Source organism: Gigantopelta aegis, chromosome 12 (genome assembly GCF_016097555.1).
Source record: "Gigantopelta aegis isolate Gae_Host chromosome 12, Gae_host_genome, whole genome shotgun sequence".
NCBI classification, from domain to species: domain Eukaryota; kingdom Metazoa; phylum Mollusca; class Gastropoda; order Neomphalida; family Peltospiridae; genus Gigantopelta; species Gigantopelta aegis.
Genome location: NC_054710.1, coordinates 48,309,672 through 48,381,760, shown reverse-complemented (window position 1 = coordinate 48,381,760; position 72,089 = coordinate 48,309,672). Strand labels below are relative to the sequence as shown.

The window sequence follows — 72,089 nt, the reverse complement described above, 5'->3', positions numbered from 1 at the left end:
TTTTACTTATTAGTCTCATTGTCATCTAGTGTAGGTGTCGGGTACTCGGGTCCGGGTCGAGTTTGGACTCGTGGAGGCCCTAAATACAACGTGTTTTCGTAAACTGTAGGCCTACACGCAACTTTCATTCCAGTCCGCCATAATAGCTATTCAAATGACGTAAGAATAAATGGCGCGGTCAATGTCTTTTTGAATGGAAATGATGTCAAACTCGAATGACATCATTTTGGATGTCATTACATAAAAATAAACTTGTGCTTTTCGTTTGTTTCTTTTTTCTGAACGCTGGACAGCTTTCAGTGTAAAATTGCTATTGGAATGTTTTTTATTTAATGACTATGAATGCATACGTAAATTATGAAGTGTCAACCTAGTAGGCCTACGTTTGCTTAAATGTCAATAAACCTAGTGCCGTGACCTCAATTAATTTAGGGCCTACATCTAATTTGCAAAGTTATCAAATTCTTAAAGGGACATTCCTGAGTTTGCTGCAATTTTTAAGATATAATCGACTAACAGAGACGTTTCGACGACAGTAATTACATATCAAATATATTTTTCTGCATAAGATATTAGTGGCTGTATATTAAACATGTTTCTGATCGTTCTAATATTTGTACTAGGCTAAATTTTATTTTATTTCCAAAAAAAGATTTTGTTCGTACGTACGAAAGTATTTGAAGACAAAATCCAGTTTGGGATTCATACAAATATTAAGACGACCAGAAACACATTGAATATACAGACACTGATATTCTAAACAAGAAAATATATTTAATATGTAAGTTTAATCATAGAAATATTTTAGTAGTCGGAAACATCTTACAATATAGCAAACTCGGGAATGTCCCTTTAAAGTATGCGATATGAAAAATATCACATACTTTAATTGCACTGAAAATGTAAGATATTATATAATAAAAATGTTCACCGCATGTTCAGAACTCCCGTCTATTTAAAAAGGTGGTTTGTTTCCAACGCCCAGCCTCGTTTTAACCTGCTATTACGTATGATGTGTTCGCCATATTGGAAGTGAGTAATATTATTTTCAGTTATCAAAAAACTAAATATGAGTGTTTACCTTTAGGATATATCATTATGTATATGTAATTTTCAATTATTTCAGTTAACTTTCTTCAAGATTACTATACAAAACACAAACATTGTTAAAGCGTTGTAGGCCTAAGTGATCACGGCAGTAACTGCTGTGACCCAGTCTGACGTCACATGTGTTAGCTTACACATTTAATGTCCGAAACAAATTGTTAACAACTACGAAAAATTACTCTCCTATCTTTAATTGCCGTTAGATTTCCTCCAAAGTTTGTCCAGACACAAATCTTGAAAAAACCATTACAATGACACAGATTCCACATACTAGATGATAACCATGTCACCTATATCGACTTCGCTGAGAGCGCATAGGGAGAAAAGCATGTAATTTTGTATCAGCTGCCATTTTGACTTTTTATGGAATATTCTTCAAGAGGGGTGAAAGGATAGGACTTAATCTAACAACGTCATAACATGTTATGATATAAAAGCAAACGTGATGACGTAATATTATTATTATTATTATTATTATTATTTTAATGATACCACTAGAGATCATTGATTTCATAGTAATTGTGTCACATAAATCGGAGGCTTTCACCCCTCTTGAAGAGTATTCCATAAACAAGCAACATGGCAGACGGCAGAAAACTGCATGTATTTTTCCCTATGCAATCTCAGCAAAGACAATATCGGCGACATCGTTGCAGTCTCATGTGTGGAATCTGTATATTTGTAGTGGGTTTTTTTTTTGCGATTTGTGTCTGGACAAACTTTGGAGGAAATCTAACGGCAATTAAAGGTAGGAGAGTAATTTTTTGTACTTGTTAACAATTTGGTTCGGACAATAAGTAGATACATTTTATTTTTGTCAAAAAGATATACAGTTTGTAAGAATACATACATATTTATAAATAAAATAATATAATGTGCACATTGCAGGGAATGGTAAGTAGCAGCGGGTTACAATCGATAAAAGTCAATAATAAATGGATAAGACATTCATAGGAATAATATACAATATACCAGATAATAACAGGGCAAGGCCTATGTTATGTAGCCTCTCAGTGTTGTCTGTTCTATGCGTGGTAGCAGTGGTCAGATACTTACATAGTTTAATTAGCTGTTTCAAGTTGTCGCTGGACAACAGTTGCGTTAAATATTGATGGTTTATTATGATAATATAAGTTGTAGAAGCATTACGAGGGGTTTATGGCTTTTTATGTACCCTCTGTGTGTTCTTTTACCCCGAGCCGAAGGCGAGGGGGTAAAAGAGCACACAGAGGGTACATAAAAAGCCATATACCCCAAGAGATGCTTCTACAACGAATTTATCTTGCCGACATGTTAAACCATAGGCCTATAGCCAAATAATCAAAATAACGCCTGACAATAATTGTTAACAATTTATTAACGGAGCCGTACCATGCGGACGCGAACGAAACCACTTGCCAGTGATGAAAAATAGTTCCATCGATAAACGAGTTTTTAACCTCAAATGTTTGTAATACGAAATTGTCTGAAACAGATATTAATAAAAACAAAACATTTTTTTTTTTTTAATCAGAAATGTATGTAGTAAAAAAAAAATATATATTAAAAATAAAAAACAAAAAAACAACTGTTGCTAATCGCGCATTAATACAATAACACCAGGACCGTAATTAGGTGACCCAGTTCAACATTGCAGCTTTTAAAAGTATTGAAATAGTGTATTTTATAGTAAAAATAAAATTAATTATGTATACTCGATTGATTATCAATGTTATTTATAATCTAATCATTGCTTTAGCATTAACTTGGGTGGCTGGAAACTGTTGGAAATTACAGACGGGGTATAAGAGAATTTGGCTCCGCCCACAGGGGTATAAGGGATTTGTCCAACGGCAAACAACCAATGAGATTAAAGAATTTTACATGAAGGCGAGATAATAAGGTTTAATATATTTATCTCCTTATGGTACTGTAGAAAGGACACACTACAACTTAGAAAATAATTAACGAGTTACGAGGAATTATGAATTATCTGTCCCGAGTGAATGAATGTTGTAAACCCGAGTTGGTTATTCTCTTTATTACCCATTGTCGATTTTAACCGATTCTTAATGTAAAATTCTTCTGGGCCCGGTTGTTCGAAACCAGGGTTAACTTAATCACTGATTAACGCTAACTATGAGTTAAATTCCTTAACCCAGGGTTGGCTAATCACTGGTTAAAAATCCGTTGCTGAAACACACTTTTGACTCTGGGTTAGCAAACCCAGGGTTAGTTTTCACTAACCCAGGGTTAATTGCAATTGACCAATGAATGCAAAGTAAACAACTTCCCATAATTCTATTCTTTATTTACTTCTGTAAAATTTGTTCGTCTGCTAGGTCATTTTTTAAGAGTTAATTAATTACACAATGAATAGCAAACGCAATCCGAATTTTGATATTCGCGAAGTCTCTGTTATCGTGGACTATGTGGCACAACATATAGAAACATTAATGGCGAAATTGACTAACAGTGTTACAAACGAAAGAAAACAAAAGCTGTGGACTACGCCGACAGCTGAACTGAACTCTTTGGGTATCGCACTAAGAAACCCGACACAGGTGAAAGAGAAATGGAGAAATTTGTACGCGGCAGCAAAAAAAAACAGAATGCCGAGAGAATTAAGTGTACGCGTTTGACAGGTGGGGGACCCGCCCCCAAAGAACTGTCGCCAGTGACGGCGAAAATCGTCGACATTTTTGCGGATGACCCCAGCTTCATTGGGCTTCCAGACGGTCTGGAGACCATCATTGGTCCCATCGGTAAGTATAACTTTTAATTACTTACTATTTTTACTCATTTTATATATTCATACCGAGTTCCGATCACCTGTTAGGGTGACCTTCACCTGGGAGCCGAACATGGCTGCTTCCTTTTGTCATGTGTCGTCTGCAACAATCTTCCGATGTGCTATACACAATCATATGGCTACAAACTTATATTACTCACGAAATAAATTTAATAAAAAATGTGTAATGGTGATACAAATTTCTATTAAAAGTAATTATAACATTTCCATAATGAAATAAATAATATGTAACAGACATTATCCCGAATACGCCCCCCCCCCCCCCCCCCACCAACCCCAAATTATTAAAAGAAAATTTAAATATATATATCGAAGGTCACGGTAAAGGACTGACCCCAATAATGAGGCCTTCATTGGGAGTCGCTTAAAATAAACTTAAATAGTATAATTTCCTTTCAGATCAAGTATGACATATATTTAAAAATATAAATAAAATAAACGATGATGATCATAATAATAATAATAATAATAATAGAACATAAAAATAAAGAAAAAGACAAATAATAATAATTTCAAAAAAGAAAAAAAGAAAGAGAGTGCATTAAATTACTACTGAAGTACTAAATCCATGTGACAGTTATATGCATTTGCATTTCAGAAAAGTCATTGACTAATGAACAAAAGAGTGTTGATGAAGAAGTGGAAGAAGACATTAGTGGTAACAATATAAATTGTGTGTAATATTTGGCAAATGAAAATAGAAAAAGAAATTGGCTAAATAGATGATAGGCCTGCTTGTAGTGTTGACTTGATTAAAGAAAAAATCAAGAATTATTTCATTATATATATTATATAAATAGGGCCTATCTATGTATGTATGTATGTCTGTCTCTGTCTGTGTGTGTGTGTGTGTGTGTGTGTGTGTGTGTGTGTGTGTGTGTGTGTGTGCCAGGGGCATAGGCTGGGGCGGGGTTCAGGGGGTTCATCCGCTGAAGCAAATGGTCCGCTTTCAGAACTAAAACATACAGTTTTATACATATGGAGTTTCTGGTGGTGCAAAAACAAAATAGAAAAGGTCCACTGGGTTCATATTCGACCCCCCCCCCCCCCCCCCCCCAGGTCCAGCTCACACTATGCCCCTGCGTGCGCACTGGTGTAGCCAGGATTTTCTAGTGAAGGACGGGCACTATGTATGTATGTATGATTATATAAAATGTAGTACAGTAAGAAAAGTTTTGACTGGGGAGGGGCATGACTCCTGTGCCCCAACCCTCCTCTGTATGCCACTGTGTGTGTGTGTGTGTGTGTGTGTGTGTGTGTGTGTAAAATGAAATAGCTATCTTGTTCTCCGAATCTGTATGCTGTCATATAAAGGTAAAATGTTTGCCACCACTACACCTTGTGCCCCAAATTCCTCTCACTAATATATATATATATATATATACACACATACACATACATACATACATACATATACATTGTATATGCACACACACCATTCCTATGGGTCTGCATTTATTTCATTTGAGCAGATTACACATGAATTGTATTTCATACTAGTACATTTATATCATGTCCATTTTTCATACTTCAATTTACACGTCATAAAGTTACTTACATTTGCACAAGATTATTAAAATGTTACAGAATATGTATATACATGTCAACTCTGTGAAGTTAACAATAAGAGACACCATTTTCATTTATTTAAGACTTAAACCTCAGTGATGAAACACCATTCGCCCCAGGTAGCAGCTATGTGGACATGAGCACTAGTCCAAATGAGGTGTGTGTGTATGTCTGTAAATATGTGTGTACATGTATTTGTATTTGTATATATGTGTGTACGTCTGCTACTAATGGAATAAATGTCAAAATTACCAAAAGTTTTGCATCCAATAGCTGATGATTAATAAAGCATTGTGCTCTAGTGGTGTCGTTAAACAAATACAAACTTTAGCTACCAATGTACCGACCTACCTCCATGTGCCTACACAAATACACATACACATGTACAGATGTTTAACAACACATGTATCAATGAAAAGAATTACATAACACTTTTCTTAAAGGAAAGGAAACATTTATTTGAAAGAAATGACTACTTTTCACTGCGTTGAGTAAAATATAAAACATTACCAATTTTTTCCCCAATTGTACAATATTAAACATTGCATATTATATTGTATAACAGCCTCTAATAATTATTATTAAAACAGGTTCAGCCGGAGCCGAAACGTCACAAAATATGGAAAACCCCAGAAAAAGGAAATATTCTTTGGTATGACACATTCCATTATATATATATTGACTTGTTATTAAATATTAAATACCACTTTGTTCCTACACAAACAATATTGTGTTTCTTATTCTTCCTTGTTATAGAACCCATGCTGCATAGTCAGCATAAGTACATTTCTCTTGTTATCATACTTTAAGATTTGTACAACTTGTTTTTCAAATGTGATAATCTACATAAAATCAAATGTTAACAAATTTAATGTGTTATTATATTACTTTCTTATTAAGTAACAATTGCTAATGTATCTAAGCACATGCCTGTTATGAAAAAATAACTGGTTATAAATGAAGATGATTTGACTTTTACAGATGAAATCCGGTGGACAACATAATGATGTTGATCATTTGAAGAAAACAAGAACAGGAATGGTACATACAAATGTTACTTCCATTGCTAATTAGAATAGGAAACACTTGTTCATTTCAGTGAAATATGCCACCTCCCTTAAGTGGTATAGCAGTAATATTATTTTAAATGTAATATGTTCTTTGCAAAAGAAATATTAATGGTTGAATCATTTGAACATTTTATGGAAATTATATTACTGAACACAAATGTCTTAAAGCAATTTTAGGTGTTATATTTTCATATCGACTAATTAATCCGTTTTTAATTCATAAAACTCATATAGACATACAGTTGTTTCATGTTCAGTCATCAGTATATGTTAATACATTATTAACATTATATTGACTGACATATTTTTCAGCCTGGAGATGAGCTTAAAAATTTGCAGATGGCTGTTCTTAAAGAGGAATTGCCAAAAATAAAAGAAGAGAGAGAACTTATCCAGTTGCAGAAAACAAAGCTGCAGCTGCAAATTAATTTTATAAAAGGACATCAAAGTCCATAATACATGTTTGACTTGTGCATGGAACAGTAGTCATTGTACATCCGTCTTTAGACCGGCGTGTAATAATTGGATGATGTTCCATTGTGTTTTGTATGGCTCATTAGCCAGCCTGTCTTTGATTTTTTTTTTAAATAAGTTAGTAGCATTTAAAAATACTTAGTGACATCACCCATGTTGTTTTGTTATTGACAAAATTACACAAGCAGGAAACTGAAAGTAGTTAATATCCTCTGAATGGAGTAAACATCTTTGTTGCATATAACACATGGAAGTATGTAAGGGACATTAGTCTTAAACTGTGCAATATGGTATGTATTGTACAACTACATTTAAACAAACAAACTGTAAATGCGATAAAATTAATCATTAAGTGATATGAATTGCACAGTAATTTTATGAAACAGTTTAGAAAAATGTGTTTGCAATATGTGCACGGACAAGATGACCATTTTCTGGTCCAACATAATTGTCGATGATGGAATCATCTTCAGTGACATCATCATCCATAGGCTCGTTGTGGTCTAAAGCAATGTTGTGAAGAACCGCACATGCAACAATGATCCTACACACTCTTTGGGGGTTCATCCTAATTTCATTATGTAAACATCCAAATCTGCGCTTCCACCTACCAAAGGTTCTCTCAATTACATTTCTGGAACTTTTATGGCAGACATTGTATATTACTTGCTTTCGTGTAGTTGGGTGCAAGAATGGAGTCATGAGATATGGGCTGCAAGCATACCCACTGCCTCCTGAAACAGATTAATATACATTTAGTAGTGAGCTAAAAATATTCCTATTTATTATTCATTTAGCTAAATGTTTCTACAAATGTATAGAAGTAAGTTGTTTCAAAATGCTTTTTATATTGTAACCACTTCATGGAGCACCAGGGTACAGTATTTTAAAATCTAAGGTAACCTGTAATCGGTTGAACACAGGATTTTGCCTAGGCAACCGATTGTTTGGTTGCATGAATTATATTTGTGTACATTATTCAGTTACAGTATGTTAAATATGCATTGAATTTACAGTTTAATGACAGTATTTTCTTAAGTTTGAACATAATGAAATAGAAATATTTTATAGCAATTCATTAAAGAACAGTTTCTTTGATAGGCCTACTTCACGGTTCGCCTGAATTTAAATTTACATAACCAACACATCATGTGCATGTCAACATGAATGAAATATTCATCAGTTGGTTTTAAGTATAAATGACAGTTAACAAGAAATTTACCCCCAAAACAAACCCATTTCCATTATGGTATTAGTTTTAATAAGTCACCACTAATATTTGCTAGTATTTGAGGCATCTGTTTTGAAACACTAATTTATTCTATATGTAAAATTTGTATGTATCTTAAATTTGTTTCAAAGTTTAAAATATTTGCATATTATTATGAAAATAAAACTATTATTAGAATATTACATTGAATGTAATTAAACTTAAGTATAGTTGTTTGTTACATTACTTACCTAGTATAACTCCATCATCTAAACTGAAAGGTCTTGTCTCTAAGTATGTGCATACTGATGACGTTCTGAATACATGGCTGTGGTGGGTGGATCCTGGCCATTTGGCAACTATGTTGGTGATGATGATGATAACTAGTTTAACGTGCCCATATACCACTACGGTTTCGAACACGCCCATCCCGAGTCCGACCTCCGATAAGATCGGTGGCCTGACTCGGGATGGGGGGGGGGGGGGGGGGGGGGGGTGTTGAAAATGGGCAGAATTTTGAAAATAGCAATTAGTAAAAACGTTAATAGAATAAATAAAAAAAGAAAAAGGTTACAAGCCAAAAATAAAAAAGAATTGACTGCTCGGCCGAATATTTATATAATTTGGAGCATTTTAGAAGGACAGTCCAAAATTAAATAAGAGAAAGAAGAGAGGATCGGACTATTTAATAATATTACAAAAAAGAAGTAATTTCGACATAAAATTTTGAACGCAGATCTAAACGTTTAAAGTCCGATCGATATGTCCACGCGAGTGGCCTCGTTAAGGCCGTTTGGGTGCACAGCTTAAAGGGACGAGATGGGTTGCATCCCGTCAAGAAAACCCCTAGATTGACAGTCGATAGACGTTGAAGGTGTAGTGCTGTGCTGAAATACAGATCTTGAGAAGCCGGATCCGTCTGAACGAGTAGAGTATCGGACTAGGGTATAGTCCAGTCGTCATGGGTTGGTATAGTGGTGCGGACGGGCCCGACTCCGGAGGATACGAGATGGTATCATTATAAAGCAATGTAAAGTCTAGAAAAAGAGTAGTAGGGGTCGACCCCGCTTCCTTTTCTTCTTAGAGTGGGGCGGTCAATCTTCCAGTGCTGGTAGGACAGGCTCGGACATGTAGAGACTAAACGCGAACAACCGTGGCGTTCTGCAGAATGGTCGTCATACGAGTCACGAAAAAACAAGTCAACATAGTCAGACGGAGAAATGACGTGGAGGCGAGGAATCTCGCTGAAAAAGAATCCAACCTGGTGGTGCAGACTGTCGAAACGAGAAGCGTTCCAGCGTTCAATCAGTTCCAATGGCCGCATACATCCCAGTAGAAAACTTCATTTCGCTGACAAAAACAACGAAATGAAGGACCCCCAAGTCGAGCACACGAAAGCACGTGCAGTGTGCACAAGCGAAACAAACACGTCTTACTGCGTGGAGCTCCAGACTGGGAATGACTATGTTGGTGAATCTGCCTGTTAAATAAAATAAAAATATACATATACACACACTCACACACACACACACACATATATATATATATATATCTGCACTAGTGGTGTTGTTAAACAAAACCAACTTTAACTCCCCCTCTTGTTTTCTCTATCTACCCCCTTTATCTCCCCCCTTCCCCTCTCTAGTTACATAGTTAATAACTGATGTTTTGTTTGTTTTTTGGGGTTGTTTTTTTTTTGGGGGGGGGGGGGGGGGGGGGGGGGGTATTAGTTCACACCATAATGTCATACACCTGAAAAGGGGCCACCTAATAATTATTATTTGTATGTTTTTTAACTATGTATTTTGAAGTTGTGATCCATTTCCATGACCATTGTAAGAAGTAAGTGCTTTATTGAAAATTCCATAAATAATATTTGTGACAAAGTATGTTCCTTTTAATATTTATTCCTCATTTGAACGACAGTTTATTATTAATAGAAATATATTTGTAAATTACTAGCAGTGAGGGAGCTACAGCACCTCCATTCCCAACACCACCACATACAATTGTGTTTACACATTAGTGATGGATAATTTTAGACGTTCCTTTAATGGGCCTCTTCTTAAATGTGTGTCATCAAGGGGAATAAATTGATGACATAGTTAGAATTGTCTTTCTTTGGCAGTTGATACACCATTTGACGATGTGAATTGAATTGAAATTGAATTGCACTGCAAGTTTGAAATATAAATAGTAATAATAACAACAACAAAAACTGTATAATGACTTTTACCTTCGTGGTCGCATATGGCCTGCACATTCAGAGAATAGTACCCTTTCCTGTTGACGAAGGATGGTTCATTTTCACATGGTGCCTGCACACGAACGTGTGTCCCATCTACAGCACCAATGACACCTGGGAAACCTCCGATTTCAAAAAATCCCTTCTTCACCACGGCAAGGTGCTGGCCACTTACTGGCCATTTGGTGTAGTCATTTCGCAGTTCAGATAGCGCACATGAAACATTGCTAACAGTTCTAGAGACGGTGGATTTATCAACGCCGAATGTGTCTCCAACAACTTGAAGATAACTGCCACAGGCAAAATACCGTAATGTTATCAACACCTGTAACTGTGGTGATAATGCATGGCTACGATACGTTTTTCTTGTTAAAGCAGGTTGTATTATGTCTGTTATGTGTATTCAATCGTTTCTTTACCAAACCTAAAACGCGCCCTGCATTCAGTGTCAGTAAAATTATCTAAATCTACAGTGTGATGTCGATATGTTCGTGGTTTTCGGTTATTTTGACCTACCGGTAAATGCCCAAACAGAATCAAATTCGCCATTTTTAATCACTGATTAGACATTTACCCCTAGGTCAGAGCTGCTTTAACTTTAACCCTGAGTTAGGGTATATTTAACTCATGGTTAGCGCTAATCAACGTTCGAACAACGCATTTTTCAATCGGTGATTAAATTTAACTCTGGGTTAGGCACTTAACCCAGGGTTAGCGCTAACTCAGGCTTCGAACAACCGGGCCCTGGAGTCTAAAACAAAGCCATCAGCCATTACGTCATATAATCTTACGCGCATTACATGGCGTAATGTAAGTGACGTCATAGTATAACGGCGTTCTTTTTACAGTCAAATGTTTACAGTACAAAATAATATAACTATTTGCATTTAAAAATAAGTATTTTTATATATTACTAAAGCCGCTGCATATGAAAATACACCATTTCATGTTTACGAAACAAATGAGTCCATTTGTTTTTGTAAATCTTTGTAGATCGCATAACGTATGTGTAATCTGACTCAGGAATGGAAACATTATATGAATGAAAGTGAAGTTCCGGCCATGGCAAGCAACCAACTAAACGTCATGATTTTTAAGCGAGCCAATCAGTGGCTGTAGAAGCAATCTGCACACTGTACAGAGATCGAAAAAACATTACCCCGTATATTTGAGCCCATATGGGTAATAAATAGAGGCTATTTCATGGGTTTTTTCGAATACGATTTTTATGTCAATGAGTGATGTGTGAAAACCATATTTTTCACACATCACTCGTTGACATAAAAATCGTATTTGGAAAAAAAAAAATGAAATGGTCTATTTATTATAGACATATTTTCTAATTTTTGATAATATCTTTAGCTTTTTGGTAATATCTTTTGCTTATCGTATCGAAAACATATAACGTCATGATATATTTCTTCCTATGGAACTTTGCCAGAAAATATACTTGACCATAGACTTTTAAAAAGAAATTTGAATAAAATTTATCTTTATTAACATTTATTTAACAATATTGCGGTGCAAACATACCTGACAAAGCGATCATCCAAAAACTCCCACAAAAACAAAACATTATTATTTAGCTTCGTATTCAATTCGTTTTAGATATTGTATCGTAATTGCACTTCGTATCCCTTTACCGGCCTCGGTGGCGTCGTGGTAGGCCATCGGTCTACAGGCTGGTAGGTACTGGGTTCGGATCCCAGTCGAGGCATGGGATTTTTAATCCACATACCGACTCCAAACCTGAGTGAGTGCTCGGCAAGGCTCAAGGGGTAGGTGTAAACCACTTGCACCGACCAGTGATCCATAACTGGTTCAACAAAGGCCATGGTTTGTTCTATCCTGCCTGCCTGTGGGAAGCGCAAATAAAATATCCTTTGCTGTTAATCAGAAGAGTATCCCATGTTGTGGCGACAGCGGGTTTCCTCTCAAAATCTGTGTGGTCCTTAACCATATGTCTGACGCCATATAACCTTAAATAAAATGTGTTGAGTACGTCGTTAAATAAAACATTTCTTTCTTTCTTTCGTATCCCTTTTTTAAAGGTACAATTGTTTAAATTAAAAAAAAATTATGTTTCAAAAACGATCAGATGCATTGGTAATCGTCAAATTTAAGTACGAAGAAACGAGACAAAGGGAGACAATTTAATCACGCACTTTTACAAAAAAGTAAATTCGATTTCTATATTTTCACTGTAGCTAAAATACAGTGAAAATATGACTTCTCACCGGCTATGACTTTTCTGATTTCCGTAGATCTATATAGTTCATTGCTATGTATATAATAAAAAGTGATATTCGTCTTCTACCAAGGTCGACGACAGTCACCTTTCGCACCCTTCTGTTGGCTTCGTTCAGGCTATAGATTTATTTGAAATCCAAATTTCGTAAATGACCGGTACATTTTTATAATTACAAGTATTAGTTCAAACACATCCATGTGCATTAATACTGGGGGGGGGGGGGGGGGGGGGGGGGGGGGGGTAGGGGTCTTCTATTTTAACAAAATGTTATTTAAAAACAACAGTAGACATTTATTGATTACAGCAGACTTTCGATCACAGTAACCACTGCATCATGTACTAGTGTCATTGAGAAATGGTTTATTATCCTGTCATCAAGTACCTACGGTATGGATTCGTCGAATATCTTATCATCTGGAGAAACTACATTTAAAGATATATTGAATTTGAAAAAGGCTCATCTAATGCCATATTTACGCAGTAATCAGCGGAAATAAGTATGAATTAACTAAAAGGTGTATAAAACATATGTAATGCTAGCACTATTTACGACATGACTGTTAAAATATACTAATAACGAACAGATTCACTGAAAACTTGCATGTCATTTTACCTCATTATAGACACTTTAAATATCTTACACATCCAATTTAGTAGTGCATCCAGCTAAATAAGAAACTATTAAAATAGATTCTGGTTGTTTGAAATTTAAACATAATATTATGTTCTTGAAACTAAGGGAGACTCCCCAATGTTTTAGTCATTCAAACAGTTCTGACCATCTGAAGATTTTGTAGTAGCTTAACATGGACTTTTACCTCCATTAATGTTGTATGTATCAATTTATTTTTTCTAGCAACCTCCAAATTACATTTTTAAAATTTGGGAGAAAAGTAGGATATGTTTAACTGGTATTGAGGGGAATGAACAGAACACTTACTATGGCAACATTTTTAAGTTACTAATGGTGGCAAAACATTTGTCAGTGCACCACACACAAACACAGTCTCATCAGCTGTCTTACTAAGAGCAAGTGGCATAACTTCGTGAAGAATCTGGAAATTTTGTATCTGTTCCATTTTCATTTCTACATGTATCCTGGCAGATGCATTTCATCTTGTTATTTCGACTTCAGTTTTCAAAAATTGTTATTTACATTTGAATGGTGGACAATACATATCCACTCCTCTTCATCTCTTCAAATGTACAAAACCCTTATCTACCATTACTGCATCACCAGGGTCTAATTGTTCCAGTAAACCACTCGCTCTGGTTATTTCAACATCAGAAGCACTACCACCCCATAGTTTTGAAATTAAAACAATTGCACCAATCATGCTTATTCAAATGAGAACTTTAAAGGTATTATGCGATTTATAATTGGAATATGTCAATGGTTGGTTTTCCAGAGAAGAAGGAGTTTGAATTTGAATAAATATCTTGGTGCAATCTAAAATAATTATGGTATCACTAAAACATTTAAAGCACTCTGGAACATGTGATTTCAGAATTTCCAACTTTGGCAAAAATACTAAAGCTTGCAAATATGCATATATAAATGATATCCAGCTTTGAAAAATGTTTGAAACAGTACTGCTGAAAGATACTTTAAATCTGAACTCCAGGTCTTTGACAAGTAAACCTGTCTCATCATTACTAAAAGAAATTCCATCTATAAGCCCCAGTTTCCTTTAACGAACCCCCCCCCCCCCCCTTTAAAACAAACAAACATATTTCAGACTTGCTGTATGTGGTTGTGCACAACTGTTTTCCCCCACATTCCAGCAGACTTTCGAAAAGAGCAAGAAATACAATGTAATTTGGTAAGCCAGTGTATAACTGCATATCAACATTGGAGTCTGCTACTACCAACACTAACGTCACACATTACTGGAGTGTTCTGTATTCCAACTGTACATGACTGTACAGACTGAGAAGGCACCTGTGACTGGATGGCATCTTCATCCAGACTCGATTCATCACTGGCTGGTTTAGCATATATGAAAATACAAGAAACTTATTACTAATAAAATAGTACAGATAACATACCATATTTTTGAAAGAAGGAAAGAAATGTTTTATTTAACGACACACTCAACACATTTTATTTACGTTATATGGAGTCAGACATATGGTTAAGGACCACACAGATATTGAAGGAGGAAACCCGCTGTCACCACTTCATGGGCTACACTTTTCGATTAGCAGCAAGGGATCTTTTATATGCACCATCCCATAGACAGGATAGCACATACCACGGCCTTTGATGTACCAGTCGTGGTACACTGGCTGGAGCGAGAAATAGCCCAGGGCCCACTGACGGGGATCGATCCCAAACCGACCACGCATCAAGCGAGCGCTTTACGACTGGGCTACGTCTCGACCGCTATATATTTTTGAATATATTACTGCACTAGAAGTATACCATAGATGTTGATTTAAATACTACAACTGTATACATGTACACAAAAATTATGTGAAAATTTCTTCCTAGTGTTTATTCATTATTATAATGAGAACTGCCAATTAGCTAAGCCCAACCCCCCACCAAAAAAAAATTAAATTTCCCAACCAACCCTAATTCTGCCCGCTGCTGTCAACCTTTTTCTTTTAAAAAAATACATGTACATGTGATAATAAAATAATAAAAATAACTTTTTTTTCTGTAATGTTTTCAAATGATATGTCACTGTTTGGAATATAAACATTGTCTTACATTCAATAATATAAGCCAAAAAGGTTTATACCTACCTACCGACCCCTTTTTTTTAATCATTTTATTTTATTTTTTAACCAGAAAACCTCAAATATTAAAGGAGTGGACAATTAAGGCATTTGGCCTGGTATCCATATTCAACGATATATAATGCACATTATTGCTTAATATCAACAAGTATAATCGTATAATTAATTAATTAATATATTATATATAACGGGCGCAGCCATTTTGTACTATCACCGTGAATACGCCCTCTGGCGAACTGGTGGTTACGTAATGCCTAATGTGTCACGTCAGGAATTAGTCTTCGAATTGAAGAAACAAAACATACCTGATTTGTGCGGATGCATAGTAATGTTCTGTAATAATAGCCATCCCAGTAAGCCGGCAACAAATATATATTATTTTTCAATACAAAATAAACCACCATTGTCAAAGTGTTGAAATAACTGTATTATGTTTTGTACATAAATTAACCCATGTACTGAAATAATAATCGGAGTGTTTTCTTGGTTAATTGTTTTTTTCTTTCTGTGGCCTATATCTGTGGTTCCTGATTGGCAGGTGTATATTTAGACGGTCCCCAGACACTGTGTCTAGACACACTAAAAATACGTGCCTCTTTTATTAAGATCACAGGGTATTGTGTGATAACCGAACAGATACCCGTCCAGTTTTATTACTGTAAGTAATTCTGTAACACCCTTGATTAAGTAGACTTTCCCATCTAAAATCACAAAACTGACGTCGTCCCAAAGAAAAGAAAAGTATCACTTGGGTATCGTGAGTGGTCGTTTTTGCTCGAACGTATCCTACCAATAGGCTTAATATATGAGATGGGCAACTAATGTTTACAATATAATCTGACGAAAAGCTTACCCATGTATCATCTCTACTTGACTTTTGGTTGGCCCAAGTGTGGTACCATCAGAATCAGTAGTTGTGGGGTTCCACTCCAGTCTTCGAGATCGGACTGTTGGTCGTTTAGGTGGGTCAGCTCTCTGCACTAAATTTTCAGTGGGTATCTTTTTACAAAAAAAGTTGGGTCCATCACCGTTTTTGAAATGGTGAGAACACACTCATGTATCCGCTGTTGTTTTCCAGTATTTCCGGCTTATAGTTATAATCCAGGCCATTCTAGCATTTTTTTTCTTTCGGCAGTTTGTGCAAAGTAACTTTTTTAAAATTAAATTTGTCGATCTTACCGCGAAAATTATGGCAATTTGTCATGCAACAATATTATTTCCCCATGTTATGACATTTACGGATTGCACCGGAAATATAAAAATACCTACCCACAAGGGACATAACTCGCAAATAGCACAATTACGAAAGTCGGGAATTTAGTATTATTGTAAGGAGATGTAAAGTGACGTCATTGGAAAACTGACGTCATTCAAATTCAAAATTAGCTGTATTATTGCAATGCTTCAACACATTAAAATTAAAAAAAAAAAAAATTCTACTAACAATGACCCCTGTCAAATTTCTATTACCAGCAGACGACGTTTACATGTGGTTATTTTTTAATTTTTCCTAAAGTCCGAACCAAAATGTTAACAACTACGATAAACTGTTCTACTACCTTTACTTTTCGTTGGATTTTACCCACATTTTGTCCAGACAAAAATCTTGAGAAAACCATTACAATGACACAGATTCCACATACTAGATTATATCCATGTCACCTATATCGACTTCATTGAGATCGGATAGGGCAAACAGCATGTATTTTTGTACCGGCTGCCATTTTGACTTTTTATCGAATATTCTCCAGGAGGGGTGAAAGGATATGACTTAATCTAACAACGTTATAACACGTTCTGACATAAAAGCAAACGTGATGACGTCATATTAATTATTATTTTTGTTTTGTTTTGTTTGTTTCTTTAAATATACCACAAAAGATCATTGATTTTATATTAATTATGTCACATACTTTGGAGGCTTTTATCCCTCTTGAAGAGTAAAACAAAATGGTAGACGGCAGAAAACTGCATGTATTTTGCCCTATCCTATCTCAGCGACGTCGATACTGGCGACATCGTCACAGTCTCATATGTGGAATCTGTGTCACTGTAATGTTTTTTTCACAACTTGTGTGTGGACAAAATTTGTGGGAAATGTAACGGTAATTAAAGGTAGGAGAGTAATTTATCGTAGTTATTAACAATTTGGTTCGGACTTTAATTCTGGACAAAATATTAAGTTTAAATGAATGAATGAATGAATGAATTAATTGATTAATGTTTAACGACACCCCAGCACACACAAAAAATACATCGGCTATTGGGTGTCAAACTATGGTAATTGCAAAAACAATTTGATGATCAACATCAATATAAAAATTCAACAGTTAAATTAAAACACAGTGTAAAGAACTGCAAAAATATAAATATCACAGATATATAAAATTAAAATTTAGAGTGAAAGTCAGTATCGCGTAAAAATTGTGATACAAATTCTGGATGTAAACGAAATGATTCCATCGCATTTGTCCAAATATATCTTTTCGAGTTTCTTTGATTAAGTTTAACTTTTAAAAGATGAAATAAATAAAAAATACCATTTGTCAAATATATCATATTAAAACAATTACAATTGGATATGTTATATTTATTGCGTACGAAGCCAAAACAAGGGTGCGAAAAGTGACTCGTCGAACTTACAATCGATTTTGCACAGACTACAAATTCCGTTATTCCTGACTTCCAGTCGTTTTGTGGAAAATGTGCTAATAATGGCAGTGGTATATTGTGTATACATTTTACCACTCCTCTATACCTGTTCCCAAGGAAAGATAACTATAATCGTTACCGATAACTTCGCGAATCGGGAATATCTGGAACAGCACTTTAAAACGGAAACGTCATGCACCCAGTTTATTGTTAAATGTTAAAGTGCTGTTCCAGATATATGATGTATCGAGCTATATCAATCAACATATTATTTGATGATTTGAAAATTTATATATATATATATATATATATATATATATATATATATATATATATATATATATATATATATATATATATTGTGGTGCAAAAACAATAGAAAAAGGGTTCACTTGGTTCATATTCGAACCCACCCCCAGGTCCAGATTATGCTACGCCCCTGTTGAGTACGAAACCAAAACATGGGTGCGAAGAATGACTGTCGTCGATCTAAGATTTTAACCTTAGTTAAGATGGCGACTGTAGTAAATTTGGGTTTACAATCGCACTAAGGTTGCTTCGTCGAACGGTTGTTAATTTTAAGTTCGGTAGCGTAAGATCGACCTGAAGTCACTAAGTTCGACAGTAGCTACAGCTATCTACGTTCACGTTTTTGTCCAGGAGCCAGATGACGCCTACTTTTTTTTCTTCTTTTTTTTGTAGGCGCCAAATAACAAAATAGGAGCCATGTTTATATACCAATAGAGTGTAGGTGTGATTTTACTTGAGACAATTGTTTTATCATTACAGAAACACTAAACGATGAGGAACATGTGTTTGTTATGGCTACATCTTTTACTACTGAGTAGCTCAAACATTGGTGGTAAGTTACACGTTTTTCTGTATATTTATGTTGGTAATGAGGCCCGTGGGGGACACCAATATTATTGATAAGACCCATTGATTCCATCACTCGAGAACACAGTTTGGGGATATTAAAACAGCCTCTATCTGTGTGTCCATCTGTGTGTCCATCTGTCCATTCGGTAATGTTTTTTTTGAGATTCCAAAAAACAAAAGTGTAAAAATATTAATCTTGAAGAAGTGCGTTTTGCTATGAGGGCGTATTAATTTGTTTCTGTCCAAACCCATTCGAGATAACTTCCTGTAATTTTATACACATATCAATGTAGTGGTCTAGTGTGCTTTCTGCTATGAGGGAGTTTTATGTTCAATATTTTTTTCTGTTATGGAAACAATGACCAAATTCGAAAACCGTTCAAGATAACTTCATGAAACGTTCTACATAACATTAATCTACTGATCTAGTATTCATTTTACCTATCAGGACGTTTTCATTTTCAATACGGTTTTTTTCTTCTTCTGGTAAATGAAAACATAGCCACAATGACCAAATTCTACTTTTCGGGGGCACAACTCTAAACCTGTTCAAGATAACTTCATGAAACGTTGTACACATACCAGTCTAATGGTCTAGTAGTGCCTCGTCTTATAAGAGTGTTTTCATTTTCGATATTATTTTTGTTACTATGGAAACAAATAGCCAAATGCATTGTTTTATTCATGGTTTCTGGAACATACGTCCAAAACGTTTGCGATAACGACTTGAAAGATTGCACACATTAATTTCCTAGGCTTGTACTACCTTATGCTATGAGGCAGTGTTTTATGTTCGATATTTTTGTGTTACCATGTAAGCAAATAGCCTAATGACTAAATCCACCATTTCCGGAAGAAAAAAAAAAAACCTCCCAAAAGTACTTAAGATACATGTGTAGGTCTAACTGTATTAAATGTAGTCAGGACTAGCCTTGGATTCCTAATTTTGTTCGCCAAACTATTTGACAATCTTCAATTTATTTTGCCAATTTAAATAGTTATATGTATTCGTCACGCACATTTTGGCATTTCAGTGAAAATATGCATATGTTTAAATATCATGCTTTAAAATATCCTAAAATGTGCTGATTATTCAATTTACGTCTTGAATGACATTGTCTTTGGGGGTCTGTTTTTCACTCATCTAATAGTGAAGATTGTTCCTGATGTGTAAAGTATCAAATTTATTATTATAAAATATATTGTTTTCTAATTTAAAGGCATATATTCAGATTTAGATGGCTTTATTTCTCTAAATAAGCATCATAAACGCAAATCACTTTAATTTAGGATACCAAAGGTTTTATTAGCAACTTGTATTGCTACCTAACACGTGTAAGATATGTTTTTATATTGAGTCAGGTTTTCTGCTAGAGGGTAAAACGGGTATGGCGCCATACCAAAATTTGTTTTGCTAATTTTATTTGTTTATGTTAACCTTTTGACAAAATTAATTACTCATATCATTCCTGTATGATTTTCTTAACCCTAAGCCTAAACTTAACCTATTTTCTTTCTGGAGGAGGTCCCCCATACTCCTTATTGACTGTGAGTTATGTTTTCACAGTGGTTTTGTCAAATAATTATTAGTTAAACAAGGTAATTTGTATTCATGTACATGGTCAAGTAAATTTTCTTCAAAAGTCTGGATAAGAGAAATATATTAATAAAAAGCGAAAGGCGTTGTCAAAAATGAGAAAATATGCATTTAATAAATAGACCATTTCATGGCGTTTCTTTAAATACTCGTGATGTGTGAAAACCATATTTTCTCTCATTCCTCGCAATTCGTGAAAATATAGTTTTCACACATCACTCGTTGACATAAAAATCATATTCGAAAAAAAAAAAAAAAACCCAACACAAACCCGACATGGAGCGTATGTACAATGCTCTCCACAAGCTATCCATTGATATATCACATGCCTATGTTTTAAAGAAAAATATTCATCTCACATTGATCATGATGCTGTAAGTCGATTTTACATACCGACCATGATTAGATAATAATTACAATCATGGATGGTTCCTAAAGTTAACGCCCAAGTCCTACGAAATTACGTATGCCCCTACACTAACATGTCATTGGAGCCATAGTTGGTTCTTGCAATGTGTAACAATAAAAAGTGGTGAAATATTCATTACATTTATGCAATGCACGGCAGAAGTGTCTGAATTGCTCATGTCTAACAGAATATTTTACAGAATTTAAAATAATATAATATTTATACATATATTTTACAGATGCAGCAAATACATCCATTGATTGTATGACTGGTGGATATCCTGGACAAAAGACGACATTAATCTGCAACATAATTGGCAGTTTAACACGTGGAATCTATTTTAAGAAATCAAATGGCGGATCACCACAAGTCGTGATAATGTGTAACATAGCTAACACAGCATGTTTTCCATATAGTAATCGTGATAATGTGTAACATAGCTAACACAGCATGTTTACCATATAGTAATCGTGATAATGTGTAACATAGCTAACACAGCATGTTTTCCATATAGTAATCGTGATAATGTGTAACATAGCTAACACAGCATGTTTTCCATATAGTAATCGTGATAATGTGTAACATAGCTAACACAGCATGTTTACCATATAGTAATCGTGATAATGTGTAACATAGCTAACACAGCATGTTTTCCATATAGTAATCGTGATAATGTGTAACATAGCTAACACAGCATGTTTTCCATATAGTAATGTTCCAGGTTACAGTGCGGTTATTTTATCATCAACACAGACTACTCTTACCATAGAATCGTTCAACTCTGCAACAGATGCTGGAGAGTGGACTTGTTATGATGGACCTTCAAATGATGGCAGATCTACGTGCAACAAGACTGTATTATGTGAGTAACTTCTCCTGTATTCCATTTACTATATAGCCTCTTTCAAGATGAACTCAAACACCGCCAGGAGTCCCCACCTTCACTAGAGACTGGCACCTCACTAGAGATGTCGTTCCTATGGGCCTGATAACAACAACCACATGGCTGATTAAAATGAATGCAAATCACGACATTGGTGGGGTGTGGAACTCATGAGTTAGTGTTTTTAAAAAAACACACACTTAAATAATACTATTTTTAAAGAGATAATGAGCGCTATTTGTAAAACAATAAAAGTACCAGCTTGCAAATTCTTATTTGGAAAACAATGCGAAAAGAGAAAAACAACACTGCACAAGCATCCATGCACCCCCATATTTCTCTTTATAGTCATATGTTTTGGGAATTTGTGGTGGTGGTGATAGGGGCACGGGGATACAATTCCGAAAATATTGGGGTTGGGGTGGGGGATTTAACAAACAAGAACAAACAAAAAGTCACGTTATTTTGGTGGGACTACACAGCAGGACTTCATGTGGATCTTTCAACATTAATGTTGAGAGGGAGTGACAGTACTTAAAACAAATGGCCAAAAATCATATAGACATGTATTTATAATATGATTGGTCTGGCGTTACAATATGATATCTAATAAGCCTGTGAGTGTTTTAAAGTGATATTTTGTTGTCTAGAGCTGGCCAAAGAATAACAATCTCATCAATGTGGCCAATATTTCGCTACATTTGGCCCATGTGTGGCCCGAAATGGTTATTTGCCATAGGGATATCAATTATATTGTACTAGATATGAATAGTATTGAACAATGCATTAAAAATCCTTTTACAATGTGTTACTGGTTCCAAATAATAGAAATTTTAAGACAAAATTACCATTTTGGCCACTTTTGGACCGAATTTGCTAAAGTCAGCTAATTATACAGAAGGTCTAGTACAGTATCTAATAAGCTTGTGAAACTTTGGCATTAAAGTTGTTGTCTAAAATTAAAAAAATATATATATTCACTGATTTCCAAGATTTTAGGGCACGTAACTACTCGCCATACCCTATGCCAGAACCCATGAAAGGGTATAACACGGTAGTGCATACGAAACGTTGACAAACAGATTAATACAGAGGAACGTTATTAAACATTTAGAAAAATACCCCCTCTCTACCAAAACTCATTTTCTGACCTTAAACTACTCTGCAGAAAAGTCCATCATGCTGCTTTGAGATCCAGATACATACCCCTATGAAAAAGAGTATAGTTAAATTTGGTGCCCTCGAATGGTACCAATTGGTCAAATTTGGGGTCTAGGCTCATGGACTATATTAATTATATTTTAAAATTTAAAACCTATATATGAAATTAACTGTTTATGTCCATAAAAATCCTCATAACAAACACAGTAATTGTATTGACTGGCAGAATTTTACAAATTGAAAATTTGTACAGGATCATGACAACATGTTGAATGTGACGTCACATTTGGGGAAGCCACTATTTACATTTAGTGGCAGCACTTTACTATTTTGATATTCTTGAGTTGATTATATGTTGAATCAATACCTATAAAGTTACTTATCACAAATATATGCAAAAGTAGTACAATATGGCATATGCACCTTGTTCAAATCCCTAGTCATGGCGGACAGCCGCAGTCACCCCCGTCTTTTATACGTTTAGCTTTAGAATAATGAAAAAACAAATGTTGTGGTGCGGTCATGATAGTCATGCATGCATATAGTCCCCAATGCACTCAGGGTTTTACCTACAGTTGTGTTTAGGAGATTCATTTTTGTAATGAACTAGCAAAGTTTAAAAAAAAAAATATTAAAGGTTTCTTTCAAAACAAAGAGCTTCTTTAAAGAAAACTCATGGCCAAGATGTTGGTTCATCCCCACTCAATGAACTCCATCCTGTGATGCACCTGGTAATTGTTTTTCTTTTTCCTTCAAACATAAATAATTTTTTTTTGCTCAAACTGTGTTTTTCTTTTTAATATTATTTTATTTGTTAAATATTATGACTGTTTTTCGAAAACTAAAGTTGTATGTCCGACACCAATTGCTTTTTACATCCGACACCAAGCATGTTTGACTCTAAAACAATTTAGTGTGTGATAAAAACACAATCATTTTACATCTGATACAAAGATAAACATCTACCCGAAAGGAATAGGACACAGTATTTCCAATATCCCCTCACACATCACAGGGCTTTAGACGTAACCAAGTATGGGTGAAAAAGTGCAGTTTGTGTGAGCATACGTCCGACACCATGCCTATTGTTCACTCAACACATATAGTGACATAAGATGGAATAAAGTGTATAATTGACAATGATGCCACAGTTTGTTCTTACAATGTATACTAATAAAAAAATTGTGAAACTTTCTGTAAGTGTATTTAATGTTTGGATAAAGTGTCTGAAATGTACGTTGCCTTCATGCCTCTCTTCTTACGAATAAATTTGCCTTGTTGCCCTTCCAACTTGCCTTGGTTCCATAAATTCTGTTAGGAAACACTTGCCTGCCTACTGACATTTTAAAATTCGACCCTGAATTCATGTCGGTAGACACAAAAATCATGGAATAAAAAATGCTTGACCTAGTAAATTCAACTGGCAAAGTTTATATAGTCCGTGTCCTGTCAGCTATTATTTTAAGTTTGCTTACATGTAACACATTTTGTTTATTTGTTTATGTATTTATTTATTTATGTTAATGTCAGATGGCCCAGTTGCAGGCAGTATTAAATTCATTCGTACTGCAAAGCTCAAAGAAGGACAGCATCTGACTGTGGACTGCACTGTTGGCTGTAACCCACCATGTAACTACTCCTGGATACTGGGAAATGAAGAAATCACAACACGTCCGCTGTTAAACCTGACAGACATCAATAGGAATCAGGACGGGAATGTCTACAACCGTACCGTGACAAACTCTGCTATACAACAATCTATAAGTAAAAACTTTACACTGAGTGTCTCTTGTAAGTATTTGACTTGTTACAAACTGATTAATCTTAGACATGCAGGTCACATTACAGGTACACGTACAGTGACAACCTGCTCGGTTACACATTGTACTGGCAGTAAAAACTGTTTCCCCTAATAATGGAGAATAGCCACATGTCCCCATCTCAGCCATTGTTATCCCCTGTCAAACACCTGAGCTCTGTAACTAAAAATGTCCAATTAAGACTGCGCTATGTTAATGTTATGAACACTACTAGTTTAGTGTGGTAACTAATCATACAGGCAGTCACAACAAATATATACTAGCAGCAAGTGATCTTTTATATTCATCCTCACACGGTCAGGATAGCACATATTACGGTAATTGACACATTTATACTACCAGAGTCTTGGCTATTAATATTAATTCAGGTTATTACAGCTGGATGAAAACCGGTTCCCTTGTTTGTGATATAAAGTGTCATGAACAGTTGACGGACCAGGTCGTACCATATATATGCATGGGTTACTCGTATTAAAACAGGTTTAGATCAGGTCGTACCATATATATGCATGGGTTACTCGTATTAAAACAGGTTTAGATCAGGTCGTACCATATATATGCATGGGTCACTCGTATTAACACAGGTTTAGATCAGGTCGTACCATATATATGCATGGGTCACTCGTATTAAAACAGGTTTAGATCAGGTCGTACCATATATATGCATGGGTTACTCGTATTAAAACGGGTTTAGATCAGGTCGTACCATATATATGCATGGGTTACTCGTATTAAAACAGGTTTAGATCAGGTCGTACCATATATATGCATGGGTCACTCGTATTAAAACAGGTTTAGATCAGGTCGTACCATATATATGCATGGGTCACTCGTATTAACACAGGTTTAGATCAGGTCGTACCATATATATGCATGGGTCACTCGTATTAACCTTCTGACTACTGCAGGCGAGATATCTCGCCCGACGTCACGTCAGTCGATATACTGTACACTGTATACAGTGCATTCCCCAATTCATATTTCCCGCCGTTTTGCACACGACACTCACCGGAAACGGAAATATAATTAAAGAAAAAAGATTTTTTTTCAAAATGGTGGTTTTTGTTTTGATTTTTTCAATTGAAAATACCTTGAAATTTTGAGTTCAAAAAGTGGTTTTCGGCAAGTATTTTCGCTTGACAATAATGGCGGCACGTCGCGGTAATTTTCAGGGATCGATAGCTGATTGTAACAGCTAATTTGATAATAAATTTGATCGTTTTACCAACAACGAAAATTACCAAATATTGCAATATGAATCGTAGTTCGGGTTTTAAAAAAAATTCTGGTCAGAAAACCACTGTTATCGGGAATAATGGACATAAATACTGGACAGCTGGCCACAAATGCCCGTAAGTAAACGCAACTTTTTCGATTTTTTGCCTAATTTTAATCACCATTAGCCGATCTAAAATAATAAAAAATACAAAAAAAGACACGAAAATAATACTTACCAATTCATATATGAACTTTATTTCATGTATTTATCAAACATTTAAGTGAATATATGTGAGTAAAAATTATAAACTTGTACCCACTCAACGTGGTTTTTGTTAAAAATTAATCCAGTAGTCTAAAGGTTAACAGAGGTTTAGATCAGGTCGTACCATATATATGCATGGGTCACTCGTATTAAAACAGGTTTAGATCAGGTCGTACCATATATATGCATGGGTCACTCGTATTAACACAGGTTTAGATCAGGACGTACCATATATCTGCATGGGTCACTCGTATTAACACAGGTTTAGACCAGGTCGTACCATATATCTGCATGGGTCACTAGTATTAAAACAGGTTTAGACCAGGACGTACCATATATATGCATGGGTCACTAGTATTAAAAATGGGTCACTAGTATTAAAACAGGTTTAGATCAGGTCGTACCATATATATGCATGGGTCACTCGTATTAACACAGGTTTAGATCAGGACGTACCATATATATGCATGGGTCACTCGTATTAAAACAGGTTTAGATCAGGACGTGGCTATGTTTGGATTGCTCAGGATATTCGAAATGCAAAATTGTAAAGATTTAAATTTAGATTATGATTGTTTGACAACCTTCAATATAGGTGGTGCAATTCCATTATCAATATATCACATACTAGATATATTTATATTTAAGCGTTATACGTCATTGCTAACTATAAAACGTTTTATCACTTAAAATCCGAGTTTAGCTATTTATACAATATTTAGATACTGTAATGTTAGATATGTTGTTCTGTAGATAAATTTATGTATTATTAATTTCATAGTTTGCTTCGATGCAAGGATTATTCAGTATTAAAACAATACCATATCTCTAAACTGATGAATACTCGTCATTCTGTCGATACCTTTACTCATATTAAGACGTCAGAAAATCTGAATGTGCTATTTAACACGTCTAAAGGCAAACCTCAGAAATACATAAATCTTTAAATATAAATACATACTGCACAAATTGTGTGTGTGTGTGTGTGTGTGTGTGTGTGTGTGTTTGGTGAATGTATAGCAAACTTCTGATTGAATTATGGCAGTCAGAAATGAAAGAGCAATATGTTTCCATTGGCTATAGTATGCCGATATCAAGTCTTCCAAGTTGGTCACAATGAACTATTAATGTGTGCTAATAAATAGTAGAAACAGTGAACCAGTGAAATGCCAGATTATCTTAAAGCAGTGGTAGCAGTCACGACCTTGTCAAAACATCCCTTTGCTGTGTGTATATATCGGTGATTAGGTGGAAGCGTTATGACAGTGAATCTTATCCTGTGTTAATAGACAGTTTTGTATATTTCTAGATGGTCCAGAGCGCATGTCTGCCTTAAGTGCAGGTGCTATATCGGGAATTGTGATCGCTGTTGTACTGGCTCTTGCTGTTCCTACTGTCTGGATAGTCTACAAGAGGTAATAAAATCATATTTCAACCAGCGCACAAGTACCAAAGGACATGGTATGTTGTATCCTGTCTGTGGGATGGTGCATATAAAAGATCCTTTACTACTAATGGAAACGTGGCGGGTTTTCTCCCTGAGACTATATGTCAAAATTACCAAATGTTTGACATTCAATAGGAGATGATTAATAAATGAATGTGATCTAGTGGTGTCATTAAACTAACACACTTTTAACTTCGTAAAGGGATGAAGAATAATATATGTAATAATATATATACACAGTCAAACCTGTTTGAAGCGGTCACACATGGTAGTAGATAAAAATGGCCGCTGAATACAGGTTGCCACATATAGTCTTTAAAACATTTCTTGTTGTTTCTTGTTTTACCGTCTGTACTACTAATTAACGGATGTGTGCTTCACAGTTGACTATAAATCAACTTTTGACATGCCACCTCCTTCAGTAAAAAAGCAACTGGAATGTATTAAAGGAAACATGCCACGTGACCTATATTTGGCACCAACCATGTATAATAAATTATAAACTGAATAATCTAAAAAAAATTACTTTAAAATGAAAATTAATTACTTAAAATTACTCCGTAAAACCCCCAGATACGAGCTCTTAGCGGAAATTGCCAATCTTTAATGAGCAGGGCGATCACATGGTCCGTGACGTCAGTCACGCATCGCTTGATCTGAAGCCTTACACTTAAGCATTAGTCAGTACCACTCGCAAAGAATCTAAGACTTGCAGAGCTTACCAAAAAAAATAGTATTCGTTCGCAAAACATTTTGCCGTATCAATTTGAGCTGTTGGTCAATGAAGAAAAGACACATATTTACTTACGACAGTGATACTGAAAAAGATACGGATAGCGAGCCGGAGGGTGGAGAAACCGATGGTGCCAGACCAGACTGGTCGACCTATTTACAGCCCGGTGGCCAAAAGTAACCCGGATACAAAAACAGAACCCGGATGTTAATGACGATGTTCATATTTAGCACAAAGATACACCTCGATATGATGTATTTATATATATATAAATAAAAAAAGTAGGAAAAATATATTATTTTTTTTTAAATCGCAGAACCCGGATGTTAATGCCGAGGTATATATTGTTCATATTTGGCACAAAGATACACCACAGCATGATGTATTTGTATATGTTATATATGTTTGTCACGAGGAAACATCTCAGTACGATGTATTTAAATATGTAACAAAAAAGGAGTTTACAGAACAAAAATAGATATATATAATGTTGGTTTTTGTTTTGGTTTTTTACATAATTCAATACATAATGCTTAGGTGTATGTTTGTACAAGATGTGAACAATGTACGCAACGGCATTAACATGCGGGTTCTCTTTTGGTCTTCGGGTTACTTTCGGGCTTCGTTTAGTGAGGAACGTTTTCGTGACGTATTCCACCTGAAGATGAAAAACGTTATTAAAAATAAAGTTTGTTTTGTATACTTTTTTTTGGTTTTTAACATATTTAAATTATATCGTACTGAAATGTTTCCTCATGTCATATCCCATCTTTGTATATGCCATATTTAATGACTTAATTGACGTTTCCTTCTTCGGACGTTGAATACAGATTTCGTTATGTACAGTCCGAACATAAAAAACTCGATGTTTTTTCTCGATTTTTTATTTTATTTAACATATATAAATACATCATGCTGTGGTGTATCTTTGTGCCAAATATGAACAATGTACACCTCGACATTAACATCCGGGTTCTGTTTTTGTCTCCAGGTAACTTTCGGCTCAGGCTGTAAATAGGCTGGCCCCAAAGCACTATGCGGCGTTGGTGTCCAATCTTTTCTTTTGCAATAAAATACCCACGCCTTTCTTCAGATACAATTCTTTGGAAAACCGAAAAAAAGAGAGAAAAGATCGCGATCCATTAAACTGTTTATTTTTACACCCAAAGGCCGCGCAGTACGGCAATGTTGGGCTCTGAAAAGATCGTAAGCCCCTTACTCCATATACATAAACAGTTAAAAGCAATGGAAGAGTACAGCGTGACTGACGTCACTTCCGCTTTTTTCCAAAAGCTCACCAATAAATATGCATAAATCGTACTTAGATACTGATTGGTGCAATTTCCACGTTTTAAGACAATTACACGCATTTTATTGTTATAAACGTATTTGTATGTTATTTTTATATCATTTTGCTTTTAAGATGAGCTGTAATATGGTCTCGTGATATGTTTCCTTTAAGTTAACCATTCTCAGCAAGTTTATTTTCTTTTTCCATTTAATTATTTAATTCCTACTTAATGCTATACATTGTCATAGTAAGTAGGGGTGTAACGATACAGTAGGGTTGCGATACAATACGTATGACGATATTAACCTCAAGTATCGCGATATTAAAATTACAATACAAAATGCTGAATTGTTGGTCTTGAAAATGATTAATGTGTTATACTAGATTAAAAACAATGAACATAAATCCAGACTTATAATATTTGTGCAAGGAAAAGAAGGAAAACAACTACAAATGGTTCAGAACTGTTGAATTATTTGTTTTTAAAAAAAAAACCATGTTCGTGCGTTGAATTAAACCGTCGGTCTTTTGCGGCTTTTTGTAAACATTTCACATACTGGAGTTTGCTTTACGTTTCGTAGCATCGGGGAGTCGAGCAATGATGGGTGATGGCGAGTAATGTGTGACGACATATTTGTTGTGTTGCCATTTAATTAATTACCGACTTGCATGTCTGACACACTGTCTTATTTTTACACACTTTTCTAATACCGTTCTCATAATAAATGAGAAACTTGAAAAAACCCGCCACATGGCAGACTTGTACTTAGCAGGCTTTTTTTTTTTTATTCGTCTGCTAAAAACTCTATGGTTTGCAAAGATGATACACATGTCAAATAATACCGATAAAGCGCTAGGTTCGAGCAAGTAATTGGCCACAAATCTGGATATCGGCAATCAAAAGTAATATAACTTAATGTTATATGCAGCTGTGCGTGGACTGGTTTGCGATAACGGTCACTGAAATGGAAACTAGGGAAAGATATGCGGTTTGTGTATGGTCATATTGGACTTGAATTTGTACATTTATTTTAAATAAATCGATACTTTAAATGACAAATGACAATTTTTAAAAATTGAAAGTATAGCTACAATAGTGCATGTATCGCGAATCATATCGAAGAGAGAAATATTGCAACATGTCGACTTATTCATAAATCATTACATCCCTAATAGTAAGTGAATATACGTATGTCAGGTAGATGCATTCTTCATTCTAGAGTCATACTTTCTTCAGGATGAGAGATCAACATTTTCGAGAGATCGAAGATGGAGTTATCGAGGTTTGATTATATGTCACACTGAACGAAACCGTTTTGGTATACTACCCCCCCCCCCCCCCCCCCCCCCCCATAGTCCAGAAATTTGTTTCAGATTCACTTACGACCTTTGTGGGTTCACATCGGATACTGCTGAACAAATCAAAGAGTTTTTAACTGTATTTAACCAACACCACACTGATATTAAATTCATTAAGTTAGTGTAGACAGTATTCCATTCATTGACGTCTGAGTGATTCTTGGTAGTGGTAGCATAGAGACGAATTTTTATTCTAAAGAAACTATATATCTGATGCCTAGTTGTCACCCCAGACACCTATTCCTTTCAATTATTTACAGAGGAGCATTCCAGACCCGATGCCTTTGTGGTAATCTTAGCAAATTCTACCTGTACCTACACAGCAGTGGTTATAAAGCAAACGTCATCAAACAAATTTTTGATAAAGCCCACACCCATTCTAGAAAAAAACACTTGTACAATACAAATCGCCAGAGGGAACAATAGCTTTGGTGACGACCTATGACCCAGGACAACATAATTTAAGATCCTTTGTTGAACAAAATGCTGTTCTGAAAACAAGCGGACGTATGTCAAAAGTGCTGAATAATAATAAACTCATTATTGCATAGAAGAAATTCCATCATTGACAACATCCTTAGATGAACAAACTTAGAAAAACTCAGCATAACAGAGACATGAATAATGTTTTGGGGTGTAAACCCTGTGTTCGACCAAAGTGCAAATCATGTGACACTATGACGAACTTCCAAAGCTACGTTAAACAAAGACAAAGTTGTATTCCCCATTAAACACGTCCTGAACTGCCAATCGGATTTTGTGGTTTATTTACTAACGAACCAAATGCAACATGCAGTATGTGGGTCAAGCTACCACCACCATTAGCATGCAACAAAACTTTCAAAACACCTCATGCAGCTCCACGTTTTAACCAGTCTGAACTCAATAAAGTGTTTGTCACTTGTTTCAAAAGATACCCAATAAGGACAAAAATAAACAACATAGCTGACTCCCTTTGCATTCACAGACTGAAACAGTTTTGGCCTTGGGACTTCATGAAAGCCAGCCCACTGTCTTGGCTAGCTTTCATGTCCAAGTCCAAACTCTTTTATGTGCCCACATATTCGTCCAGGTCCAAAGCCTCTGACATCACCAGTGAGGGGATAGGGGTAAGTTTAAGGTGAGCGGAATTTTGAATAAGTATTTAGTAAGTATCCTATAAATCTGCGATGTCTGGAGTGCAATCTGATGACAAATAAAAAACCACATTTGACTGCTCAGTCCAATAATTTGCATTTAATTGTAAGCAATTTAGACTGGCCGCCAAACTGTATTGGCCATGAGATGCAACTCATGAAGATGGTTGATGGGATCATGTTGATTGAGTTGGGGCATACCTGTGCGTATGACTTCTGACAATACATCACTTTGGCCCGGAATTCAAATAGACGAAGCAGGAAGGCCCGACCTGATCAGTCGTCTGGTTATGCCAAGCTTGAGAGCAAACACCTTTCTTTTGTTTATGTTAAGTCAAGAGCAAACCTTTTTTTATGCACCATATGTGTTTGTTGCTCTTGGGGCGGTGGCTACGGTCAGTTGGGTTAATATGTTTTCTTAATGCCCAAATATATCAACCAAGTATATCAACTAAGTATATCCCTGACATTGCTGTCTGCTGGTTATCTGTCCCTCTGTGGACTCGGTGGTGGGGGTGTATGTTTGGTGAACTTCAAATATGGGTAAACCAAAACTTTCAATAAACTCTTGTCTTCTAACAAGAAGTCAACGAAATAAAAAAACAACAACAACTGAAGAAATAAAAATTTTTTTTCAAGAATGGGCTGCTGGTTGAGTGTTCAACTGAAAACTATTCAAATTGCCTCCTCAAATCGACCGATTTTTGTGCCGATTAAGGTAACTTCAAAGACCTCACTCAGTTCGTCAAAGGGAGTAATCAGATGAAGAGATCTGGAAGGATTAAGTGAAATATGCCAAAATTTGTCATCACTGGGGGTTGCTTTGGTAAGGAGAATAATGATTCGTCGAAACAATAACTTGTTACCGACGAATACTTGTATCCTCACTTTTAATGTCCCTATCCTTCCCCAATCTGTCAAAGGCAGTTAACTTAATATTCCCGTTGAACCATTTATTCCAAACCCCTTGTATTGCTTCAAATGCCAGAGGTTTGGCCATGGTCAGAACACATGCCGTGGAAAACTAACATGTGCTCGTTATGGTCTTTTTTTATCATGACAGAATGACACATAAAATGATATTCATTGTCTAAATTGCAAGGGTAACCACTGTGCATACTTGCGAGAGTGTCCGCGGTGGAAGTTCGAAAAAACAGCTAAAGGTACATAACAAGCTATCCTTCATGGATGCCAGGAAGTTAGTGGAGTAGCTACTGCCAAAGTCGCCACTAGAAGTGTTGCAACACAGAGATAACCTGGCACTCTTGATGAAGCTAAATACACGAAACTGTCTGATATTCAGAAGGCTTAAAAACGGATACACAAAGCAGAACAAAGACAAAAAGAAGAAAACTCCTTCGCAGCACAAATAGATTAAAACTCAATTGTCACTGGATTTTAAAAATCAACCAAATAGGTCGAGCACTAGTCTCCCTAAGACAGGCAATGATGCAAAGAAATCTATCGAAGTACCTTCAGGTCGGCTGATAAAGATCGAACTACGGTTCCAAACAGCAGTATTTATGAAACTTTTTCAACAATGAAAATTGGTAATGATGACTTGGATATTTCATCTCCGGATCATTGCCCATCACAAAGACCACAAGAAAATCCAAAGATAAAATCCATACTTCCTCCCGATGGAATATAATAAAGTTACCCAGTGGAACTGACGTGGGCTTAAGGCCCAATTTTGATGAATTGTCTTCTCATTCAAAAGTATAATCATCTTGCAGTGTGTCTTCAGGAAACATTTCTGGAGGATACTGACAATATTAACATCAGAGGATTTAATCTCAACCATAGATGTCAAGTAACCGAAAATAGCGCACGTGGGGGCGTTTCTATTATTATAAATGAAATTATTCCCAAGAGTAAAGTCACATTAAAGACAAAATTTACTCTATGTTCAGTTGATTTACCCCTCGAAACAATTACAATTTTAACCCTTAGGACTTTTAAGGTCTTCGTGATCAGCTCCCTACTCACTTTATTATCATGGGATATGTTAATGCTCACCACACTGTGTGAGGATGCGATGACATAAATAATAGAGTTAAACAATTAGAAGACTTAATTCTCAAAAAATAACTTAATATTATATAATGATAAAAGTCATACATACGTTCATCCTGCAAGTGGTTCTTTCACACCTAGGATGCCTTACTGCAGCACTCAATATGAGTTGCATAACAAGCTGGAATATGGTTAACCAATTAACAGAGTGAATACAATGCATCCACTCCCGAGGGGTGGGGATGGACGTTTGTTAAAGGCAGCCAATCCTGTATACTGTACATGTATGTGGCGCCAAAAAGCTTGCTGTGATTTGGTTGCAAGATTCTGAAAGGATGTGGCACTAGACGTGTATGCAAAAAAGGTCCATTGGAAATGCACTGAACTGGAATTTTCCATAAAAACTGCATGCATGAGCAGTGGTAATTTCTATATATATATATATATATATATATATATATATATATATATATATATATATATATATATATATATATATGTCACTATGTATTGTAATTCTAAATCGGGTTAATATATGCAGAGACTACACTACCCTATATTCCAAGGAAACTTTACTTTGTCTAGAACAAAATGACGCCAAAGCACAAAACTAGTAAGTCTCACAATAAATTTAATGTTTCATTTTTTCCCTTTCATATCTTGTCTCCATATTTCATCAATTTATTCAACTGAGTGTTTTTTTCTCATTCCAAACAGTCCACCACACTGGACAAAGGCCGTGGTATGTGGGAAAGAACATATTAAACATCTCTTGCTGCATTAGGAAAAATGTAGTTCATTTTCTTTGATGACTAAGTGTTAGAATTTCCAAATGTTAGTCACCCAATAGCCGATGATTAATTAATCAATGTGCATCAGTGGTGCCATTAAACAAAACAAACTTTAACTTTTTTTATTTTAGTGTTTAGATTATTTAAGATAGTATTGATTATTTAAGATGTTCAGTTGCCAGGATTAGAACCTACTGCACTAATTCACATGCTGTTTCGCAGCCCACGACCGTAACCACTCGGGCATGCAAGACTTCCTAAATTAACGGCAGTTAGAAAGCGTGTTGGAAGACGTTAATAAGTTTGTATTAATACACATTAATAATTTTGTTATGAAAACACAAAAATAAATATTATTATTTTATATTATATAAGAGTAGGAATAAATCATAGATTATATTTATTTACAGAAAAATAAAGACGAAAGCTGAAGATGTGCAGAACGAACAAAATAACTAAAGAAAACAAAAATCAAGCTGACAACCCCCCCCCCACTTTTCCGAATATGAAAGAAAAGAAAATGGCGCTAACGCTAGAACTCCAGAGTTTGTCTTTTTTGGTGTTTCTGATTATGTTACCTTTGAGTGTTCCAGTATACAATATGTGTTTGTTTTTTCTTGCAATAAAAATGTAGCTCAAATTAGAAGTGCAGTAATTTACTCATGGTACATTTAGTCGTGAAAAATAACTTTAGTTCGTTTGCATTAAATGGAAACTGACGATTTACCATTAACTGTATACTAAATAATGTTAACATTTGTATAAAAGCATTATTAGCTTCAAATCCATAGCAACTATCATGGCATGTTTATACACACACGCACACACACCACGCGCGCGCGCGCACACACACACACACTCACACACACACACACACACACATTTTGTGTTTAAAAAAAACCCTTCAAAATTATCAACTGTATAGATTAAATGCTGGTAGGCAGTTTTATCCCAATTCTTACTTATAATCATTAAATCAGTAAACAAACAAAGGCAGAATCACATGTGCAGTTACTTGATCTTGACTGTTCCATTAATTGATTTCATCTGTATATCAAAAAGAAGCGTTTACCCTTGGAATGCAAAAAAAAAAATCCTGAGTTTGGTTCTATTATAACTAACAGAGTATTTTGGATGATTAAAACAGGGTTCGTATGGAGTCTGGAAAACCCTAAAAAGTATGGAATTTTGAAAATCCATTTTCCAGACCTGGAAAAAGTAAGGAAAAATACCTTTTTTGCGAGTTGGTTTGAAAACAAATAATGGAAATTCATCTTTAGGACTCATGTAGAAAATTTTGGTTGCGTGAAACCTGCGGAATCTGACGACGTTTTCCGACCTCGGTACTAACGTACATTTGGAAAATCGAGACTAACAATTGCCGACATTTACATTTGAAATACGCGCTTGCGCAATGCATATGACAAAAATATTGTCCATTTTGTCAAATTTTCCGAAAATATGGGGAGATGTATTGAGTAACGTGAGTCTTGAAAACCTTTTTTTTTTGTCTTGAGGAAAAAGTCTGGAAAAGGTCTGTAATTTTTATTTTCCCAAGGTGTATGAACCCTGTTAAAATTACATATTAAAAAGATATGTTCTTCTTTATAATATTAGCGTCTGTACAAACACGGTGTTTGTTGTCCTAATAATTGTGTAAGGACAATGGAAAATTGCTGCTACAAGCACTAGGAAACACTAAAGGCGAAAATGTATTTAATGTGTAATTTTAGTCACCAAGAATAGTGTGTTAGTTGGAAACATTTGATGGTGGCAGACAACTCAGGACAGTTTCTTTAATGGCAGTATGTTAAGAATTGTTTTATTTATTTACACCAAAGGCTGTGGTATGTGTTATCCTGTCTGGGATGGTGAATATAAAAGATCCATTGCTACTAATGGAAAACTGTAGCGGGTTTCCTCTCTAAGACTATACATGTATGTCAAAATATATTACAAAATGCTTGACATCCAATAGCCGATGCATTGTCCGTGCTGGGTTGTCGTTAAACATATATTCTATTTATTCTATTGTATTGTAGTGGTGTCATTAAACAAAACAAACTTTCACTGTACATGCTCTATATTCATCTATTACCAAGCGTTTCTTAACAAAGTTTACATGTCCGCGACAGACCTCACATAACAATGCAGCCTCATGTCCTGTACGGTCAACGCAGTGACCTAATTTTATCTATACGCTATACACATATAATTTTTAAAAAACACACGCATTAACTGCATAACTAGAGTTCTTTATAAATATGGCACAATTACATTTTCAACTTAAGCTAAAAATAGATGGTGCAAGCGGCAGTGATTGTTTACGTCTTTTATTGTTACACTTTGTTGGCTTGGTTCATTGTTTAATATGTGTTTCTCATTTCATCCTACTTGATGTAAATATGTTTATGCGTTTGTTTCATATCCCATTAAGTGCATATTTTTTACAAAATTGCTGTCGAACTGAACGGTACCTACCTCATTGATAAACATTGGCAGAAGCAAAATTGATGTTTTTAGTATGAATATTTTATAGAAGAAATGTGGAAACGTCTTTGGATGTAACCTTGTTAAAAAGGGTTTATTCAAATTAACATAAAACCAAAATTATTTGGTCAATCTTGATTGAACTTGGTACATGCATTACTAAGGATACACTGGAGCACTACTGTATTTCGCTTCTATATCATGCTGTGGTTACTTCTCAAGCCGTCGAATATGAAATTTCACACGTGTTCATAAATTCAAAACCCTAACAGCAAATGTTCTCATATTTTCCCTCACGGTTCCTGTTGATATATGAGACGCAAAGAAACAACACAAAATTTTATCTGTCTAGGTACTATGGACTGTTTAGCCATAACTGTAATTTTGCAACATTTCTCGTGAAATTGCCCAGAGATTAAATTAAGATAGTTTACAAATTTGTGTTCGACAGTGCAACTTCTCCAATACCGATTTGTCAACATTTATAAAGTCTGTCTTCTCCTTGAGTGTCAAATGGTTGTTGTGAAACGTGGTACAATGATAATCTGGGTCAATCTGCCCAAAGTAGTAGATAGATATTTAGGAAATGTTCCAGTTTATGTTTTTAATTTTAATAATTTAAATATAATTTAATATTGAAACTTTCAAATTATATCTTTGTCTGAGAGTTTTGAATTGATATTTCTAAAACTAAGAACTATGATTCCTAGGGGCAGTGTTCATAAACTAGTGGAGATATATTTTGATTTTATAATTGTTTTATTATTAAATTGTAAAACATTATTTTCGGATTTGAAAATCTATTTTTGATTAGGTTGTTCTGAAACTTCGTACTAGTATTCTCTGGGGTAGTCTGAATAATTTAACAGAGAGACATTTAAGAATTTTATTTATTTATTTAATAAAAAATTGGAAAGTCTTCCTTCATCTTGAATGTTTATCGGATAGTTGTGAAACTTAATACTACAATCAGCATGCAATAACCACAATCTAATAGAGATATACATGTATTTTGGAAGTTTAAAATTGTTCCCCTGAAAGGTCTCTATGAATTATCATGTACTAGCGACAGAATTGAAAATGAAATAGCGGAGCTCTTTAGACTGACAGACCTCTTGTTGTTTATTTAAATACGCAATTCTTCTTTGTGATGTTTGTATTTTATATAGATACTCCAATAAATAAGCTAAGATTAGCTTTAGATTAAGATGGTTTACAATTGTTACATGTTGTTTTACCTTGTGTGTTCCACTGTGTTACCTCTTGTTTCTGAAAATAAGACATCAACTTTAATAGTGTTTGTTTTTTGTGCATGAAGATACCAAACAAAACGTTATCTCTTTATTTAGACATTGTTGTTTTTTGTGCTTGGGTGTCGTTAAAAATTAATTAATATTCCATGCATTCTTTGTTTAATAACAGTGGTCCAGTCATTATAGGCTTCGTACAATGTATATCTGTCTATCTATCTATCTATATCGAATTATATTTATCCAATAACACTTTTATAACAACATTTTCATCTCATTATATATATATATATATATGGAGGTTATTACCAGAGTGTGTTTTGGTATCGTAAATATCATATATTAGGAATAAACATTGTCTTATACGATCCTCTGGTTGGCATAATACAGTTTTAAAACCTAATATATCGAGGGGTTAGTGTCAGAACCCATTATATGGTGAATTATATACACACACAAAAAGTGAGTTAAATCACCTTTTCAGCATCAAGGGAAGGAGTGCTATCATTTAATCATGTCTATTCAAATCAACCATTTATTTATGCTTTAATACATCACAACCCAAACCAATTATCTTTTATGACCATTTCCACAAGAGGCCAAGACCATGTTTTCAACACTACCCGGTACTTTGTTCTGTCTCTCTCGAATTTTGTAGTATCACCCATAGCTGACAGCCATAACACTTGAGCTTACATCACTGGATTGTGGTGGGCTGTAAACTGTCTGAAAAGATTGAATCCTAGGTGCCAAACTACAGTAAAACCCTGCAGAAAGCTAGTTACGTTAGCTAGCTACACGCTCACAACAGTTCATTTGATACCAATGTTTAAGTACTCTGTGTAAAACGTTTCCAACAATTCACAAATGACACAGCCTATCTAGAGATGACTAAGCTATTTATGATATATTCTTTAAGCCAAAACATAAATTGTACTAGGTAACTTGGCAGAGACAGACAAACATATACACGCGTGCGCATATGTACACATGTCATACACGTTCAGGTCCTTATACGAGAGGAACATCTGTGGAACAGGATAACTATTTATCAGAAACATTGTCAAAGGTTCTAATGAGGTAATCGAACAGGCATTTGCTAACATAGGCAAGAAACTAGTTCTGGATAAAATAACAATGATTTAAAATGATATATATGCGCTGTGTATTTCAAGGAACAATAGCCAGGGTATAATTAATGTGGTGGGAACGCTTGATCCAAGAAACTAACCCCCACACGAGCTGCACTTAAGCGTATGTCAATGAAATGACGTGCTATAGGTTTCACAGTCTTCAATTTCAACGACTATGAAGTGATTTGTATGTCGATGATGTCTAAATATAACACCAGACCAAGTAGATGAAGCAACCAAAACTGGTAGGGTGATCCAAATCGAGCTTACAAAATTCAAAGTAGGGAAAACTATTGAGATGTCCATTATAACAGGAATGTTCTCCACACGTTACAACGCATCTTCTCAGATGTTCTCTCTATCCTCCAAACTAACAGGTAGGAAGTAAAATGAAGTTTCAGCCACTATAAGCATTATAACTGAACACATACACATTGATTATATAGATACTGATATTCTAAACAGTGAAAGGTGTGTAGTGTGTAATTTTAGTCATAGAAGACGCTTTATTACATGGAAATGTGTTACAATGGCAGTAGCCTATACTCAGGATAATCCGTTTAATGGGATAATATGTTACAGTGCTCCTTTATTGTATTAGCGTATTCTTTATTGCGATGAAAGAGCACCTCCTCTTCAGTGGCCTCAAATAGTCAATTCCTGAAATCCCCCTAGCCTACACCCCTGTGTATACGATTGTCATTGAACGATATTATGTACCCAGTTGCTATTCTAAGTTGCATTGTTCCCCTTTATTATTGTAACAGGATGACTGGGTTCTTTACTGGATGATTTCTTGTAATTAATAATTAAATGACTGAACAAATACAATTTGAAAGGTAACAAAAACGATAGATATTTATTTACAAATGACAACTAAAGAAGGCATGTTATACATGATACACAAAATAAATCAATAAATAATAAAATTGTATGTTTATTTCCCAACGTTACGCATGTCAAGTAGGCCTATGACGTACACAACTAAGTTGAAGACCGCCAACAAATATGTACTACATTGTTGCTCGATAGGCTTCCCACAAACATCTGAGCTTTAAATAGCCTTTGTTATTATTATTTACAAATAGGAGGTGATTAATTTCAAGCTCCCCTATCACACTATATACAGGCACGGCGGAATCTGCTTTGCGCCATCGATCTCAGTAAGCCACCCCCACCCCCCTTCAATGTCTACTTGATTCCGCCGTACCTGAATTAGAGACCACTTAAGGTATTTCGACCATATAAAAGTAGTTGTAAATGTATTGGTTGTACATGTTATATTGGTGGCTTATCGTTTCAGACCAGTCAATGATCTGAGCATCTTCTGCACCAGATTAAAACGTTTTAAAAGTTGGTTCGAGTAATCAATGATATACATGTGAAAAATCACAGACGTTTTGACTCCTCAAGTGCAGAATTAAAACAAAAATATCAACCGATTCTATGTTAATGGTATTTGTCAAGGCTCTGCCGAGACAAATACCAATTAACTAGACGATGTTAATATTTTTCATATTAAAAAAACACGAGTAGCGAATTCTATTTATCCTATAACACTTCTAGAATAACATTTAATTAATTTTTTAGTAAATCACAGTACTAAAGTCGCCGCCATCGGTAATATGACGTCATCACGATTAGCACAAATTAGTTTGCCCTTACGTATTTGAACTAAATCTTTGAAAACGTTACGCTCAGGTATACAGGTCTTGTTGGCTTGTAAGCATATGGCCCATCCACAGCTACACGTTACATAGATACCTTGCAAATTTACATACCATTATTAACCGGGTTAATACATTAAATTATCACATGGCTTTATGGCATGGATATCTTGGGTAAGTTATAGAATAAAAATAACTACGCTTAGATTTATGTTATGTTTATTGGTTATGGTGCCAACACAAGGGTAACACAATATCCTGTCGTGAACCTTAATATTACATAGAACGCTTTTTTTCATACAATGAAATTTACTACATTAATTGATTTTAGGCTAGGGGCTATCTTGACGGTTTCCGATTTTCCAAGATGGCCACCAGCGAATCTGAAATATGTTATATCTCTGGCTGTAGAAGTCACAGATAGGGTCTCACTACACAGATGCCAACTGTCATTGGAACCCATGTTAAATTGCCCAACTTCAAATAAAGACTGCCAATAGAACGGGTTCTCGTTGGCACTAACAACATACACCATTGCGAACATACATTATGTAAGCATTTATTTTCACACCAAAATTGAGAACATTTCCATCTCAGTTTTTTGCTATATGACCGCACTTGGCTGTAGTACTGGCCCGAACAGGTAATTCATTAACCGATTCACTCTTGCGCTATTATACACCCATGTCCCAAAATAACATGGGAAAAATACAGCCAGAAGGCTAACCATTAAACATACATATCGTTTTAATTATTCCCCAATTCCTAGAAGTGGATATATGAACCACACGATATGTCACAATTAGGAACTATAGTGGACCGTGAACCACAAGATATGTCACAATTAGGAACTATAGTGGACCGTGATCAATGAACTCTCACCCGGAAGTAATCTGTGTAGTGAGACCTAGACAAATGAGGTATCAAATCAGGGGGTTTTGAGGTCAGTGAAACTGATTCGGGCAAGCTACTTTGCATATGCCACTCATTTGCAAGATGGCGTCCAAAGTCCAATATGGCCACCAGCAAAACTGAAATATCATATATCTCTGGCTGTAGAATGAATGAATAATGAATGTATAAAGACACCCCAGGACAATAATACACATCGGCTATTGGGTGTCACAAAATGTATGTACATGAAAATACCATTTATGTAATTATGTAAAACCACAGTGTGAGGAGCTGGGGAGGAGGGGGAAGTATAATACAGTATAATACAAAGGCAAATACATTTTTAAAAGGTGTATATAAAAGCTATAAAAATATGCTTCAAATATGTATGGTCGATGCGGGCACGGCACAAGACTGCCTCACTATTCATGCATGTAGGAGGACTGCCACTCTCCCAGGACTGGCGTGACATAATGAAGCTTGTTCGTAACCGTACCGTCCCAATCATCTTGGTCGAAATGATACATTGATTAATATGATATTTAAACTCTCTGTAGGGGATACCCACACTGTCACGTGGTAAATTAAAGCAGACTTGGCAGCAACATCTGTCTTTCCATAGCCAGTAATACTAACATGGCTGGGTACCCCCCCCCCCCCCCCCCCCTCCCCCCAAAAAAACAAACAAACAAAAACATCTTTATCATATAATATCTTTACATTTTCAGTGCAATCAAAGTATGTGATATTTTTCAGATCACATACTTTAAAAATTTGATAACTTTGCAAATCAGATGTAAATTAGTCGAGGTCTCGGCACTAGGTTTATTGACATTTAAGCAAACGTACTTGGGTGACACTCCATGATTGACGTATGTATTCATAGTCATCAAATAAAAACATTTCAATGGCAATTTGACACTGAAAGCTGTCCAGCGTTCAGGAAACAAGAACCGTTAGGCATAACTTTATTTTGATGTAAGGACATCCAAAATGACGTCATTCGAGATTGACGTCATTTCCATTCAAAAATACAAAAATACAAAAATATTAGGAATAAAAATAATGTATTATGCTCGCCAGAGGCTCGCATAATACAATTTTTATTCCTAATATATGATATTGACGATACCGAAAAACACTCTGGTAATAACCTCTATTTATTGGCAATAGATAAACAGACACACTTTCGTATCACCATCCCAACTAAGGGATCCTTCATTCCCATGTGTTGTAAAGCTTGGAGACACAAACGTGAGTCTGTAAAAAATAATGTATTTGGATGCACTTGACGCACGTATACTTAATCTGTTCCAGGATTTTAATGATTGCCCAGGTTTCAGCAGTATAGATTGATGCTGAATCGAGCAATCTCATGGATATTATTTTGTCTGATAGAGAAACTAACAGAAGCCACAGAATTCCCATCCCGTGATCCGTCTGTGTAAACAGGATTTTTATTACGGTACCTCTCTTGGATTTCCACGAAAAGTCGTTTATAAATAATTGTATCTGTGCGATTTGTCTTTAGATGCACAATATCGAATAGAATTTTTGGTGGTTTGATACACCAAGTTGGTAAAATAAATTATGAAGGCGTTTCCAAAATGTCGGTTAAATCAATCTTGGAAACTGATAGAAACTGCTTAATGCGAACACAAATCAGAAGTTTTTTGTGGGTTTTTTTAGGTCAGTGAAACTGATTTCGAGCAAGATACCTTGCATTTGTCACAAATTTTCAGGATGGCGTTCAAAATCAAATATGGCCGCCAACCAAAACCATAAAAGTTATTAATTGTAACTTCGTCGTGAAAAGTAAAAAAAAAGTACATCAAACATGGGGTTTTGTTGGTCACTGAAGCTGATTCTTAGCGCAGTAAGTACATTGCTAATGTGAATCCTTTTTCAGCATCACAGCGAAAAATCCTCGACGACTGTCCCTAGCATTTGACTACGGCATAAATGTATTGCTCGTGCACGTAGATTAAGACATGTGGCCTAGGGGCGCTAAATACTTAAATAGGTATCTGCTTGTGCGTGAAAATGCTTAAATACTGGACATTCGTACACCCCAGCCCAACGTAATAAACTGATAACCTAATAAACATGTTTAGAACCCAAGTCCTTTATTTTAGCACATGGGTCTGCTTTTGCTGTATTTTCATCATTTGCCTGGGAAGGTGATGGGACAACAAGGTAAAAGGGCCAAATATATTGAAGAAATGGCTGATTTTGAGAAAACCCGATAACATACTAAACAAGGTCGTATCATTTCCGACAATGGACATCCCTTCCTTTATACAAGTAGGGGCAAATTAATGTTGCTTTTTAATACCATTACTCTTGTACATAATGATGATGTTTCTTTTTACAAATGTCTAAAGTAATAACTAGGCATAATACTTAGTATGAATGTACCTAGTCGACAACATAATAAAGATAACATAATGAACAATTATGTTTTATGGACACTGTAATTTGTAGAATATTTTTCAAAAATATCTGTTTATGGCATGTCAACCTTTCGTATAAAGCAATACAGCGATTGCAATAAACTATTAATATATGTATTTATTTGTATTATATTGTTACTGTGTGCTGTGGACATGCCCCCTCCCTCCCCCTCCACACTTTCCAGGGTCAGAATGGTCAGTAATAAACGTCATAGATACAAAACTATAATGTCCACGTTCGTTTTGGCAAACTCTTTAACATTAAGTGCCATGTAACAGATGAAACCCAGATAATTAATATTTCAGCTAGAGATATGAATATATATGATACGTCACATGGGAAAACCTACAACGTAAATAACAGGTAATAACCTTAAACAACTAAATATCAGGTATTTTGCTCTATCTTAATTATATCTTGTAAAAATACAGCATTAATTACGTACATTTTTCAACATCAAAGTAGAGGATGTGTTAATGAAAATTCAACGTTATTACCTTATTCTAGGTTACCCCCAATTTCAATCAAATCAATTTGATTTGATTTGGAATCGATACTTTTTATTTTCTGTTTACCCAGTATTTTTAGTTATTTATTATTTTTTTAATCGATATATTCCTTTTCTTTCTTTTATAAATAAATCAACAGATCCCATACATGAATGTAAAACTAATTAGTGACAGTATGAAATTTAGCCAACTACAAAATATTGCACCAATTTTGTTTCAAATTCCTGTTACATATTGCACACCATCACATTTTATGCAGATTCCTGTATCCACCATGGAGTAATTCCATATTTTGTTGGTGTCGTACTGTCGTGCAATACCGTTTCATTCTTCGGTTGGTAGGGGGCGTGTTGTATCCTGGTACGTGGGGGCGGACAAAGGGTCGAATGCTTTTATATATAGTTTCGTTTCTGTTGTGTTCTCGCTGCTCCATTTAAGCGGGGCGGCCGGCCCGCTATTGCAGTTTGTGTTCCATACCAGTATTCATTTGTATGTTTGATATACACAGTTAAAGTTATATTTTATTTGAGCAATAACAACATTTTATTTTTATGGTTTCGGCAATCTCCGACTGAAAAAACACTTATTTGCCGTCAAATTTGTCACGTAATCAAAACGGCCATTCTGTCTTTTGTGTCCACTAACTCTCGTTTGATAATTTGTTCTCAGCTGCAGAATTACTTGGTCGTAACTGATCATTTTTAATTACTGTCATTTGTTTATTCGGCAATTCTTTATAAAATATTAGAAACTTTTCATTTTGGGGGTATCACCGCTTACAAAAACAACGGAAGTGGTAGTGTTCATCATTAACAGCATTTATCTTGGACGCCTAATTATATATACACCGCCTTTACAAAAACGAAACTACCTTTATCACCTGGCGATATCAATGCGATCGATTCATTCTATGAAGAAATAAAAAGAACGCAGAGATGTTATCCCAATTTAGTGGGGAGGGGGGGGGGGGGGGGGGGGGTCGGGGGCGGGACGTAGCCCAGTGGTAAAGCGTCCGCTCGATGCGCGGTCGGTCTGGGGTCGATCCCCGCCGGTGGCCACATTGGGCTATTTGGCCATATTGGGCTCGTTCCAGCCAGAGCACCACGACTGGTATATCAAAGGCCGTTGTATGTACTACCCTATTTGTGGGATGGTGCATATAAAAAATCTGCTGATGCTAATCGAAAAGAGTAGCCCATGAATTAGCGACAGCGGGTTTCCTCTCTTAATATATGTGTAGTCCTTAGCCATGTGTCTGACACCATATAAATGCAAATAAAGTTCCAGCCAGTGCACCACGACTGGTATATCAAAGGCCGTGGTGTGTACTACCCTGTATGTGGGATGGTGCATATAAAAGATCCCTTGCTGCTAATCGAAAAAGAGTAGCCCATTAAGTGGCGACAGCGGGTTTCTTCTCTCAATATCTGTGTGGTCCTTAATCATATGTCTGACGTCATATAACCGTAAATAAATTGTGTTGAGTGCGTCGTTAAATAAAACATTCCCTTCCTTTCCAATTTAGGGTTCACATCACTTTTTTGTTTCTTTTTCTCTTCTGTTTTTTCTCTTTTTTTAAATTATTTTTTTAGGGGGTGGGGTGGGTGGGAGCTTCCTCCCTTCATTAATTTTTACCCAGCGAAGATATTATGTACATTTCCTTCTGCACTCTTTCCATTTCTCTCAAATTCAAAATATGGTCATAATACAAGCTTTGTAATTGTTGCGACGGAGTGTCACGAAGCGTAGCTGAATGTGGGTGCTGTCGGGTTTCTTTCTGTAGTATGTGTATTAGTGATTAATATGTGGATTTTTTTGTATCAGTTAACTCGAAAATGATCGATGTAAAGGTATTTGACGTCAAACATAGGATTGTTGTGGTATTAGAGCGGGAATCTTTGCCTACCGTTTGGTAGTCAGGAATTGCCAAAAATATACATAGGTTGGTCTCTGACTGTAATGAGAGCGTATTTATGTCCAAATGTCCGTCTAGCTCTCTTACAGTCAGAGTACTCGGGCTAAGGTTAACCATGTCAAGAATCTGGAGTTTGTGTTACATACGCACGTATAATCTGCTTGTCTTAGTGGCATTTCTTTTATCTTGCAACTATTTCATCAGTGTATGAGGTATTCTACATTTTTATTTTATAGGTGTAACCAATATATATGTATTTGTTCATGAAAATAGGATAAGCTTATGGCGACTCGGGCTAAGACTGTTCGGATCTTGGTTTTGGTTTCGTACACAATAATATAAATATATAAATATTATATCCAACAGTAGGCCTATGGGTTTTTTTTTATATGTTATATTTGACGAATGATACTTTTTATTTCTTTTATCTTTTTTGTCTAAAATGATGAAAAAATAAAAACATACCGAACTGCAGTGTAAACGGTGTCGTCTGCTGAATATACCATCGACGTCCCAAACTGCGTTCACCTAACGACAAAAACACGAATACGATATTTACGGAAATACTATTCTACATTTTTCAGCTACAATACGTGAAACACAATAAATTGCAATCAAATAACGTAAAAAATCAACAATGTGGACGTAAAACATATCCATTCTAATAAATAAAAGTGAAACGCCCTCCGTTAAACAGGAAAGGGTGCGACGTTTCTAACTGCGTTCAGGCGCATGGGTTTGCAAAACGTATCGTACTGCACATGTGCGGTTCGTCATTTTCCATTTTTAAGGCAACTACATGAACAAATATGTGTTTCTTAATTATGCACAGTTGCCGAACACTTAATTTTTTTTGTTAAAGGAAAAATTCAATTTATCAAGCGTCCTGGTCCGGTCCGCGTTTTATCAACACACATCGCTCACACTTGATGTCAATACTGATAGGCATTACGTTCATACCTGCGAATAGTTTGTAAAATATAATTTTTTTAATGAATTGATTCTAAATTAACACAATTTATATACTCACAGTTATTTACAACTGTTATGAATGGATTATGAATACTATTCACTACAACAGAGGCACACAATTGTATCATATCTTTTGCAGATCGAATATAATAATTGAAAACAAATTCTAACAACAGGGGTCTTAAAAATCGTAAAAATTAAATTCTTTGGCCTTGTTGATCTGGCACGTGTGAGGTCATGTGACACGCACCGAACGTTAATTCATCTTTCTCCATTTTAAGTCAATTTCTACGAATCATGTGGACCCGATATCGGTAATTTTAAGGAATAAACTTAATGGTTTTAGTAGAGACCGCACCGGAAGACTGGTAGCGCCACTCACATCCGTTACACCATTGCCGAATGCAAGGTTTGAAAAGCACATGTTAGTTAACGTCTATAAAACATTTATTGTTTAATATTGGAAGAATACCAGTACTTGTAGCAGGTATAAAATACATTGATAAAACTTTATAACAAATATAGAACTCATGTTACTTGCCACTTTACGTTTTATTCAGTGGCAAAGTGAAAAAGTAGCCATACCGCATTTAATTATTGAAAAATAGTGTTGTTGTCGTTATTGCAAGTATTTATTTTTGTGAGGTAATTATATTTAATTTATTACTCTTGCAGTACATGACAAAATTTAGATGTTTTGATTTATTGTATAACTGTGATCGCCCGTTAACAACATCTTCCTGTTTGTCTGTTTACTACAATCCAAGATGGCGGATATTTGTTTACATTTTCAATGATTTGTTATTATGAATACATTTATTGTGGCCCTGACACATCTGTTGTTAGGGAATGATATAAAAAAAATCCCTATAACCACATCTTTATAATTAACGGATGTAGGACAAAATGTCACTGGAAAAAGGACAAGTCAAAATATCAACTATTAAAGTGGAAGGAAGGAAGGAAGGAAATGTTTTATTTAACGACGCACTCAACACATTTTATTTACGGTTATATGGCGTCAGACATATGGTTAAGAACCACACAGATATTGTGAGAGGAAACCCGCTGTCGCCACTTCATGGGCTACTCTTTTTCGATTAGCATCAAGGGATCATTTATATGCACCATCCGACCGACAGGATAGTACACACCACAGCCTTTGTTACACCAGTTGTGGAGCACTGGCTGTAATCAATTAAAGTGGTACCCAGGTAAAAATGTTAACTTTGACATTATACTTAATGTGTAAAAAACCTTTTTTAAATCCTAACCATGTATTCTACGACTTATCTTTCACCAATTAAACCACTGTTTGCACACCTTTGACAATGACAGCACTAAATGTGTATATAATTGTCTCAATAACACAGCATGGGTGATGTAATTTAGTTTTTTTAATGCCACTAACTTATTTTTTAAAAATCAAAGACAGGCTGGCTAATAAGCCATACTTGTAAACAACAATGAAGCATTCTCTAATTATTCCAAATTTTGTAATTATGAAGAAACTCAATTTCCCAAAACCTAACACATACATCTGTTATCTCTTTTGCTCCGTCTTTCTTTTCCTCTCTCCCCCTCTTTCACTGTCTCTCTCTCTCTCTCTCATATAACACACACACACACACACACACAAGTTGACATTTTGACACAGATACAACATTAATGGTACACATTTTGTCCTCTTACATATTGACCATTGACCTGTATATTATCACTTTTTCCATGGCCGACTGATGCTCTTTACTCTGTACAATTGAATGCTGTGATAATGGAATGGTAACGAATGAGGAGTTACTGATTACTACATGTAGCACATGACGATGATGGTAATGTTCATTTGTAATGCACAAATGAGTTTTTATTACATTCCACATGTTGTATGATATATGCTTATGCAACAAAAATGGCCGTTTTCTTACGTTGAACCCTTTTTGGGGGTAGATGGGTATTATAATGACCAATTAGTCGATTATACTGATTATATTAATGGTACTGAAGGTCTTTTATTTGAAAATAATGAATACATTCCTACAATTTTGAGTGTGCCAAACTTTTTGGGTTTTAATTTTTTTTTGCAAAACGGAGTTACCTACCCTGATTAAAAAAAAATATTTTGGGGGTCAGGGCTAATTGAATTTTTTTTTTTTATTATTTTTGTTTATTATTTTAAAGGTATTTCTTCAGTATAACAAACAATCAATGTCATTCTTGTCATATTTAAAAAGTGTCCGCGGTCCCTAGTTTTAGGGGTTTGTAAAGTTTTGTATTTAGATACTTACTTTTCTCAACTTTATTGTTTATAAAAATGTTACTGAACTGTGAAGAAAAACCTCATAAATGAACGACATGCCGATAACAACAAATCGGATGTTGATTGCGCGAACCGTGCACGAGAAAACAAAGTGAACGGAATTTGAAGCATAACGCAGTTAGGGACGTTGACGATATAACTTAAGGTCGTTTTCGCTTTGTACACAATCAATCAGGCGCGTGCGCAGGGGCGGGGGTTGGGGGTCGAAACCCCCCGGTCAAGGCGAAAAAAAAGTTCATATCCCGATTTTTAATGTAATTTCTTTCAAAAAAAATGTGGTCAGAAAGCAGCTTGGCTAGCCAGCAGAAAACAACTCAGAATAGCCCTTTTCCACGGGCTTCGCGCCTGCGGCGCTCGCAGTGTCGGGCTTCGCCAGACACCTCGACCCCCCCCTGCAAAATTTCCTGCGCACACCCCTGTCAATATAACATATCTTACCGTAATTCCACTTGAAATCCATATTTCGTAAAAGGTACAATTTATTAATAACAAGATTTTCTTCAAACAAATTCAGGTACATTAGTAATATTCAAACAAAAACATTTCAATAGCAACTTTGCATTGGAATTTTTTCAGCGTTCTGAAAACGGAAACATTATTTCTCGGTATCATTACGTGTAAATGTCTGGTACTCGGGTCCGGGTCGAGTTTGATCCTCTAGTACTGGAGTCCAATATGCTGGGACTCGTGGAGGCCCTAATTCAAAGTGTACATTTTGTCCGTTCTTTCCTTGGTTTTTGTTTTGTTGTTGGGTTGTTTTTGTTTGTTTGTTTGTTTGTTTGTTGTTGTTGTTTTTTTGGGGGGGAGGTCGGTTTTCTTTGGAAAATATTTAGTAAAAAAAAGAAATTGTAGATTTTTTTTTTACATATAAATTAAAATACAATACACAGTCACTAGCCAAAAAAAGCCAAATGTGTTCAGTGTTACAGTTGGTGAGATACGTGATTTGTCGTCATTATGTACTATGTGAGATAGGTAGTTTAGACACTCGTTTGTTTTTATCATGTATTCATTGCTCGTGAGGTACCTGATTTGCCATCATGACATTAATATGAGAGGTATGTCGTTTGGATATTTATTTTAATTGTACTCATTGATCGTGAGATACTCATATGATTTGTGGTTGTAACATACTGATATGAACATGCTGTTATTGATCATGAGGGATTCACTAATACTTAAGATATAATTATTATATGCATTGAAGTAAATCTTTCTATTTTCATGATTGGCTTGTATTATTTTATACGTAATTTTTCGAACTTATGTCCACTTTTATGAGTTATTTTTACAGTTTCAATAGTATTTACAATGCATTTTGTGTATAACATAGATTTACTGATGATACGACGTAAACATGTCACGCCAATATTAATATATTTACAGCAGAAACGTACTATCAGTATATTTGACGATGTTAGTGAATATGCAATAACTTGTGATGCCATTATCTACGTTACCGCCACCTTTCAGAAAGTCAACCATTGATTAACGTTATACCTTCTATGTGGCCCACATAAATAATCTGAAGAGTAATTATCTACAGCAAAAGGTGCACGCAGAACCTCTCAGCGATTGGGCTTCTCAGCGTCTTTACGATGAAATCCAGTTTATCGTTAAATGTATTAATGGGACAGACACTAGTTTCAACCCGTGAAAATTAACACTACGTTTAGTTAATCTACTAACCTGTAACACATTTAGATAAAGTTACAATTGAGTGAAACATGAGTCTGTGACTTTGAAATGGTGAAATACCCTTTGTTCATGTGGTAGAAGAGTGAAAAAAGTTGTAGAATAAATATATCAAAGCAAAATATTTCTAAAGCTGATATACTGTTTTGTATGCATTTTTTTTTTTTTTTTTATTATTTGTTTTTTTAAATATTATTATTTAACAATAATTAAATTCTAAGACTGCACCAAGTTAACATTATTTACAATTTTTGTCAGTCCTTCATCTCAAATCTGAGATTTAACCACTACAATAATGCACAAAATACAAACTAATATTAAAATGGCATTCTACCAGTACAGTACTAGCACAAGGTTGTCACTGTAAAGGCCTCATTACACTGGAGAGCGGTAACGGAAAACCGTGCGTTACAAAAAGAGAAGAACTAGTGTTTTTTCAATGGATCCAATTACACTGAACGCGGAACGGCCCAGCGGTACAGCGTTAAACCGCTTCCGATAGAACTCGAAGCAATTTTTCTAAAGTGCTATAGCCTATATAGTGCTCCGAAAAATCCAGTGTTTATCAGACAGGCCCGTAGCCAGGATTTTGAGAGGAGGGGGGAGGGGGGTCGTTTAGGCTTATAGTGAGGCACGAAGGGGGGTCCGGAAGCATATTGAAAAAAACGTTCCCCCCCCCCCCCCCCCCCCCCGATCCCCCACTGGCTACGGGCCTGTCAGAGGAATACCAGAAATGTATTTATTGTTAATGTTGGTGATGGTGGTTGTGGTTGGTGGCATATAATATTTTGGTAGACTTGGTGTTTCTGAAACGATGCACCCATTCCCTAGATAAAACCGTTCCTGCAGTACAGGCATGTATATGCGTACATACACACAAATATCAGGTCATAGGCATTATTTCTCCAAGGGAAGGGGGCTTCTTTTTTAAGACCTAATATGGTGCATTATTTTGTTCATCAATGTGTTTATATAAGCCTACGAAGGTTACCTTAAACATACTGCAAGCCTTTCAGTGGCACTTATTGGTTTTCTCCAATTTGTGGTCTTGTTTTCTTTCTTTTTTGTGATGTCGATCTTCACTAGCTCCAAAACCTGTGCAAATTGACCTTGAGACATTCGGAAGTAGGGAAACAAACAATCTTCGTGTGAATTCAGATCACGTACTATTTTAAGGAATTCACCTAGTGCATTCCTTTTTTGTAAGATTTCGTGAACCCAAATTTTCTTGGTTTTCTCCAACCACGTTTGACGTCAAATACCTTTACATCGATCATTTTCGAGTTAATTGATTTTTAAAAATCCACATATTAATCACTAATATACACACCACAGAAAGAAACCCGACAGCAACCACATTCAGCTAAGCTTCGGCAAACTCCGGACAGAAGAATTCTAAGTTCGCCGACCTATATTGTGACGTTGCGGCACATGATCGCCCACTCAGCCATTCCGTTTTCCAGGACCCGTCTCAAAACGACAAGTGCCCGACAATCACAAAAAAAGAGAAGTTTGTTTTGTGTAACGACACCACTAGAGCACATTGATTCATTAATCATTAGCTATTGGATGTCAAATATTTTGTAATTTTATCATAGTGTTAGAGAAGAAACCCGCTACATTTTATCATTAGTAGCAAGTGGTATTTTATATGCATCATCCCACAGACAGTATAGCACATACCACGGCCTTTGATATACCAGTCGTGGTGCATTGGGTGAAGCGAGAAATAGCGCAATGGACCCACCGATGGGGATCGATCCCAGACCGACAACGCATCAAGTGAGCGCTTTACCACTGGGCTGTGGACAATCACCAAAGAGACAGAGAGTGGCACACACACACACACACACACACACACACACACACACAGAAACAATATTACATTCACGTTTTCTCAAGGTGAAAAAAGTATTTCATCTACGAGTCGTATGCCTGCTTGGCATGTGCACCACTCTGGCATATCAAAGACCGTGGTATGTGCTATCCTGTCTGTGGGATGGGGAATAGGCCTATAAAAGATCACTTGCTACTAAACATAGGACTGGTGTGGTATTAGAGCGTTAATCTTTGACAACTTTTTGGTTGTTGGGAATTGCTAAAAAAAAAATACATAGCTTGGTCTCTGACTGTAATGAGAGCGTATTTATGTCCAAATGTCCGTCTAGCTCTCTTACAGTCAGAGTACTCGGGCTAGACTAGGGGATCCTTCACTTGGTTGTTTTTGTCAGCGAAGTGAAGTTTTCTACTGGGATGTATGCGGCCATTGGAACTGATTGAATGCTGGAACGCTTCTCGTTTCGACAGTCTGTACCACCAGGTTGGATTCTTTTTTAGCGAGATTCCTTGCCTCCACGTCATTTCTCCGGCTGACTGTGACTCGTATTACGGCCATTCTGCAGAACGCCACGGTTGTTCGCGTTTGATCTCTATATGTCCGAGCCTGTCCCAGCAGCACTGGAAGATTGACCGCCCCACTCTAAGAAGAAATAGGAAGCGGGGTCGGCCCCTACTACTCTTTTCTAGACTTTACTTTGTTTTATTGTGATACCATCTCTTGTCCTCTGGAGTCGGGCCCATCCGCACCACTATACCAACCCATGACGACGGGACTATAACCTAGTCTGATTCCCTCTCTCGTTCAGACGGATCCGGTTTCTCAAGATCTGTATTTCAGCACAGCAGTACACCTTCAACGTCATTTTGACTATCACTCTAGGGGTTTTCTTGACGGGATGCAACCCATCTCGTCCCTTCAAGCTGTGCACCCTAACGGCCTTAACGAGGCCACACATGTGGACATATAGATCGGACTTTAAACTTTTAGACTTTCGTTCAAAGGTTTCTGTCGAAATTACTTTCTTTTTTTAAAATATTATTAAATAGTCCGATCCTCTCTTCTTTCTCTTGGTTATTTTTGGACTGTCCTTCGAAAATGCTCAAAATTATATAAATATTCGACCGAGCAGTCAATTCTTTATATTTTTGGCTTGTATCTTCTTCTTTTTTTCAAAATTATGCCCATTTTCAACTCTACCCCCCCCCCCCCCCCCCCCCCCCCATCCCGAGTCAAGCCACCGATCTTATGTAATTTCTTTTTGATCACCTGATCTAATCTAACGACCAAATTTAATGTCTGTCCCGGGACAAGCCCCTGGCTATCCAGAGACAGGCCCCGGGACGGACATGCTCGAAACTATGAGCATATGAGCATGTAAACATTATTCGCACTCGCACTCCAGACCACGAGATAACGTTTTTATTTTTCCACTATTAGCGATGCATATTTTATATGATTCATCCCACAGAGAGGATAGCACATACCACGGCCTTTGATACATCAGTCGTCCTATTGCCCAGACACGGTCCCATCTGACTTGTTTACCCAATTGAAGGCCATCTCCGGAAGACGCGATTCGAGGATAACGCGAAACTGAAGGCGGCTGCTGTACAGCAGGAAGGTAGGAAATGTTTTAGTTAACGACGCGCTCAATACATTTTATGGTGTCGGACATATGGTTAAGGACCGCACAGATGTTGAGAGAGGAAACCCGCTGTCGCCACTTCGTGGGCTACTCTTTTCGATTAGCAGCAAGGGACTTTTTATATGCACCATCCCACAGACAGGGTAGTACATACCACGGCTTTTTTTTACACCAGTCGTGGTGCACTGGCTAGAATGATAAATATCCCAATGGGCCCACCGACGGTGATCGATCCCAGACCGACCGTGTATCGAGCGAGTGCTTTACCATTGGGCTACGTCCCGCCCCTCGACTACAGGAGAGTGCTTAAACCAGCCAGGCAAAACCTTTTATTGGAATGGCGCAAAAAAACGATTGTAATCGTTGTACATAGTGAATAGTTAAAAATATATATAATTGTTTAACGACATCGCTAAAGCACATTGATTGATTTATCATGGACTATTGGATGCCAAATATGTCGTAATTTTGGCATATAGTCTTAGACAGGAAGCCAGCTACATGTGTCCATTAGTAGCAAGGGATATTTTGTATTCTTCATCCCACAGACAGAATAGCACATACAAAGGTATTTGATATACCAGTCGTGGTGCACTGGCTGAAACGAGAAATAGACCGATCGCGCATCGAGCGAGCGTTGTTTCACTGGGGTACGTCCCGCCCCGTTTAGTGCGTGAGTTATACTTTGGCCTGCTCGTACACCAGGAAGGTTTTGAGCATGTCCGCCACAGGGTTCAGCAGTGTTTTCCTTTCTGAGTCCCATGGTGTGCCTGATAGTACCCTAAGTAAATTAAGGTAAATGGTACAATCACCAGTCACCTCAGTTATGTGCTCTCCAAAACTAAGATTGTGGTCAAAGATTATTCCCAGAAATTTGACCAATTGCACCTGATTAATAATGACTTCATTAAGTTTAAGTTTTAGATCGCATACTGATTTAAATTGTCTTTTTTATGAAACACAATACTTTTAGTTTTAGATTTGGAAATGGTAACACCCCAGGCCCTAGACCATAAAGCCAACTTGTTAACATCCGACTGGAGATCTTTTTGAAGGTTATTATATGTATTTCCTATTCTCCAGAAGGCTGTATCGTCTGCAAAGAGACCGGTACTTAATTTAGTTTTAATACTTTTATTAGTAGTGATTAGACCTGTAGCCAAATCATTAATAAAAATTGCAAAAAGAGTAGGCGCTATCACTGAGCCCTGTGGTATACCATTTCCCAATGTCAAAATGGGGGAAAAAAACATTAACATTAACGGCGAATGTTCTATCTCTCTGATCCCTATTTGATATGCTTTAATTAACAGGCCACGTCGCCAGACCATGCCGTACCCCTTATCAATATCCACAAAAAACACTGCCCACCTTATGTCCATTCCGGAAAGCATCTTTGGCCTCGGTTTGAAGACGTACAACGTGGTCAACGGTTGAGTGGTGTTTCCTAAAACCACTCTGGAAAATAGACAATTATTTGTTTATCTCCAGAAAGTGGATAAGGCGATTATTCACCATGCACTCCATGGTCTTGCAAACGCTTGATTTTAATGAAATAGGTCTGTAATTAGTAGGGAGTGAGAGGTCCTTACCTTGTTTTGGGAGTGCAAACACTTCAGCGTGTTTCCACTCTAGGAGAAGGTATCCCTCACTCAAAATTAAATTAAAAAGTTCCCCCCCCCAAAAAGCTCAAGTGTTTTGATGGGCATTTTTTAAAGAAAAATATAACTAAATTTGTCAGGCCCTGGAGATGAGGCTTTTCGTCCACCAAAAGCACAAAGCATTTCATGGAATTTAAAGGGTGCATTATATGGGAGGTCATCCTTTGGGAAGCAGGGTTCTTGGGGTACCGGACTGTCATTTTCCATTTTTATTTTTCTAGTCTGAAAATCTCTAGTATAATTAGTAGTAGCCGAATTATTTTTAAAAGTAGCCCCAAGTATTTTGTCTTTATCTTGATCTGACTTACAAGTTTTATAAATTTTTTATATAACTTTATTGCTTGAAGGTTTCCCCTTGACGCTTTTGATCTTAGACCACGCCTCGCTAACCTTTGAGTCCTTGTTTAGAGAACAACACAACTGAGTCCATGAGGTCGTTTTAGCTTTATTAATACTGAGTTTTAATTTACATTTACTGTCTTTAAAATTCACAATATTATCCTCAGTATTAGATTTTTGCAATAATTTTCTATGTTTGTTTCTAAGTTTTTTAACTTTAGAAAGATCCTCAGTCCACCAAGGAACTGGATTATGTTTACAATTAGTGGAATAAACTGGAACTGTTTTGTCTGCAATATTGATAATAGCCGATACTAAATTTGTATTAAACTTATCAATATTGGTATCTCTTATCTGCTCATGGTCTAATTTAGAACAAAGGTGTCCAAATTTAGACCAATCAGCTCTGTCAAAATTTCATTTAGTTTTATATTGAGCTTTACGTTTCCAAATATCCGAAACATTATAAGTGGTTTTAATTGGGAGGTGGTCATTACTTAAGTCATCAAGTACCTCCCACTCGCAACCAGCCGCAATATTACTAGATGTTAGTGTAATATCCAAACAAGACCAAGTATGGTAGGCGTCAGAAAGGAAGGTAAAACTTACATCATTCAAACAGGCCAGTTCCAGTTTTTCAATAAAACAATATCTACAGTACGGCCTTGTAAATTGGTAACCTTAGATCCCCAAAGTTTATTCTTACAATTAAAATCTCCTGAAATAATTAAATTTTTAACATGGTTACCAATGGGTGCCAAAACATTATTTAAATTTAAAATTTTACCCGAATTAGTATGATGAACATAATAATTAAATAAATTAATATAGACACCCCCAAAGTCTCAATTCTTGGATGATAGCTGTTTTAATTTGAGAGTGGGATATACCATTTTTAACAAAGGCAGCCACCCGACCCCTATAAGTATTGTCATTCGTATGAAAGAGTCCAGTGTAACCAGTAATTTTGAATTCCGTAAATAACTTAGTTTGTTTATCTTTATCAGTGTAATTTGGAATCCAGGACTCCTGAATGGCAATAATATTTATATTTTTATTAATTTCTTAAAAACGTTTGAGCTCAGGTTCGTTTTTGCGCAGGCCTCTGGCGTTCCATTGTAAAATAATTAAGCCCTTATTGTTAACTTTCTTATTAGTATTCATACTAGAAATATTGTTATTATTACTATTGTTATTTACTTTATCTATAGTAACCGTTATCGGATATATAAGCATGATGAGTAGCGGGACAGTACTACTTAGAAGAACTATTGAATAAGTTAATCTACACTAGTATTTGCCCTGCTCTCTAAAACTACCAGGTCCTTAGCCATGTACCACGAAAAACTACGTGCCTCAATGGCATTAGGGTTAATCTTGATAGCTAAATGGTCATTCAGCACCCTGCATGCATCTCTGGAAGCCTCAATAATGTCATCTAAAAATAATTTTGAGTGCGGGGCTTTTGGAATCTCCCGTGTCAAAACGATACCCGAAATGACCCTAACCAATTCGAGAGCTGTAATGGGTTGGCACGAAACAAGTTTATTTGCCCATGAGGCCGCGCCGGCGTAGGAAATTTTATTAGCAGGCCGAGTCCCTGTGTTTACATTACTAGACTCAGCCTTACGAGAGTTTATGCGCCAGTCGCCGAGACGGTTGGGTGAGGCGCATTCACATTCCTACCCGCAGGACGATTAATGGGGGCACCCCTGTCAGCCGCCATGATGCGGACCGCCCTCTTAAAACCGGGCACTCCTTGGCGTGAGTGCAATGAGCCCCCCCCCCCCCCCCCGGTAGTTCGCACAGGAGACGGGTCTCGTGCACGGACTGTCTGGGGACCTCCTGGGGTGAGCGGTCCACACCTAAAACAGACCGGGTGCTCCCTCGTTGACCTGCATTTCCTCTGAGTATGCCCCCATCTCTGGCACTTGGCGCACTTAATCGGCTTCGCCTGATAGGAGTGAAGAGTATGTTCCACCCCCTTCACCCGAATGGACTCCACCCCCGGGGGACAGGCGAGGAGGACATCCAGGTAGCCATTGTTCCACACTGTTATATTAGTAATGGAAAGATTGGGGTTGGCTAGTCTGACTGATTGGAGCACTCCCCTGAACTCCTTTCAAGTCAGGTTTTACAATCTTCCTCAAGGAAGAAGGGGGGGGGGGGGGTGGCTCTGCCCTGTTGAGTCGACCCCCCCCCCCCCCCACACACACACTAGTTACAGTTTGGTAAGGGATGGAATTTTCCTTAAGAGTTGGGGGTGGGCGAACCTGACTCGTGCCTTCCCCCCACTCCCTTGTTGGCTTGACTTGTTTGTAAAACTGGGGAACCTCCTCCGGCCGTCCCCGGGGGGGGGGGGGGGGGGACCCACGGGCTCAAGGGGCGGAAACGGGTCTACCTCCATATCCTGCGAATTTAACTTTATTGGTAGGCTAGTGTTGCCTTTAGTAGACGGAAGATCCACCCTCCGCTTAGCTCTATCTCGTTTTGGCGCGGGGGGTGGAATAACTTTTAGTTTTAATAAAATCCCCCGAAGAGGGGGATTCGGCAAAGTTTGAGTCAGGAGAGTGAGCAAACCGGCGCTTTCTCTTATTATGGGTCACCTGAGTGAACCCATCATCGACTGGGCCCCGGGCACGCGCCTCGGCAAGGCAGCCATCCCAAAAGGCCAGCCCCATGAAGGGGTGCAACCTAAACCGTATGACACGTGCTTGAACGGATAAAGCTCGCTTCGATACACGACTGAGTACATTTTGTCTTACAGCTGCATGCTAAATGCCTTTCTGTTTAAAATAATATTGCGATACGGCTCTAGAATTAATACTCTGATGGACAGACTCCATATATCACTAGGGTTTCGAACACGCCTATCCCGAGTCCGGTCTCCGATAGGATCGGGGGTCTGACTCGGGATAGGATAACCTATCAAATACGGTCAATTTTGAAATTTTGAATATTAACACCAAAAGTATAAAAGAGGGGAAAATTGGGGTTAATAAATTTTGACTGCGCCCTTAAAGTTCTATATTAACATTTCTAACGTATATTCATTATTAATATAATATAATTTTGGCTCGAATTTAGATGGGCTGGTCTAAAATTAATAATAATTATCAAACAGTATTCATTAAGCCCATGGGAGGTTAGGCGGAAAGGCTATAGAGTTTCCAAACTGCCTCTACCGCTACGAGCGGGGACACGATTGCAGGCATCCACTGTCAAATATCAAATATATTTTTCTGCATAAATTATTAGTGGCTGTATATATTCATTTTATTTCCTAAAAAATATGTTTTCGTATGTACGAAATTATTTGAAGAAAAAATCCAGTTTGGGCTTCTTACAAATATTAAGACGACCAGAAACACATTGAATATACAGACACTGATATCCTAAACAAGAAAATATATCTAATATGTAAGTTTAATCGTAGAAATATTTTATTAGTCGGAAACATCTTACAATGCAGCAAACTCGGGAATGTCCCTTTAATTAGAATGTTCAAGAAGAGGCGCTAGTTATTACACGTAGAGGGGTACACACACACAGAGAATAACTGGTACTAATATTTTTACGTATAAATTGGTTTTATTTAACGACACCTCTAGAGCGGATTGGGGCAGGACGTAGCTCAGTGGTAAAGCGCACGTCTGATGTGCGATCGGTCTGGGATCGATCACCATCGGTGGGCACATTGGGCTATTTCTCGTTCCAGCCAGTGCACCGCAACTGGTGTAACAAAGGCCGTGGTATATGCTATGCAGAGGGTTTCATCTCTTAACACTATATATCAAACGTGATATCCCATAGCCTACAATTAATAAATCAATGTACACTAGTGGTGTCATTAAATAAACCATATTCCATTAATTAATCACCGGCTATTGGATGTCAAACATTTGGTAACTGACATTTTTGTCTTCAGATGAAACCCGCTACATTTTTCCATTAGCAGCGAGGCATCTTTTTTATGTATTTTCCCCATGGACAGGACAGCACATACCACGGCCTTTCATATACCAGTCTTGAGGCGCTGGTCGAGTCGGAGGCGGGACGTAGCCCAGTGATAAAGCGTTCGCTTGATTCGCGGTCGGTCTACGATCAATCTCCGTCGGTGAACCCATTGGGCTATTTCTCGTTCCAGCCAGTGCTCCACAACTGGTGTAACAAAGGCCGTGGTATGTACTGTCCTGTCTATGGGATGGTGCATATAAAAGATCCCTTGCTGCTAATCGAAAAGAGTAGCCCATGAAGTGGCGACAGCGGGTTTTCTCTCTCAATACTCTCAGTGTGGTCCTTAACCATATGTCTCACGCCATATAACCGTAAATACAATGTGTTGAGTGTGTCGTTAACTAAAACATTCCCTTCCCTAGTCGAGTCGGGGAAAGCCAGTCAGAGAATGGGTCAACTGAGTGGATTCGATCGTTCGACCCCAGGCACATCAGGCGAGCGGTGAGCGACTCAGCCAGATCCCGCCCCTAGTTTTAGCAATTACTACTGCTTGTTTGTTCTGGTTTTTGTCGTTTTGGGTGTTGGCGTAGGGATCCGATGATTGTTGTTGTTCTTTTGTTGCGGTTCTTGTTATATAAAACCAATGTATTATGTTATCCGCATCGATGCTTTAGCTACTATACTATCAAACTACCATCTCTGAATGCAGGCCGAACCTAGAGAGTACAAGATGGGCGGAGGAGAATAGTCTCCACTGAAAACACAAACAAAATGCTATTTTTAGTTTGTCCCGAGTCGGGCCCCCGATCCAATCGGAAGCCGGACTCTGGCTGGGCGTGTTCGAAACCCCAGTGGTGTATGAGCACGTTAAACTAGTTACCTACCTACCTATTTTTAGTTTTAAAATTGCCGTCTTTATCCAGCTAGAGAAGACTTTATATTTATAAACATTGAAATATTGAATATTTATATTATAGCGTACACTATCTGCCTTCATATCTGTATTAAAAAAAAAATCCTATGCAATTTGATGGTAATGTGTAAAGAAACATTTTTATTTACATTGAATTTCTTTAAAAAAAAAAAATTATTTGAGTTGGTATGGGTAATATGTTCTTATATGAATTTTAAGTTGATTCGTTACAAAAGTTACATGCCAAGTCATTGGTTTCCTTTCAATACACACGACTATAGATGGAGTAGGGTTTTGTAACAGCTTGTATCATATATGCCGCTGGTCGATTGAGTTATTTTCCCCGCTTTGTTGGCATTGAACTGAGGTCTCTACATTCCTTGTAACATAGTGTAAACTCGTGTGTTTAGTGGTTTTGGTAACATATTGGGAACAAACTTATACACTGTACGTGCACCAATGACCGCAATAGCTAGGTAGCTTGTAGGATGTTGCGAGAGTTATAACGTAGCAGGTGGGTTCTGTGTAGAATGGCGAAGGCCCAGAAATTCTCTCTTCCATAAAGGTCGCGTCGTTACTGTACACACTATAGTCTCGCTTTAAACAGCTGTTCGGTAGTGTGATTTGAAGCCACTGGTCGTATAAAATTTGTCTAGAATGCATAACGGTTCTATTACTATGACAAAATACAAAAAACACACACAAAAACAGTGAATCGCTGGAAAACGAGACGTTTGTATGTCATTGCCAAAAATCTATCCATTCTTGGTGTGTGAATTTTTAAAAATGTTATTATTTATATATTATTTGAATAAAATCTAGTTGAAATATTATATTTTCTTCCTTTTATGTATGCTTTGTGCACATTTTTTTATTTGTGTGTTTCGTACACTGCTTTTATGTGAGGGGAAGGGTTTTGGTGGGTTCGTCCTACCCCCCCCCCCCCCCCCCCCAACATGGCATTGATCGTGTTCGTTATTTATTAATTAATTAATTTATTTATTTTAATCAATAATTTCACAAACGAAAAGAAACAACACATTATTATTTTTTATTATGTACAGGGCCAGCGGAGTGTATTTGAAAGTGGGGATTGGGTTGGGGGTATTAGTAGTGTGCTGTCAGTTCAAAGGTTGTAGTGTGTGTGTGTGTGTGTGAGAGAGAGAGAGAGAGAGAGAGAGAGAGAGAGAGAGAGAGAGAGAGAGAGTACCGTGTATTTGAGGGCCCGAACCTGTTTGTGGGGGTTCGGAGGCATGCTCACCCAGATTAAGTTTAAATATCAGATGTTAACATAGGGCCTATGGCATCTCCAGCCTTTTGTGAGCACAGTAACATGATAGAACGGTAGGGCGTAGCCTACATGGTTTTAGCCGTTCTACGCTTCAGTCACATACATGCTCACAATTAGGTCGGGAATATTAGAGTGAATATACCGATCGGTGCGTGACAACAATACAAATATAGAAGCCGGAATTATGTATAGTGCACGAACGCCACCAGTCGGAAAGTCTCTGTTAGTACCCTATTAACACACACTGCAGGTTCTGTTGATTCTTGTTTTTATTTACAGCGTATACGAACAAAAGCCCACAAATATATAATATAGTAAATACTATATTTAACATTATCATATACATATTATAAATATTCAAATTATTCCTGATCATAAAAAAGTATATATCGTTATTTAAAACTACCTTGTTATAACGCTTGCGTGCCCGTTTTGTTACATTCAAACGGATTAAACTTATATGAATCTTTAACTGTAAGTGGTAAGTTTTATTATGTAAACTTTACCCCGATTTATTTTGGTAAAACAGTATTGAAAATATTACAGTCACCGCTACGCTATTTCATATAAACAGGAAATAGTCTAGGCATCAACAACAACAGTTTGTCACATTAATAAATAAACTGGGACGGTTTTATTATCACTTGTGTTGATGAGCAGGCGTCCAAGTCTGCTTTTCATACGTTTGGGGACGCATGGACGCATCTTAACGCGACCCTTGATTTACGTGGAACGTGGAACGGGCTGGCGATCGTAGAAAAACATTAAGGTCGCGACAGTAGGTACACTGAGCGCAAGTAGAAACTTTACACTGCGTAAATTTGACCGTACAAATTAAATACAGGGTGCATGACTATAAAACTGCTATGTAAGGATGTCGATATCATTTGAGAAGCAATACAGATTGACACAAGTCGATGTGGGGATCAATTTATTGCGTATTACCGCCTGATGTCATGTGACCCCCCAAAACGATTTTCACATGATGAGATCGTGGCACGTTCTGAAGTCAATAACGCGTGTGACCGCCTCGCGCAGCCACCACAGCCGCACAACGTCTTCTCATCAACCGAAGAACTCCTCTGAAAATCCGTACCGGAAGTCGTCGCCATTGGTTGATCAGTGCCTGCCCAAGAGCTTGAAGGGTCTGCGGTGGGTTGACCTGCTGTCTCAGTCGTCTTCTCAATTCATCCCAAATGTGTTCGATTCAGGTCTGGTGAACGGGACGGCCAATCCATGACGTTGATACAGGCGTTTCGCAAGAAATTGCGCGTCAAGATCGCTGTATGGGGTGTAGCGTTGTCTTGTTGAAATGTCGTTGCATGAATGGCAGCAGTTCCGGTGTCAACACTTGATCACGGTATTGTGCGGCAGTGGGGTTGCCCTGGACGACAATCAATTGGGAACGACCATGGGAACAAAATGAACCCCAAATCATTACGCTGCCGCCACCAAATCTGTCTACCTCCTGAACACAACACTGCGAATAGCGTTCTCGCGGTCTACGCCACGCCCGTACCCTGCCATCAGCAAACCTAAGTGTGAAACGTGACTCGTCACTAAAGACAGCGTTATTCCAGCGTCTCTGATTCCATCTAACGTGTCGTCGGGTCCATTCCAGTCGTTGACGACGGTGAAATGGCGTGGAAATGGGTCCTTTGTATGGTCTTCTAGCTCGCAGACCAGCAGTCCGCAGTCGATTCCTGATGGTGGATTGTGACACCCGACCCCTGAACAATTGTCTGCTTGTGGACGCGGCCGTCTCGAACCGATTACGGAGATGACGTAATTTGATTTGTCCATCCTCTCGGCGTGACGTCACACGCGGATGTCCTGGCCTCGGACGATCCGCCACTACACCTGTCTGTTGCACACGGGTTCTGAGATTATGAATTGTCTGTCGGCTGCATCCTAGTGTACGAGCAACTGCCGCAACGGATTGTCCTGCGTGCAGCCTACCCACAGCACGCTCACGTTCTGCATTTGTGAGGCGTGGCATTCAGTCACTAATTTGTCACCAGAAATTTTAATGTGTTTTCCTGTTAAACAATACACGTGTGAATTGATTCGAAGGCATACGCATTCACTGTGTTGATCACGTGACCCTGTGCACGTGTTTGTCAGGTTTTGCGCTTTAGGCGTGCAGAAAGGCAATATGTGCATTTTCACTCCGCCCCGTCCGTGCAGTATCATCGGGAAGCCCTTTATCATCCATTATGTAACGCAAATTTCAACTGATTTCCTCCAAAATAATTTACGATAAAAAATATGATTGTAAAGTTCACTGTGATATTTACTGCGATAGTAGTGCTAAGATCGCTTCGTTTTATAAACGATCTCAGCACTACTATCGTCTTAAGTGCAAATGACGTTAGTTATTTATAGGAGAAATAACGTGCATTCCGAACACACAGAGATTTTTAAAAAGTGGAATTAAGTCAACTTCGTGCATTTTATATGATGATTTGTATATAAAACCTGTCGGGGTTTGGGTTTGTTTTCATGTAAATGCAAAGAAAACAAATATCGAATAGGAAATAAACGTAACATTTGCAAAAAACTTTGGGTCTAAATAATTGAACAGGATAATAGTATTACAAACGCTTTAACTGTAAGTGGTAAGTTTTATTATGTAAACTTTACCCCGATTTATTTTGGTAAAAGAATATTGAAAATACCGCTGTCACCGCTACGCTATTTCATATAAACAGGAAATAGTCTAGGCATCAACAACAACAGTTTGTCACATTAATAAATAAACTGGGACGGTTTTATTATCACTTGTAGTCATGAGCAGGCGTCCAAGTCTGCTTTCCATACGTTCAGGGACGCATGGACGCATCTTAACGCGACCCCTGATTTACGTGGAACGTGGAACGGGCTGACGACCGTAGAAAAACATTAAGGTCGCGATGGTAGGTCTACTTCAGGCAGCCGAACTATGAAGTTGTGTTTGCAGCTCGTGCAGATTTCTCCCTCACCCCACCCTTGGGGCCGTGTTATGTGAGCTTTGAGTTCTCTCCAAGTATCGCATTCAACACGACGGGAGCTCAGCAGTTATTACTCTCATTTAGTAGTTTTACGAAACGATCTTACACTACTATCGACTTAAGTGCCTAAGATAGCGACCGTAACGTTTCCCTACAATCGACAGCCCGTTTTACTATACGACCTTAGCAGGTCAGGTCAGGTCAAAGAGTTTAACGTGCACATTCAGAGCAAGCTGTTGTAGCGCACGGCTGTCCTGGGCGCAGGTGTCGGCCTCAGCCGGTTCCTCCGTCCAGGACAGGAAAGGGGTGGGGAGGGTGAAGGGGGGGGGGGGTGGAACGCCTGCACTGTCAGGTGCAAGGGAGCACCTGCAGTCCGACCGTGATCGGTAACAGGTGGAGGGGTGGTTTGGTGCTATGGAATTTTTGAGTCCCGAAGGATGAGTCCAAAGAGAAATGGTGCGCATTTATGAGAAGGAAATTAGGCGCATTTTTTAACGGTCCGCCGAAATAGTAAAGAAGGGAGCTACGTATATAGTTTTGGAATGTACGACCTTAGCTTACAATCACCTTTTATATCGTTTGTTTTCATATTCCACTAATCGAATCAGTTATGATAGGTTTGTCTGGTGTTGTGGTAACGTACCTTTCAAAATGCGGTAACGTATATGGTGAAAGACGTTTGTTTTGTCTTTTCAAAATCACTTTGTATTAAAATAATAATGCCTATATTGGTGGATAGTGTAGGTACCACTGATGTAATTTCGTTTGTACTGGATTTTACTTTACTCAATGTAATTCAGTTTAGTTCGACAATGGTTAAAACACGGGCAGAAATCCTACAGAGAACCCCTGAACGATTCCAATTTGATCAGTTCATGCACCTGCTGATTAATACCACTGTTTAGAGAAATAAAGTGCAGGTACAGTGAAGTTACCTGATGTTCAATCTACAGTATATGATAGATGGATATTAGACATCTTCCTACAGTGAGCTATGTCACCCATGCAATGGGTGGGTACAGCACAAGCTCTGTTCAATATACAGTATATGATAGATGGATATTAGACATCTTCCTACAGTGAGCTATGTCACCCATGCAATGGGTGGGTACAGCACAAGCTCTGTTCAATATACAGTATATGATAGATGGATATTAGACATCTTCCTACAGTTAGCTGTGTCACCCATGCAATGGGTGGGTACAGCACAAGCTCTGTTCAATATACAGTATATGATAGATGGATATTAGACATCTTCCTACAGTGAGCTATGTCACCCATGCAATGGGTGGGTACAACACAAGCTCTGTTCAATATGCAGTATATGATAGATGGATATTAGACATCTTCCTACAGTGAGCTGTGTCACCCATGCAATGGGTGGGTACAGCACAAGCTCTGTTCAATATACAGTATATGATAGATGGATATTAGACATCTTCCTACAGTGAGCTGTGTCACCCATGCAATGGGTGGGTACAGCACAAGCTCTGTTCAATATACAGTATATGATAGATGGATATTAGACATCTTCCTACAGTGAGCTATGTCACCCATGCAATGGGTGGGTACAGCACAAGCTCTGTTCGATATACAGTATATGATAGATGGATATTAGACATCTTCCTACAGTGAGCTATGTCACCCATGCAATGGGTGGGTACAGCACAAGCTCTGTTCAATATACAGTATATGATAGATGGATATTAGACATCTTCCTACAGTGAGCTATGTCACCCATGCAATGGGTGGGTACAGCACAAGCTCTGTTCAATATACAGTATATGATAGATGGATATTAGACATCTCCCTACAGTGAGCTATGTCACCCATGCAATGGGTGGGTACAGCACAAGCTCTGTTCAATATACAGTATATGATAGATGGATATTAGACATCTCCCTACAGTGAGCTATGTCACCCATGCAATGGGTGGGTACCGCGCAAGCTCTGTTTAGATCTACAACCCAATGTTGTGAAACAGCCGCACTTCGGAACATGAGGTCGAGTCAGCTGTAGTTGGTCAGTCGGCATTCCAACCAGATAATGATAATCCAAATGATTTCCACTTTGTGTGGGGGATTCGGTGTTTGCCATGAATGGCAATGATTGATGCAGTGGTTAGGTTATACAGACTGACCTAATGATATGGATACACGCATACCCTTCGTATCAAAGCACAAAGTTTGACGTAAGATCATCTTAAAATTGTCATCAAAGTCAGGTGAAGAGTTTAAAGAGTTAATTCTACCACTTATAGACAGATCGTTTAGTTAAAATAATTTCGACAATTGGATCAATTTTTGTTTTAATACAGATACGTTGCCATGTGACAGCAGCTATGCAATCAGCCACTGTTTGTGACTTGCAGAGAACATGTTACAGAAGCATAGACATTTGTTTGGAGTAACGTTTGACAGGAAAATTGTAGTCTTTTTTTTTTTCCTTTTTTTTCCTTTTTTATTTTTTTTTTAAATATATTATATTAATAAAAATGTGTCCTTGATTTTATGGGAAATTTATCCAGAGTAAGGTGGAAGAATTATCATGTCTTATATAACTAGTACTTAAGTTTATCTGTTTCAACTATGTATATTTATGTCCTAATTATGCATATCTTTTACCAAAACAAACGCCTGTTTTGTATTGAAGACATCAACCATGAATACTTCTTTATGTTACTAAAAAAAACCCAGTATGTAACGTATATGTGCTGTTTACCGTAATGGGTGCTATCATATATTAAGTTATTTGACAAAACATGGCTTCCAGGATACAACCCCGTCAGATTCCTTTCCATAAGATGTGTATCTATCAAAATAACAAACAATGATCTACATTCTGCAATTTTTTTACTATTATCTTTTTTGTTTTTGTCTCTTTTTGAAATACACACATAGTGGAGAATGGGCCCAAAGTTACTATCACTATTTACAACAGGTCTGCACCTATTGTAAGCTCGTAAATTAACGGTCTCAGGGTTTCTGCTATGCCCAAATCTTTTTCAGATATATTTTTAAGTTAACCTTTTTACAAAATTAATAACTCTTAATTTCTTAACCCTAACCCTAATCCTAACCCACTTTTCTTTGTGAGGAAGGCCCCCATAGCCCCTGTTGACTGTGGATGCATTTAATTCCATAGCGCCATACCCAGAATGTATCTTTCTGGCAGAAACTCTGATTGTTGAACCGTCTGTGTGTGTGTGTGAGAGAGAGAGAGAGAGAGAGAGAGAGAGAGAGAGAGAGAGAGAGAGAGAGAGAGAGAGAGAGAGAGAGAGAGAGAGAGAGAGAGAGTTAGTTTTGGGATTGATTGTAGATTATGCTAAATGTGTAATATTTGTAATTGTTTTGACCGACATGCAAGCTCAAAGAACACTGCACGATAATTCGCGTCACAGCAATCGGCACCTACGTTTTCAGCAATAACTTTACTTCTAAAGGAGTTAGGACAAAAACGTAAACGGTTTTGGAAATGTAGTTCGATGGCTTACCCACTGCGCCACCGAGGCCGGTTTAAGTGCACAGCTACCTTATACACTTAAGGTGATCTTAGCGCTAAGATTACCTTAACTTGTGCACAGCTACCTTATACACTTAAGGTGATCTTAGCGCTAAGATCGCTTCTTGGAACGAGACCCTGGTCCATATACGTGGTAGGTAGTACACGTATTATAAACTCTACAAATGACTTATCATAATGGTTTATATCAATTGTTAATATTGCATACGAATGTTATTATATATTTAATGTGTTATATTAAAGGCATATTGTCACAGACCACTGACCTATTTAATGGTCTAACAAAGTATTACCTGTTCAAAAATAATTTAATTTGTTCCTAAATGTACTTTATTCAACCATACTCCATTTATTAATGATATTTTGAAGAAAAAAAATTGAATTATGGCAATGGTCCATAATTCAAAAACTAAAATTGCCAAGAGGGTTGATATGGATTTCACTCCATCATTGTTCAGTTAAGGTGTACGTTGTTTATTAGATTTCAGGGGCGGTATTTAGCTCAGGTGGTTGAATAACGTCATTTGTGTACGTTGTTTATTAGATTTCAGGGGCGGTATTTAGCTCAGGTGGTTGAATAACGTCATTTGTGTATGTTGTGTATTAGATTTCAGGGGCGGTATTTAGCTCAGGTGGTTGAATACTCGCTTGAGGTGTTTGCCTTACAGGATCAAACCACCTCGATGGTTTCATTCAACTGATTCTTTTTTTCTCGTTCCAACCAATGCACCACAAATGATCATAGGCCGTAGTATATTCTTTCCTGTCTGTGGGAATATCTCGCTGCATTTGGGAAAATGTAGCGGGTTTCCTCTGATGACTACGTGTCAGAATTACCAAATGTCTGACACCCAATAGCAAATGATTAATTAATCAATGTGCTCTAGTGGTGTCGTTAAACAAAACAAAAGTTTAACTTTTTTAGATTGTATTACCACCTGTAACGTTACGTATATTTCTTGAAATGCATATTATCCTCGTTGTGAAGTGTAGTGGGGGTTTTAATGACTATTATTTATGTACTGATTTTATTAAATCCATTGGGACAGACAGTTTATTAAAGTCTCACCTCATTAAAACAAAATAAAATGCAGTATATACATACAATATAAATAATAACATTGTAACGAACCACCCTATTATGAGTTATGAGAATATTTGCTACAGTTATCAACACGACAACCCAAGAAAACAAACCAATAATGGTAGCACAAATAAAACAGTAAGATATATAAACCGATAGTTAAAATAGTCAACATAAATCATCTTATAGAATATAAAAGGGCTTTTCTATATTTAAGAATGCTATCACAGGTTTTGGCAGCTAAGCTACAAATATCGGGACAGGACAAGATAAAAGACACTTTCTGCATGTCGGTGCAGTCATAATAATTAAACAGTAAAGTTCTACAAAGGATACGTAGTTCTAACGTTATATGGACATGATATAATGGGCAGTTAAGCAGACCGTGACCGTGGTTTTCAATGTGGTTGAGACAACTATAACAGGTCCTTT

General features: G+C 36.9%; 2 protein-coding genes across 4 annotated transcripts; both read left to right on the top strand.

The window, feature by feature from the left end:
- The first annotated feature begins 2,900 nt into the window (after positions 1-2,900).
- Positions 2,901-8,592, top strand: LOC121386950. Of its 3 annotated transcripts, none has more exons than XR_005959743.1 (6): positions 2,901-3,851; positions 4,497-4,556; positions 5,551-5,624; positions 6,058-6,119; positions 6,449-6,508; positions 6,850-6,868. XR_005959743.1 is itself a non-coding variant. In XM_041518007.1 (5 exons), the coding sequence occupies exons 1-5, from the start codon at positions 3,662-3,664 to the stop codon at positions 6,991-6,993; spliced, it is 516 nt and encodes a 171-aa protein (XP_041373941.1). In that variant the 5' UTR covers positions 2,901-3,661; the 3' UTR covers positions 6,994-8,592. The 3 variants fall into 3 exon arrangements, 1 of the variants encoding a protein (XP_041373941.1); XR_005959742.1 differs by having other exon boundaries at positions 4,497-4,571; XM_041518007.1 differs by lacking the exon at positions 5,551-5,624 and having other exon boundaries at positions 6,850-8,592.
- A 10,311-nt stretch (positions 8,593-18,903) lies between these two features.
- On the top strand, positions 18,904-37,029 carry LOC121386676 (carcinoembryonic antigen-related cell adhesion molecule 6-like). The gene is made up of 6 exons (XM_041517663.1): positions 18,904-18,976; positions 21,238-21,381; positions 21,721-21,861; positions 24,574-24,834; positions 27,656-27,761; positions 35,530-37,029. Exons 1-6 carry the CDS (start codon positions 18,916-18,918, stop codon positions 35,576-35,578), a joined length of 762 nt encoding a protein of 253 aa, XP_041373597.1. The 5' UTR covers positions 18,904-18,915; the 3' UTR covers positions 35,579-37,029.
- The last annotated feature ends 35,060 nt before the right edge of the window (positions 37,030-72,089 follow it).

Excerpts from the sequence above, each read along its gene's own strand:
- LOC121386950 (XM_041518007.1), top strand. The coding sequence starts at position 3,662 with ATGGAGAAATTTGTACGCGGCAGCAAAAAAAAACAGAATGCCGAGAGA. Across the intron at positions 4,557-6,057 it reads AGTGGAAGAAGACATTAGTG|GTTCAGCCGGAGCCGAAACG; the intron begins GTAACAATATAA and ends TTATTAAAACAG. Across the intron at positions 6,509-6,849 it reads AGAAAACAAGAACAGGAATG|CCTGGAGATGAGCTTAAAAA; the intron begins GTACATACAAAT and ends CATATTTTTCAG.
- LOC121386676 (XM_041517663.1), top strand. The coding sequence starts at position 18,916 with ATGAGGAACATGTGTTTGTTATGGCTACATCTTTTACTACTGAGTAGC. Across the intron at positions 21,862-24,573 it reads GTGCAACAAGACTGTATTAT|ATGGCCCAGTTGCAGGCAGT; the intron begins GTGAGTAACTTC and ends TGTTAATGTCAG. Across the intron at positions 27,762-35,529 it reads GTCTGGATAGTCTACAAGAG|AAAAATAAAGACGAAAGCTG; the intron begins GTAATAAAATCA and ends ATTTATTTACAG.